Source organism: Nelumbo lutea, chromosome 4 (assembly GCF_056320005.1).
Source record: "Nelumbo lutea isolate HS-2025 chromosome 4, American lotus-T2T, whole genome shotgun sequence".
Taxonomy (NCBI): domain Eukaryota; kingdom Viridiplantae; phylum Streptophyta; class Magnoliopsida; order Proteales; family Nelumbonaceae; genus Nelumbo; species Nelumbo lutea.
In genome coordinates, this window is record NC_142687.1 from 19837519 (window position 1) to 19897432 (window position 59914).

The following is a 59914-nucleotide window of genomic DNA, read 5'->3' on the forward strand; positions in this document are numbered from 1 at the left end:
ATGTCCCAAGGTCGCGTCCACTAGGCGGTCGATTCAGGGCAGGGGGAAGCAGTCTTTTGAGCAGGCTCAGTTCAGGTCGGTGTAGTCGATGCACATGCGCCACTTGTCGTTCGCTTTTTTCACCAGCACTGGGTTGGCTACCCAGCTCGGGTAATGAATTTCCCTTATGACGTCCGCTGCAAGGAGCTTTTTGACTTCTTCGTCGACCGCTCTCCAACGCTCCGGGGCTAAGTTGCGTTTCTTCTGTCTAATGGGTCTGACTACAGGGTCAGTGTTAAGTTTGTGAGTTATAAGGCCGGGGTCAATACCTGGCATATCTGCCGTGGACCATGCAAAAATATCTAAATTTTTGAGTAAGAAACTCACCAGTTCAGTTTGCAAGGGCTCCTTGACGGAAGCACCGATCTGTAATGTTCGCGTCGGATCTGTAGCCGAGGTCGGGACTGCGACTGTTTCCTCAGTGGGCGAAGCTCGTTCCTCGCCCTGCTCCGTAGGTCGCTCTAGTTCGAGGTCGTCGGTTGCCTTGGTTTTTCCCTTTAGGGCGGCAACATAGCATTTGCGGGACTCAAGTTGTCGCCCTGCGCTACCCCCACACCAAAGTCCGTGGGGAACTTCATTGCCAGATAATAGGTGGAGACCACTGCACGCAGAATATGCGTAATTGGTCACCCTATTATGGCGTTGTATGGGGAGGGGGTCGCGACCACCAGGAAATCGTGGTTGAGTCTTACCGCGCACGGCCATGTGCCGACTTCCACAAGTACTGTTATTTTCCCTAGGGGCCTGACTTCCTCTCCGCTGAAGCCTACCAGAGGAGTGTGAGCGGGTTTCAACTCGCTTTTCTGCAACTGTAATTGGTCGAACGCTGATTTGAATAGAATGTCCGCCGAACTGCCTGAGTCCACCAGTACGCGCCGGACTTCGAAGTCGCTGATCCTTAGCTTTATGACGAGCACGTCATTGTGAGGGTAGTGGACTCCTCGCGCGTCGTCTTCTGTAAAAAAGATCGGTTCTTTTGTCTTTGGCCTCTTGGGAGGGTTCTACTCCTCTTGGGCCGCTTCGCGAACTGACGTCCGTGCTGCTGCCGAAGAGCATCCTGCCACCACCGAACCGCCCACTATCACGTGGATGGTTCCCTGGACTGGCCTCTCTTTTGGGGGAGGTCGCTGCAAGGCTTTGGCCGGTCTGCTGCTCGGCTCGGGGACATCCTTCCCGTGTTCCCCTTGCCGACCCGCTTTATTACTATTGTCATAATGTACAAAATTTCTCAAGTACCCGCGACGGATAAGCCCCTCTATCTCATCGCGGAGATTATTACATTGCTCGGTGCTATGACCGTGATCTTTATGAAAACTACAATATAAATTTTTGTTCCTCTTGTTGGGTTGCTCTTCAGGCGAGGTGGCCACTTTACGTAAGGGACGTCCTTGATCGTCATCAGGATCTCGGTTCGCCTTGTGTTCAACGGCGTGTAATCCGTCCGAACTGCTAAGGGAGCTCGGGACGGCTGGCTTTGCTTCGCTTCTCGGTTCTAGCTTCTTCTGTCGCCGGGGTTGGCTTTGCGGACCACCCCTCTGAAGGTGGTGGTGAAGGCCACGCACATGCATGACTCGCTGGCCCTGGCGAGGTGCATTTGCGACTAGAATGCGTCGACGTGGTCGTTGGGGTCAAAGGACCCATCATACTTGTCCAGAGATGGGAGTTTGAAATCTCTAGGCAAGGGGACTGCCAGAAGTTCTGCTGAAAGAGGGGAAGGAACTGAGAGAATGGGGACGGTTTTTACCTCGTCCGAGCTCGTTTCTTCCTTGCCTCTGAGCTCGGGTAGCACGCGGGTAATAGTTCGGCGACTTCACTGGTGCCTTCTTTGAGTGGGCCTGGTGCTGGCGTTGCTGGCCTCCGTATTGCCGAGCTCGATGGGCCTAGAATGCTGGCCTGCTGCTAAGGCGCTGAAGTGGTTCTCCGTGAGTGGGAACTCAGGTTTGGAGCGTCGGGGTGACTTCGTGGGCGAGGTTCCTGACCCACCCGCGAGCTGCGAGGCGGGGGTGATCTTTCTTTGCTTTTGGTCCCGGGATGAGGCCTGACTATTAAGGGGGTTTTGTGGTCGGGAAGCCTCTCCTTGGTGAGTTCGTCCACCTTGAGGGGAGGCCTCGACCGGCTTTGAAACAGGGTGCCGGGGGGGAAGCAGTGGCTGGTTCAAGGGTAGCTGAGGGAACTGTTGCTGATAATGGTGTTGGGAGAGGTGGTGCAACACCTGGTTTTGCTGGAGTTGGTGCTGCTGGAATTGCTGCATTTGGGCTTGCATTGCCCGCATGCATTGCATTAGATCATCTAGCTGGTTTTGGCGGGCTGCTAGTGGGACAGCAGTTGGTTCCGCAAAGTTTGTTTCAATGGGGAGTGGAAGAGGAATGTTCAACGAATGAGTGTTCAGAGGTGCCACCTCCTGTGGCACATTCAATTATGGGATCCCATCCACTGAAAGGGGGATAGTGAACTGCCCAATGCACACTGCTGGAACATGGAGTTTTTCTCCGGTAGTGGTTGTTTCTTTTCCACGTCCGACACTGTTGGAGGAGGCCATTTTGGTGTTGGAGTGGGTGTTGGAGTTTTTGAAAGAAGGGTAGGTAAAAGAGATTTAGAGGGAGGCTTTTAGAAGTGTTCCCACAGACGGCGCCAATTGATGGAGCGCAATCCGGTCGGTCTTAGTTGTCAACGATTTTGCCTCTGAGCTGGAGTGACGGGGAGCCTGAAATGGGAAAGATGAGGGAACTCCGAGGGGAACCCGGTGAGATAACTCCGAAGCTCAAGTTAGTAATCTCTCAAAGGCAAAGTGTAGACCAGATAGCGCAAAGTTCACATACCTTGTTGTTGGGGGTAGGGGGCCTTTTATAATCACTTCGCGCACTCGCTCCGAAGCCCTTCTCAGGTCGGGTATGATTATCCTTGCATCTGTCACTTCGGGTGTCGTCCTTCCTGCTGGGCAGAACCGTCACTGCCTTTTGTCGGAACTGTCACTCTAACTGGAGATGGCGGTGTCAGGAGGCGATGGTAGGTGGCCGTTTGGAGTGCGGCCGTCAAGCGTCAGATCCCAAGTCAGTCAGGTGCGCCGCCCTCAGGTACGGACTTCCTCGGTGTCAGGCATAGTATGGTTTGTTTGGTTTTGGTGCTCTGAAGGCGATGTGGTGGAGTGGTGAGCGAGGCGAAGTCTTGAGTTTGGAGGTATGTCCTGTATTGCTATAGGGTAGGCCAGTTCGGCAAGGTGTATCCCGAGCTATTACAAGGTAGGGCAGTTCGACGAGGTGTATCCCGAGCTGTTACAAGGCAGGCCAGTTCGGCGAGGTGTACCCGAACTGTTATGGTAGGCCAATTTGGTGAAGTATGCCCCGAACTGTTACAAGGCAGGCCAATTCGGCGAGGTGTACCCGAACTGTTAAGGCAGGCCAGTTCGGCGAAGTATGTCCCGAATTGTTACAAGGCAGGCCAGTTCGGCGAAGTATGTCCCAAACTGTTGCATGCAGGCCAGTTTGGATTACTTTCTAGTTTGGGGCCAAGGGTGAGTTCGGGCCCCTAGTAGGGAGTTCGGACCGCTGGCTTCTCCCCTTGGTGCTCGCGTCCTAGGCTTGCTTTTGTGCCGAGCTGTTGCCTTTGCCATGTGTCGCATAACTGTGAGGTCGGGCCAAATCTTCCTTCATCAAACCCTATTCTTTTATCAAAGTTTGAAGTATATCTAGTTAGGCAAGAAGTTATTCAAGCTTTGGTCCTTTGGGAGCAATTGTTTATTTTAGGGATATTAACGCAAGTGATAAATTTTTCTTTATATTAATTACTTGAATTTTAGATATATCATAGTTAACATAGAAATTGAAAATTAAAAAAAGTAACAATATGATTAAAAATAAACTTATTATTCAATTATGGCATCATGCGTTTTTTGAAAAGTTGGATCATTGACCCACCATCTATATAAGAAATAACATTGCTTTTGGACTAGTTTTAAATTAGGGAAAATTATAGTCAGAGTCGATTGTACATTTAAAATTTGGTTACAAGTTGGTGCATAAACCAACAAAACTCTAAAAAACGGCTCTACATTTCAAATTATAAAAACCCTCGCCATGTCATTGGAGGGCTATGTGGCTATTGCCAACATGGGACTTTGCCCTTTAATGTTAAGTGATTGGAAAATAAAAAAAAAGGGTTTTTAGTCTCTCTCTCTCTCTCTTAGTCTCCCTCACACTCTTTCACTCACAATCATATTTATCTGCTCAACGACTATATGATTTGAAAATAAATAAAAATGGTTTTGGTTTTTGTATTTACATTCTTTATATCAATTTCTCTCATTCTCTCTCTCTGTACCTATCGTTCTCCCACAATCTCTCTCATTCTCTTTCTCGGTCGATCTCTCATTCTCCCTTAATTTCTACTGTTCTCCCTTAGTTTCTCTCCCTCTCCCTCTCTCATTTTTTTATTTTCTTATTATATTATACACTTATATGGTATTAATCAGATCGTATAAAAGAACATGAGACCAACTTGGTATGGTTCAAAAATTATTACCCCAATTTGATAAAATTCATAAGAAACTCTTGGCTATGAAATTTACACCAATTGGAGAATGATAGAGATTGAGGGAGAAGGAGATTTTGATCAGGCGAGAGAGTGAGGAAGAACAATAGAGAGAGAGGTTTTGATTTGGCTATAGACCAAAGCAGAGAGAGTGGGAGAGACAGAGAGAGTGGGAGATCGAGAGATGACTGTGAGAGTGAGAGAGAAGGGAAGGAGATCGATAGACAGAGGGAGTGGAAGAGAAACTGAACCAACCTGCAACCTAATTTTAAATGTACAACCGGTTGACTATAATTTTCCCTTTCAATTATATATTTCATTTACATTATATAAAATATTTTTACTTATCACACTTAATTTTTGTTTGTCTATGGTATCATTTTACTCAAACCACTAACCCACTATCTAAAAATAATAATTGTTTGATTTCTAGGTTGACATTAAATTTTGTATTATATTTCCATAATTGATAAAATCATTTCTTATGCATAAAACTTATTTGTGTTCAATATAATGAATGTACAATATTAGAGATGTACCCAATATTTTATTTTTTATAAATATATAACATTAGATATGTATCCAAAATTTTCTCTTATCTTTTTATTTTTTATTTTTGTGATTCTCTGTATGTTCTATTATTAAAAATTTATTATTTGGCTATGGCATTATTTAATTTCTAGGTAGATTTTGAAATTGGCTTTCCATTTTCATCATTAATAAAAATACTTCTTGCATTTCATAGTTATTTATTTTAAATTTTTATTATTTAATTATGACACTATTTATTAATCCATTTAACCCCAAATGGTCAAATTGCTTGCCCACCACCAGGAGGGAAGAAAATGGTTTTGTTTTCAAATTACTTTTCAAAATATTTATTTTTATACTATTAAAATTAATATTGTGGATTTAATTACAAGAATTCAATGATGAGAAAAATATGTTTTAAATATAGGAATTAATGAGAGAGGATAGGAAAATATTTTTATTTCCAATTGGTGTTAAATTTTACATTCCATTTTCATCATTAATAAAAACATTTCTTATTTAACATACTTATTATTGTTTAATATGTATGTTAAAAATGTTCCCATTTTTTTAATTTCTGTTTTTTTTCATTTTATCTATTTTTTAATTTTATTATTTAATCGTGGCAGCATGAACTAACCCATTTGACCCAAAATGATTTAATTTCTTACCACCACTTAGATGAAAACACTATTTTTGCTAGGTAGATTTAAAGGTATAAGCTTTTATGTTTTTGGAATTATTAATTTATTAAGTATGAATTTAATTAATAGAACTTAATGATGAAAAGAAATAAAAATGACTTAAATATATGATTCAATGAACATGAATGCAAGTTAATAACTTAAGTGTTGGATTTAATGAGAGAGGATTGAATGTATTGAATATCTTTAAATTACTTCTTTTCAACTCATTTTATATCAAGAACCAATTACCCTATTTGCCCTCATTTTTTATCATTAAATTTAAATATAGAAGGGTAAATATTGTCCTTAGAAAATTCTAGAAATATTTTTGAGGCCATTCATACTTTTTAAAGTAGTATATATGTATATATATGCTTTAAGGTTTTGGGGAAACTACTTATATATATATATCCTTTAGTTTCAAAAACTACTTATGTATACCATATTTACCTTTCAAACGTTAAGTCTAACAGATAAAACTTAAAGGACCAATCTCTCTCTCTCTCTTCTTTTTCTTCTTCTTCTTCCTCCCTTCCTCTCTTCTCTGCCGCTACAAACACCACTAAAAGATGACAGTAATGTTTCAGAATAGTTTGGATCAAGTAGGCACAACTTTGTAAGCATGGTAAATGAGCATTTAGAATTTTTTGGACACCTGTCCCTTAAAATACACCCCAGTCTACCATTGAAAAAGATTAATACCCACTTCTAACAGTTGTTAAAATATTTATCAAGTGCTCAGTTAACATGCTTACTTTGTTGTGCCTATTAGATCCAACCCCATTCTTTTTCCCCTCTTTCTTCTTCTTTCTCCCTTCATTTTTCTCTACTGCTGCAAACACCACAGAATGACAATATTTTCAAAGCAAACACCACACTCTTTGTTTGCCTAGTTTGCCCCTTGTAAAAATTCCTATAAAACAATGAAGTGTTTAGTTTATTCTTTTTGAAATTTTGATTTTTTATTCCATGTCATTTTACAAACAACCAATATTACTACAACTCCCCTTTCATATTTTCTTCCAATCTTATCTTAAAAAAAAAAAAGAAAAAAAAACTTATTTACACTTATCGTTTGTACAAACTTCTAAACTATCTCCGATCCCCTTCTATTCTCTCCACTTTAGGGCCCTACTTAATCATATTTGGTTTCCCAAACCAAAATCCCGGGGATTCTTTTTGGGATTTGTGAATTTTCCTTTTTGCTATTTTTTGGAAAACAATCTCCCGGAACCAATATAGGGGGGCATTCTGCTAAATATATTCGTTTTCAAATATACGGGTAAAGAAGATGAAGGTTCATATTCACCCGTTTAGTAACTAACACGAGGGTCAACCCAATTAATTAATATAGCCATATATAGTTCTCATATTCTATACATTATTTTCACTTTAGATTAATATTTATTCATTTAAAGACAAATGAAAGTCAATCCAATGTACAAGTGACTTTTTTTATTATTTTTGAAGTATTAAACGCCATAATTAATTAATGAAAACATAATTAAGTTATTAACTATATAATTCTTCAATTAGTTAACTTCAAAAATAAATAATTTTTAACTCAATTATATTGACCTACTTAAAGTCATTACCTTAATTAAATTAATTAACTAAGATTAATTAATTAGTTATTGGTTAATTTTGTGTAGACCTAACATGGTTTTAATCGGTTACTTTATTTACTTAAGTTACTTTTATTAATTAAAGTAGGAGATTAGTAATTAACTTTCTTAATTTTATTAATTAAATTAATAAATTTAAACATAATTATTATTAATTTTAAATCCACTAACCCATTTAAAAATAAAAACTAATACTAGATAAAAAATTTAATGAAAGTAAAACAATTTAATAAAAAGAACTAATACAATTAGGAATGTCACAATGCTCCCCCCTTCTTGAGTGGATTGGGTCGAGTTGAGGGTCAATCCAAGCCCAACCCTAAGTCTCAAACTTTGAGTTCAAACTTGGCCCAACTCAAGGTTACCCCCTAGTTTACCAACCTAGGCCCAACCTGAGCATAATCTAATTGATCATGGGTTGGACATGGGCTTGGGATATTAAGCTTTGTAGCCCAATTTTCAGGTAGAATAAATTGATAATATGTAAATATGTATATTATAAAATGTTGGACAGGCTTAGATTGGACAAGGTCAGGCTAGTGCTACCCAAAGCCTCAAACCTAGGGATGACAATTTTCCCCATCCCTGTCGGGTACCCAATTTCCTTGCCCCGATGGGGTTAGAGATGGGGATTGCTTTGGTAGGGAAGAGGATTAATAGGGATCCCCAATCAGGGTCATGGTTGGAGATGGGGCATGAACTCCTCACCTCGCCCTACTCCCGACTCCATCGGGATTCGGGTCCTTGCTAGGAACACCAACTCCATCGGGAATTGGGGATGAAAAATAACTTTTAACCCCAACATGGGGTCGGGATTGGGGATGGAGAATATGATCCCTGCCCTAAACCTGCCACGTTGCCATTTCTACTCAAATCAAGCCCAACTTAAGTTTAGATTTTTTTTGGGTAGAAAAACATGATTTCATTAAAACAAGTCAACTGACACAAGAACAAACAGGAAACAGAACCAAAGAGAACAGAAAAAGAAAAAACAGAAAGAAAAAAGAAATAAACACAGAATTAATGGTTAACTAACAAAGAGTAACAGAGAAGAAATTTTAGCAAATCCGAAAATTTTCCCAAATAGCAAGAGTCTTGATGTCTTCACACAAAAGCAATAGATCATTTGGAGTAGAACAAGAAGAACCCATAACATTGTCAATTAAGATAGAGTAGTCTAATTAAAAAAACACTATGCATAAGTCATTCTCAACCACAATAAGAACAGCTTCCAAAAGAGCCTTTGCCTCAGCCATGGGAGGAGAGATCACTAAAGGCTGCCCAAAACCGGCTCCCTAACAGAACTTATCAGCATCACAAACCACAAAACCAAAGGAATCCTTTTCCTTATTTAAGAAACCTCCGTCCACATTGATCTTTAACCGGCTTAGTTCTTAGGATACCAAAAAGTTTGATTCACCTTCCTCATAGTCTTTGAAGAGCTTTCTAATTTATGCTGTAAGATTTGAGATTTCTCTATTATTGACCTGTAAATCGTATTGACATCATCATTATTATTATTATTATTTTTTTTGCCCAAAACTAACTTAGAAATTTAAAAACTCAAAACCCAACATGTGCAAAAGCATTGAACTGCATCATACTTGGGTTGGACCCGCCGAAGTTGCAACCATACAGCCCTACCTCATTTTGCCTAGAAAACTAAGAAAAATTGATGAGTGGGAATAGACCATAAATTTTTCAAAGGGAAAATTTCCCATTAGAACCTTGTACTTTGGGCATAGTGTTTTGGTCCCTAAACTTTAAAATGCGATAATCCGGTATCTGAACTTTTAAGGTGTACCAAATCCAGTATCTATCATTTACCAGTTCGTTAATCAATTGTTAAGTGGCATTTGAAAAGACACACATGACCTTCAAGTATCATCTAATTTTCTTTATCAACCATCCAAATGTTGATAAAAAAATTAGCAGTCCTAAATCTTTGTCTCTTCTATTCAAGAAAGTTGGGGTCACCGAAATGCCCATTGAGACGAGACCCGAACTTTCTTGTATAGAAGAGGCAAGGATTTGGGACTGTTCATTTTTGTCAACGTTTGGATGGTTGATAAAGAGAATTAGATGGCACTCAAAGGGCATTTGTGTCTTTTCAAATGTCACTTAACGGTAGGTTAACAGACTGATTAACAGGTGTTGGAGTACATCACAATTCAAGGGGTAGTGTAATGATTTGGAAAATACATTTAAAAAACCAACAAAAACTTACGAGGGGAGTGATAAGTTTTCCAAAAGCATTTATCAAAACCCATGCATTATAGGAATTAGTTTACTATTTATCGGCAAATTTTTTTAAACTACCCTTATGGTTTAGTTAATTGACTAACTCTACCATTATTATTAGGGGTGGATTCGAGCTGAGCCGAGTTGAATAATATGAGGTTCAAGCTTGACTCATCAAGGTAGTACAAGACTCGAGTTTAAGCTCGAACCCAGTTCGAGTTAGAACCTTGAGCTTAAGTTCGATTTAAGAAAAATATTTTATAAAAATAAAAAATTATATATAAAAAATATTTTTTATTTGATATTTAAAAAATTTAAGAATTATAATAATTTTATTATATATATTATTTTTTATAATTTATTTTATATATATTCAAACTTGACTTGCGAGCGTAAGAATATATATATTATATATTTTATATATATTCAAGCTCATACTCAACTCGAAAATCGATTGAAATCGAGTGAAGCCGAACTTTTCACGAGTGTAGCTTGGGTCGTGGCCACCCCTGTGCTACTGTTTACATATTGTCTTAAAGAACCTCTGTCATGACAATTGTCTAAAACCTACTTTATCGTTAATTTTCCGTGTCACACTCTCTTCACATAATATCATGTCATGATATTTTTTAATTCCTAAAATACCCTTTCTGTTTATCTTCCTGAGAGCGTAAGAACCTCTACTCCTTCGGATTTGGGCAATGAGCACTCGCCCTGCCAAACCACTCCCCTTCTTCCACTGCAGTTAAACCGAAGACACCTTCTGAATTGCCTTCTTGGCTTTGTCGGAATCCAAACCCCCTCTTCTCTCTTTCTTCATCGTTGGTCTGGTCAGCAGACTTGTACGGAAGGTCCAAGGGAATGGTGGCTTCGGTCGGAACCGAGTTGGGCTACCTCGCAGCGTCCAGCAGCATTTAATTTCAATCGAAAGTTCGTCATCTGTTTGGTCGACCGGAGGTTCCATGGAGAATATGACGGACTTGTTCCTCTCAAGATCAAAAATCAAAGAAAAGCTCCTGATTCTCTTCTTTTCATGGAGAATGTGCTCGCACGGACATATGACGAACTTGCTACAGATGACGAATTTCTTGTAGTATTGTCGCTACACACGCACGCACGGACATACCCAGATCTGAGTTCACCACTGTTGGAAAAATAGTAAAGAGAATCTCCCCCCAACAAGCACCCACACGCACCCACACCTAGTGCAGAGGATTTTTGTTGGATTTGTTTAATTGACAATAACAAGCTATCCATCATTCAACATTGAGCGAGAAAAAACAGGGGAACCGCCCATAGTAGTTGTATTGCCCATAATACACAGCACTATCGACACACCAAACAAGAAAATTTGTTAGGACTGTAAAATCTTCTCAATCATCCAATTAAAATCAGCTGGGTCGATCGACTTGTGGCATCAGATGAGATATACCTCTGTATGGTTGGGTCGCCCTAATCTTCCCATCCTTGAGGTAGTATCACACTTGACATGTAGGTTAAAGAAAAAACCACCCTAGAGTAAGGACACCATGGCCTTCCCAACACAGAAATTCCGACCCCGGTGCCAATATATCAGGAAGAGTTGGTTGGTCATGCAACCACTCAGACCCAAAAACCGCACCCTTTTCTCACCAAAGATATGATCAGCATGATTTCAATGCAGGAAAATTTACGGGTTTTCTTACGTGAAAATGATGGTATTCAGTTTGCAGAGGGGTTTGGTTGAACGATCAGAAAAGGCTACACGACGAATGAAACTCAGATCTGCCTGGGTTCAATGCTTCTAGTCCTATTGTTCTAATAATCCATTTGTTGATTTGGGTTCATTACAGACGACTAACGAAGCTTATGTTTTAATTGTAACTGATGCTGTCTGGACTGAGGTGTTCTGAATCAAGATCACAAATTCTGTCAATTAGTAAAATCGAGGTGGAAGTAAGATCTGTAAGTAAGAAAGAGATCAGAGGTCAGAGGAATTATTTTCCGGGTAGGCAATCCGATGCTCAAGTCAGTATGAAGGCCGAAGAGTAAAAACTCTATTATTTTAAGCGGAGATTACCTATTTATAGTCTAAGATTTGAATCCGATTTGGATGAGACTTCCGATTATCAGGATGAGTCATCCGCAGAGGTGTTCGAGATAAATCTTAATCCCGGCGGAATTGTTACGAGACTTTTCTTCTTAATCGTGCTTATTCATCTTACTTGATATACACGTAGCTGAAGAGATAAGAGGAACACGGAGACGACCATGTGATATTTTGAAAATTTGAAGAATAGTAAAGGGTAACTTCGACATTTTATTTTTTCATTCGTTACTGAGAACAAAAATACGATAATGGTGAAATTCATCATTCGCTTCCTCATAATGGGCTGCGTTTCTCCCATCATGAGATAGCTCGTCCGACCACATCTCCGCCTGGGTTTAGAGTCTCATTATCATCGGAGCTGTGATCGGCGGCTTTTTCTTCATTTTCAATTTTTTTTATTGTAGAGTTATCAGTTAGCCAAACATAAGGTAGTTTAAAAAATTTGCCCTTTATTTTTTAAGTTTAGTTGGTCACTTGACGAAAGAGAAAATGAACAGCGCACGAAATGACGAAAGAAGTCAAAGAACTGACTCACTGCCTCGCAGAGTCGCAGTCGTCGCTTCCCTTTCCGACCCATTACCCATCTTCAACTCCAACTTCCAACATCCAACTGAAATCAAATCTCCTCTCAAGGAACAAACAGTAGCACCAGCAACAGCTGACCGTGACTCTGAGAGACAGAGAGATCACTCACCCTGACCCAAAAAATCTCTTGCTTTAAAATTTTGCAATGGTTCCACCATCACTCCTCCGTTTCTTCCTCGTTTTCTTATTCATATCCATACTCCTGCTAGACCTATCTATTTGTTCTCCTGTTTCTATATTTCTAAACCCCAGCATCCTATCCAAATCCGGTGACTCAGTCCGAATCCAGTGGACCGGTGTCGGCTCCCCTTCCTCCCTTGATTGGCTCGGTATCTACTCACCCCCTGATTCCCCTGATGACAATTTCATCGGCTATGTCTTCTTGTCTTCTTGCAACAATTGGCAATCCGGTTCGTGCTTCGTCGACCTCCCTCTGGTTAATCTTCGTTCCAACTACCAGTTCCGTATCTTCCGATGGACCGAGGAAGAAGTCGACCGTTCCCGCCTCGACCACGATCACAACCCCTTACCCGGAACTAAGCACCTCTTGGCCAAATCGGAGGAGTTGGGTTTCGAGACCGGTCGTGGCCCGGAACAGATTCATTTGTCGTTCACCACCAAGGTTGATGAGATGAGAGTTATGTTTGTTACTGCGGATGGGAAGGAGAGTTTTGTCAAGTATGGGGAGAGAGAACATCGGTTGGATAACGTTGCTGTGACTGAGGTGAGGACGTATGAGCGCTTGGATATGTGTGATTCCCCTGCCAATGAGAGTATTGGGTGGAGGGATCCTGGGTTTATTCATGATGGGGTTATGACCAACTTGAAGAGTGGAATCAGATACTATTACAAGGTAATACGGATTTTACTTTCAGTTCCTTTAGTTGTTCGTTTGTTGAATCATCGATTTTCACTTTATTTGTTGTATTTACTGTTAATTATTTCTTGGGTTATAACAAGTCTTTCTTCCAGTTGTTGGAATGGATGATTTGCTTGACTTGTTTACAAATTTCCTGCCTCGGGCCTCCCCTGTTTTTATTCTCTAATTCTTCGATTTTTAGTGGCTATGTTTTGCAATTTCCTTCCATACTTGCGCTGATAAAAAAAAAAAAAAAATCCTTCCGTATATGGTCCCAGAGGTGTGTATTGATTTGCTATTTTCTTCCACCATGTTATCTTCCGTAACTTGTTAATTATATTAATGTATCTTAGTTACTTCTATATACTGACATAGTACTGGAACCAATGAAGGTCTGATTGGACTCTTCCTTGTATCTAGTCAAGTTTCTCATGCTTACTATCTTTCCCAGTAATTGATATAAGATTTTCGTACATGGGTTAAAGTAATAAGAGAAAAATACATTTAAAATAGAGATCTCTTTGAAATTAAAGCCACCAAGAATTCTTCATGGGCTTGGAAAGAATTTTGCAGTATAAAAAGTGCCTGAATAAGGGATTAATGTGGACTCTAGGCAATGGGGAAAAATCAATTTTTTGGACTGATAAATGGGCGTCAAACACTCCTCTCAAGGATAGGTTACTTCGTAGGGACTGGTCAACTGAGAACCTAGAGACTAAGGTAGCTGAGTTGATTAACAGAGAAACAAAGTGTTAGAATTTAGATAGAATCAGGCAATTTGTGCCAGATCAAATAATGGAGGAAATCATGACAATTCCCATTCCTGCAAATAGTGTGGAAGATAGACTTGTATGGGGGGTCAATCTGAATGGAAGATTCTCATTTAAATTAGCTTATAAGCTAATCAACAATGAAATTATGGCTGAGTTGGCTTCAACAAGTCTGTTAAAAATTCCACCAAAATTAAAAGCCTTTTTATGGCTTTTATTCTTAAAGAAACTTCCAACAAAATGTAATCTTCAAAGGAAGGGGATGAATATAGATAGAGAATGTCAAGTCTGTGGGGAGGAAGAGGATACTAATCGCATTATTCTAATATGTCAAGTCTCCAAACAAGTATGGCAAACTGTGTTGGATCATCATTTGGTTCCTGGAATTAATGAAGATGCAGTTTCTTGGTGGAGAAAAATCAGAGAGTTAAATGTCCAAGATCATCAAAGGTCTTTGAGGGAGAATCTTATATTTGGAAAAGTAGGAATGCAGAAACCTTTCAAAACAAAGAAATGTACCCAGGTCAAATAATCAACTTAGCAGGAATTGCTAAAGCTGAATATTAGAGTTTAAATTTAAGCCTTGAAACTTGTAAAGGCACAAAATGGGTCTGAGCCAATTGGAGCAACCCCCACCCCCACCCAAAATAGATGCTATAAATAACGACATCCTTAAAATTAGATGTTATTGAGATCCATCAAAAGCATTAGATGTTATTGGCTACTGAAATTCTTTTAGAGAGCAGAATGGGTTTGCGAGGGCTGGGTAGAAAAAATAGGCATTTCTAAAGCTGTGCAATATCCACTTTAACAAGCACCTAAAAATGGAGAGATTTAAGTTAATTATCCTTAATTAGGGGCTAATTAGGTTGTTTTCCCTGTTTCCAATTGTATCAGCTCACGGATCTGACCAGAATTCTTTCTTATTCTCTGACATGGTATTAGACTCTTCTTGGTCATTTTTTATGTAGGTTGGAAGTGATAAAAGAGGATGGAGCAAAACTCATAGTTTTATCTCACGGGACTGGGACTCAGATGAAACAGTTGCTTTTCTGTTTGGAGATTTGGGGACCTCAACCCCACATGCAACCTTTCTTCGTACACAAGCAGAAAGCATATTGACCATGAAGTGGATCCTACGAGACATCAAAGCCCTTGGTGATAAACCCACCTTCATTTCACACATTGGTGACATCAGCTATGCAAGAGGCTATTCATGGTTGTGGGACACTTTTTTTACTCAGGTTGAACCTATTGCTTCTAAGGTCCCATACCATGTCTGTATTGGCAACCATGAGTATAACTGGCCCTTACAGCCCTGGAGACCTGACTGGGCTCGGACTATCTATGGGAGAGATGGAGGTGGTGAATGCGGAGTCCCATACAGCCTTAGGTTCAATATGCCTGGAAACTCATCTTTCATAACTGGGACTCGAGCTCCAGCCACACGAAACCTTTATTACTCATTTGATGTTGGGGTTGTGCATTTCGTGTATATGTCAACAGAGACCAATTTCCTTCCAGGGAGTGACCAGTACAACTTCCTAAAACATGACTTGGAGACTGTTGATCGCAAGAAGACTCCTTTTGTTGTTGTGCAAGGTCATCGTCCTATGTACACGACAAGTAGTGGGGCGAAGGATGCACCCTTGAGAAAGAAAATGCTTGAGCATTTGGAACCTCTATTTGTGGAGTATAAGGTGACCCTTGCTCTATGGGGCCACGTCCACAGGTATGAGAGGTTCTGTCCAATGAAAAACTTCTCCTGTGCAAGCACAAGCCTCAACGGGAACGATACAGAGGATTTACCAGTGCACGCAGTAATTGGAATGGCTGGACAAGACTGGCAATCAATCTGGGATCCAAGGCCTGGCCATGTAAATGATCCAATCTACCCCCAACCCCACCAATCTTTGTACAGGACAGGTGAGTTTGGGTATACTAGGCTTGTTGCTACAAGAGAAAAGCTAACGCTGATTTATGTTGGAAACCATGATGGAGAGGTGCATGACATGGTTGAGATCCTGGCATCTGGCCAGGTTCTCAATGATGGTTGTAGCAGTGGCAAAGAGGTGATAGAATCTGAACTGTCATGGTTGAAGGGAGGGAGTATCCTCTTGCTTGGGGCATTCCTGGGTTATGTAACCGGATTTATATCACATGCAAAGAGGGAGTCCATATTTAGAGGGAGCTGGACTGCTGTCAAGAAGCATGAAAGATGAGGCTTGTGATCATTTGTGCAATTGGTTGGCAAATCTCTACGATCTAGAGGCTAGACCATTGTGGATATTTCAAATTCCAAATCAACAGATGAAGCAGATTAAGCTCTTATCATCCTGTCGAGATGGGAGAAAAAGAAAACCGGCAGCCTTCAAATGTTTTTTGTTATACCATATAAACCTCTGAAAATCTGTGTGGAGTTTACCCTTTGTGATTAGTGATTCTGTATATATATAATGTATATTTTTGTCAAACATGGATGTCCTTAAATTCCATTAATGTTTTTGTTTTAAGAAAACTGAATGGATGAATGTTTCTCTTCATTAGCATTATTATCTCCACGGAAAGCTTTAGCATGTTTTGTGAAGAAAGGCAACTCATTTTGAATTGTCGATGAATGTAGTTGTTCATGTACTTTCTTTTGGTCGGGTCAATTCTATTTGACGGGTCTGTTGGGTTCTTCTACATCAATGTGGTTTAATATCCAAACTGAACTGATACCCGGCCAATCATCTTGTTTGATTTGAACCCTTTCTTAAAATGCTATTTCAATTTTATATGCCTTGGATGATCGGTTTTTTTTTTTCCATAAAATGGACTAAATCTTTTATTCCAAACTTAATTATTTCAACTATTATTTTTGCCCATTTTACATTTTACAGTTGGTATTTTGTTTTATACTGGTGAAAACTTTACCTTCAGTGTTTTTGAACCGTTGTTGATCCAGAAGGTTGGACCGTTCGGCCTGGGAACCATCTAGGAAACCAGTTCCATTTCACCTTCAACCCAGTCTTTGGCCATAAACTGCTGGTTTAGTCAGTGACCCGTTGACCCAGGTGGTCAAACCATCAACCATCAACATTTTTTAGCCAGTTTTTTATTTTAATTATTTTTAAAAATTTTTATTTTTTCAGTTGAAACGGGGCTGTCCATTTGAAACTGGTGGCCAAGCTGTCCACTTAAAAACTAGTGCCCAAAACAGTTCCGATTCCAAATCGGTTTTTAAAACCTTATTTAGCTAAAATATTTCGATCTGAAAGTTATATTGGGCCCATTTTACGTTTAACACAGTCTTGATTTCGTGTCCTAGCAAAGAAAAAGAAACAGAAGCCAGATGACATGGGGTTTCTGGGACGAGTACATAAACCCAAACCCAGATACAGATACTCGCCCGTCGTGCATTCATGTAACACAAGAACCGAATTCAACTATACAAGTCTGATTGTCGCTTGTCGAACTCGGAACCTAGCAGCAATTCCAGATAAAAAAAAAGAATTCGGATTTATTCCTCGTACCAATCTCACAGTCCATCACAGCCGTGCATTAGGAACATCGATTTCCTCTTTCATGACATGATGACAATATTGGAGATATTTTCAATGCACAGTTGAAAAGATCGGTGTGAGAAGCATTCTGTAAATAGCAAATCCGGATTCAAAAAATTTTGGAGATTTGGGTCTTTGACAGAGATTTGTCGACATTGGTAATTGGGTTAGAAATGGCCCGAATAGGAACTTGTACCTCATGTATTTATCTTTTAAAACTATAATATAAATTGTGTGTTATTGATAAACAAAACAAAACAAAATAAAAAGAGGGAGTATGGTCTCTGCCTGTTGCCATTCTTATTTTATTGAATTTGATTAAGCAAACCTACCCAATTATAACTTGGGCTTACTAGAGTTTGTTGGGTCTGACCCATAACAAATAAAGCCAAGTCTAAGATCTCCTCTTAACAAACCCAACACATTCTAATATGATGTGTGTCCGCTGGCAGGTCCCAGTTTTTTGGTGATCATGGAGGCACAGACCAAGTTGGAATAAGCATGTTAATTGGTTTTTTCAGGAGACCCTTTGTGATGCATGGATTGGTGTTAAAAGGATGTCCTTGTTACATATAGTTTCTTCAACCAAAATGGTTGTGGCCTTGTGGGTGAGCTTAAATAGCCTCATTTTCAATTTTTTTTTAAATATTAAAAAGCCACAAAAATTCTAATATATATATATATATATAGTAAAAACTATTAATAACCAAGAAGAAAAGTCACATTATAAAAAATTACTTTTTTTTTCATAGTTCTAATTTACAAAGATTATTATGAAAAATTTTTGTACTATTACAAAGGGTATTTTGACAAAAATAATAATTTGTCTACCCATTAACAACCCAAAATATTGGGCTTGAGGGGAGAGAGAGAGAGAGAGAGAGAGAATCGAGGTTTTGGGTCTATTTTTTGTTGGTAATAGTTTTTTGTTAGTAAATTATAATAAATAAATAATTTAGTAAAATAAAATTCTATATATAATAATTTATTTAATTAATAAAATAAATAAATGAATAAATAAAAATTTATTGGAATGAGACTAGTACAAGCAATCCTAAACCTAACCCGGCCCGTTGACAGTTCTAAATATTGGGCTCACGAAGAAAGAAAAAATGTGTGTGTGAGAGAGAGAGAGAGAGAATGGATCAAGCCAAGAGAAGAAAGAGATGACTTTTGTAATAAATTTTTGCTTTATATAGTGGCATAACTATAAATAATTACATATTTCAGTACCAAATATGAAAGTGGGAGAGAGAATACATTTGCCAATGACAGTATCATAAATAATTAGATGTTTAAGGGCACATTATATAGATATATAGATATATAGACCCTCGGAAGAGGATAAATTTTAGAATTTATAAGGGCAAATTTTGAAAAACAAAATTGCATCTTGGACAAAAGATTTCAAGACTCTATGGAACAATCTCTTCTAATATGTGCATATGGGTATCATAGATTATTTGGTTGGCTTTTAAATTACATTTAATATTATGCTGCATTTGTACTTTGAAATTGAAAGCATGCCACCCTACTTCTTTTGCTTTTATTTGTTCTTGATTCTTAGCTTTGAAGCAAATGGTATTTAGTAAATTAGGAGATAGACACAAATACATTTTGGACATGCATATATACAATGGGAAGATATAGATATGTTTAAATACATTGATCAAACTCTTACAAATCCTACAATTAAGAAAACATTCATTTTTGAAATAAATAATTCTCAGATCAATAAGTTAATAGATCATAATTCTTTCCAACAGTGCGAATCATTTATAATATATGAAAAATCATTTCTTATAAATTTCTAAAATTTTCCACCTTTAGTGGTGCCATTGGGCCATTCGCCCTCAATTGTATTGTATTGTTTCACTTACACCACATGCCCATTTCTTTCAGGCTATGTTTGATTTGAAGGAAAAAGATAGGGAAAGGAAAGGAAATGTATACAAGGTTTGTAAAGATTTGCTTACCTTTTCCCCTTTTTTTCCTTCATACCAAGCACAACCTTAAGTGATCGGTGTAACATCCAAACCAAGCACCACCTTTATTCATTTGGAGATGTTTGCGATACAGTAGTAGAGGGTGAGATGTCGGGTGTGAGATCGGTGTAAAGCGCTTTCTGTGAGAAGGATATCACAATTCAGTGTCGAGTGACATGATATATCGATAAGAATTCACCGGTGTCAATATTGTGTGAACTTCTGTTCTTTCCACCTCAGCCCGCATGAAAACGTGATCCAATTATCATATGACACGTAATAGAATATTCTTTATCTAAGTTTGAAGAATATCCGTTATCCTAATTTTGGTCCGGCGGAGACGAAGATGTACAGTAACAATCCGAACTCCAAAGCCGTTGATTTTTTTAAAATAATCACGACTGAGCCTGGAGCAGCGTTTGAGTGACGGAACTCTCAGCTCAGGTGTTGAGTTAACTTGGAGGAAAGAGAAAAAGGAACAACGCACGAAAGGTCTCGTCGCTTCCTACTGAAATCAATTCTCCTCTCAACGATCAAACAATAGCACTAGCAGCAGCCACAAGCTCTTTTGCATTAAATCTTGCAATGATTCCTTCATCACTCCGTTTCTTCCTCGTTTTCTTATTCATCTCCGTACTTCTGCTAGACCCATCTCTTTGTTCTCCGGTTTCTATATGTCTAAGCCCCAGCATCCTATCCAAATCCGGCGACTCAGTCCGAGTCCATTGGGCTGGTGTCGACTCCCCTTCCTCCCTCGACTGGCTCGGTATCTATTCGCCACCCGATTCCCCTGACGACAATTTCATCGGCTATGTCTTCTTGTCCTCTTGCAACAATTGGCAATCCGTATCTTCCTCCCTCTGGTCAATCTTCGTTCCAATTACCAGTTCCGTATCTTCCGATGGACCGAGGACGAGGTCGACCGTTCCCGCCTCGATCACGATCACAACCCCTTACCCGGAACCAAGCACCTCCTGGCGAAATCGGAGGAGTTGGGGTTCGAGAGCGGTCGTGGCCCGGAACAGATTCATTTGGCCTTCACGACCAAGGTTAATGAGATGAGAGTTATGTTTGTTACTGCAGATGGAAAGGAGAGTTTTGTGAAGCATGGGGAGAGAGAACATCGGTTGGATTACGTTGCTGGGACTGAGGTGAGGACGTATGAGCGCTTGGATATGTGTGATTCCCCTGCTAATGAGAGTATTGGGTGGAGGGATCCTGGGCTTATTCATGATGGGGTTATGACCAACTTGGAGAGTGGAATGAGATACTCTTACAAGGTAAAACCGATTTTGCTTTCAGTTCCTTCAGTTGTTCGTTTGTTGGATTATCATTTTTCGCTTTATTTTTTTGCATTTATTTATTATTTATTTCTTGGGTTTCATAATAATAATTTTGCTTCAATTTGTTGGAATCGATGATTTGCTTGATTTGATTACAAATTGCCTGCTTTGTGCTTCTCATTTTCTTTTTTCTTTATTTCTTGGGTTTTCAGTGGCTATGTCTTGCATTTTCCTTCCATATTTGGTCTCAGAGGTTTGTTTTGATTTACTATTTTCTTCCACCATGTCATGTCCCTAACCTTTTAATGATATTAATGTCTCTTAGTCACTTCTGATTGGACTTTTCCTTGTTTCTAGTCAGAGTCAAGTTTCTCATATTAAGGTTCTTGTTGCCATGTGTCATTGCTTCATTACTATCTCATTATCCTCGATTAGCCTGTCTTACAAATTTCTTCTGTTGGATGCTTAACAACTGGTTCAAGGTAATTTCTTACTTTTGACCTGGATAATCAAGTGTAAGAAAGTTTGTTTGAGAATTAGATCTTGTTTTCCCTTTTTCTTTTCTTATCTGTTTCAATTTATGTGTGGTGAAGACAGAATATGAAATATTAGAAATCTAGCTACACATTGCTTCAGAGATAAGGTTGAATTGGACGAATGGCTTAGAAGGCAATCAAGAATGTTTCTCAAATCTCAATCAAGAGATCATAAGTTAATCAAGTATAACTAATACTGTAAGGGAAGCAATAAACATCATCTGTGTGCAAGTGCAACCAATCCTGCAATGTTTCTGTTCCAATCAAATTGCTTTTATCCTTTTATGAAAATATGGTTCAAGTAAAATTGCATGTAATAATGTAGTATTGATATATGTAGTTACGTAGACATAGTTTCTTAATAATATTTCTTAATCGCCTACTAAGAAAATGATGTTATCCTAACATTAGATGTTATAAATATCCATCAAAACAATTAGATGTTATTAAGTACTGGAATTCTTTTGGAGACCAGAATTGGTTTGCAAGGGCTGGGTAGATAAAAATAGATAGTTCCAAAGTTGTGTGATATCCACTTTAACAAACACCTAAAAACAGGGGGGATTTAAGTTAATTATACTTAATTAGGGAATGCCCAAGTTGTTTTCTCTGTTTCTAATTGCATCGGTTCACAGATCCAACCATAATTCTCTCCTATTCTCTAACATGGTATTAAACTCTTCTTGGTCATTTTGTATGTAGGTTGGAAGTGATGAAAGAGGATGGAGCAAAACTCATAGTTTTATCTCACGAGACTGGGACTCAGATGAAACAGTTGCTTCTCTGTTTGGAGATTTGGGGACCTCAACCCCATATGCAACTTTTCTTCGTACACAAGCAGAAAGCTTGTCAACCATGAAGTGGGTTCTACGTGACATTGAAGCCCTTGGTGATAAACCCACCTTCATTTCGCACATTGGTGATATCAGCTATGCAAGAGGCTATTCATGGTTGTGGGACACATTTTTTACTCAGATCGAACCTGCTGCTTCTAAGGTCCCATACCATGTTTTTATTGGCAATCATGAGTATAACTGGCCCTTACAGCCCTGGAGACCTGACTGGGCTCAGTCTGTCTACAAAACAGATGGAGGTGGTGAATGTGGAGTCCCATACAGCCTTAGATTCAATATGCCTGGAAACTCTTCTTTCATAACTGGGACTCGAGCCCCAGCCACACGAAACCTTTACTACTCATTTGATGTTGGGGTTGTGCATTTTGTGTACATATCAACCGAGACCAATTTCCTTCCAGGGAGTGACCAATACAATTTCATAAAACACGACTTGTAGGCTGTTGACTGCAAGAAGACTCCTTTTGTTGTTGTACAAGGTCACCGTCCCATGTACACAACAAGTAATGGAGCCAGGGATGCACCCTTAAGAAAGAGAATGCTTGAGCATTTGGAGCCTCTATTTGTGGAGTATAAGGTGACCATTGCTCTATGGGCCCATGTCCATAGGTATGAGCGGTTCTGTCCAATGAAAAGCTTCACCTGCGCAAGGACAAGCCTTGATGGGAAGGATACAGAGGATTTACCGGTGCATGCAGTAATTGGAATGGCTGGATAAGACCTGCAACCAACCTGGGATCCAAGGCCTGACCATGTAAAGGATCCAATCTACCCCCAACCCCATCAATCTTTGTACAGGACAGGTGAGTTTGGGTATACTAGGCTTGTTGCTACAAGGGAAAAGCTAAAACTGATTTATGTTGGGAACCATGATGGAGAGGTGCATGACATGGTTGAGATCCTGGCTTCAGGCCAGGTCCTCAATGGTGGTGGTGGTAGCAGTGGCAAAGAGGTTATGGAATCTACACTGTCGTGGCTGGTGAAGGGAGGGAGTATCCTGGTGCTTGGGGTATTCCTGGGTTATGTTACTGGATATATATCACATGCAAGGAGAGAGTCCATATCTAGGAGGGGCTGGACTGCTGTCAAGACTGAAGAGGCATGAAATGTGTGGGTTCTGATCATTTAAGCAAATTGGTTGTGTGATCTCTGCAATCCTAGACTTTTGTGGACATTTCAAATTCCAAATTTACAGATGAAGCAGGTTAAGCTCTCATATCATCCTGTCACGCTGGGAGAAAACTGGCAGCCTTCAAATGTTTTGTTATACCATATAAACCTCTGGAAATCTGTGTAAAGTATGACCTTTGTGATTAGTTGTTTTGTATATTTATCAGGCAAAAGTTCTGTTCAATGTTTTTATCAAACATTGATGTCCTGAAATTCCATTAATTTTTGCTTTAAGAAAACTGAACGGACGAAAGTTTCACTTCATTAAGATTATTTTCTCCACCGAAAGCTTTAGTATGTTGATGTGTGTACATGTATATGATTGATATTATTCATTTTACATAAACGATCACATTAATCAACTCCTCTGGTTTGAGGCTCTAAAGGAAAGGACCCGTGTTAAATTGCGTAGTGTTATTCATGATCGGTAAACAATGCAACAGTTCTCAAGAGTCATTATTGACAATTTTTTACTGCAATTGTTCAGAACCCCACTCCTGTAAGAGATAATCAGGAGGAGAATAGACTAGTAACTGGTATAAATGAACTTCTTTCGCATCTAAAAAAGGTATAAATTATCTACCATTTCCAAAGTAAACCTAGAGAAAATCCATTGAATTCTGTTCTTTAAAAATTCAAATAAATTCCACCGATGAAAATTTAGCTCAAATATTTCGATCTGAAAACATTTTCAGCCCATTCTATTCTGAAACACGGTCTTCATCTTCTCTTCTGGCTAAGAAAAGAGAAACAGAAGCCAGATGACATGAGTAATGGTCATCATTTCGGGTCAAGAAATCAACCCAAACCCAGACACTCGCCCGTCGTCCATTCTTAAAACACACGTCTGATTGTCCAATTCCAAACAGATTTTTGAATTTTCTTTTTTTTTTTAATCCACGTAATATCATCTAAACCAGATAACGCATGAGACCGTTTGGACTTCTCAAGCATCTCTCACATATAATGTTCTCATTTGGGGGTATTCTTTTTTTCGGTTTTTGAAAGGGGGAAGTTGGTCAATGGGATTTTGGTTCTCATTTATCAAGAATCTCATGTTCTTTTTTCAGATTTATGTGAGAATTAAGGAAAGTTTGTTTTCATGGGTAAGTGATACCTATCTCTTAAGTGGATAAATAACTTTTCCATCTTGGGGGAAGTTGTCAACACTTGAATGGGATAAAAATACCCTTTTTAATAATGGACTTTTGTGGCTAAAATGGTCATTGCCTTATTTACATGAAAAAAAAAAAAACATGAGTAAATGCACAGATAAGTGTTTCCCAAAAAAAATTACCCAAATACCTACATTTATCCGGATAAGTAATTTATTGAAAAGCGAATGAGGCTTGAAATTTAGGCATTTCAAACATCTTTACCTCCTTCCTCCAAACAAACTATTCACACTTTCTCTTCAAAATTGAAGTCTTGTAGAGACGTTTTAGAGTTGGGTAAGCTGTTGAGAACATTGCAAAGCTTTTCAGGTTAGTATTTTCTATTTTTTTCTTCATTTTTTGTTTTTCTTCTCTTCAATATTGGATGTGTCATTTCTGAGACGTTTAGAGTTAGTTTTTGGGTTGCACAATCGGCTATAGATTATTTTTGCAGAGGGTTTCTTCTTTGGATTTTCATTTCCAGGATTGTTTTATTTTCCTTGGGTTACTTCTTTTTCGGTTTTTGCTTAATGGTTGAATAATTGGATATGTTGCTTGATGGGCGCTCTCTAGTTAAAGAAAAAAAAAGGTTATGGCATTAAAGTTAGGGTTGTTCATAAGAAGATCTAACCTGATCAAATCGATCAATTCGGTCTGATCCAATCCGAGTTGGCCGGGTTTTCTTCAGTACCGGTTGGTTTCGGGTTATAAAAAATCATAAACTGATGATTCGGTTCGGTTTCAGTTTTCATGTGTGAAAACCAAAATCGACTCGACCCGAACCGAGTTAGTAGTTAGTTCTTAGTTAGTAGTTACAACCTACTTAGTTCTTCACTACCGAGTTCATCAAGAGGTATGTTATAAACATTAAAGATGACCCAAGACCCATCACTCCATCGGTGAATAAAAAATGAGTACATGAATAAATGTTTGCCTTAAAATTTCAGTATTTCACCACTACTTATCTACAGTAGCAGAGAGCATCTTCTTACCTTTTGTTGGATCCGGCCGACTTTGATAGTTTACTCCATCCATTATGTACTTTCCTGCATATTGAAATCTTACTCCAGCAAATAGTACTCTCAAACTCTGCTCCCTCCACAAAATCTGGATCCATAGATGGGTCACAAAACATTAAGGAAATGCCGGTTTCCTTTGGGAATGTAGAGCCATAAATGAATAGCAATTGAGTCACCACTATGTAGAGCCAAAACCGACTCAAATCGATCAGGTCGATTTTGCTTAACACTGGGTCGGTTTCGATTTCAATTTCAGGTAACTCGACCAAGTCAGGTTGATTGAAAAAATATCAATAAACTGACCCTACCCGACCCGTGAACAGTCCTAGTTAAAGTTACAACAACAAAAAAAAAGGATTTAAAAAAAAATTGTACGATTTTTTCAACCACTAATGTTTTCGTGCTCAAAAATACATAAAAGACTATACATAACATCCAAACCAACCAATTACAAGTGAAAGAAATCCGAAAAACGAAAAAATGAAAAAAAAAAAACGAACCGGGGTCGTCACAGGACCCATTTTATCGTGCACGCGAAGAAGATGAATTGTGCGGGTCATCTTCTACCCGTTTTCGAAAACACAGTTTGAATCATGTAAACCCGAACCAGGTAGAACATGGATTGCTTAACCCGTATAATGCACGAGTTGCATAATAATAATAATAATAATAATAATAATAATAATAATAATAATAATAATAAAGTTAAAATTAAACGAGGTAAGAAAATAAAAAATTGGCAAAAGGCTAAGCCATGACATGCTTGGCCTAGAAATTCTGAGTTTTGGCTAGGTTTTGTGTTTAGGTTGGGCTCGGGCCAATATCAAAATTCAAACTACAAATTTTAAGAATGAGCCTGTGACTATTACTTTAGTACAACCCGATAATGATTTTATTTATTACTACAACCTAATTTTAATTATTTTATTAAATTAAACTGTTTATGACTAAAAAACGCTAATCTATAAATTATTTAATTATGACTAGAATCTAATTTTATATAATTACTATGACTCAAAATGTAGAGCGCGAATTGGGACCTGTTTGATTGGGTCAGATCAGATCAGGGTCCATCGGGTCGACCGGACCAAGGACGGGCCCACTGCCCACGTGTAACCCTTTATGCTAGAGCGACGAAAGAGAAGGATTGGGCATTGGGGCAAAGGGAAAGAGAATTTATAGTTTCATTCATTTGCTTGCAAAGGTCGGCGTCCCCTCCACTTCTAGGCCTCCACTCTCTCTATGTTTCAGTAAAGACGCAACAAAAAAGTGATCTGCCAAAAATTTTCTTCAATTGCTGGAATTTTCGAGCTCGATCAGCTAGCTTTTGGTAAGTCTCAAATCTCATAGCTTTTGTAAGAGCTAGTAGATTGTTCTTTTATTTCTGATGTTTAATCCATCGGGTTTCCATCCGATTGACGGCTGAATGTTTTTTTTTTTTTTTATTATACTTTGTTGGATCAGTTAGGTTTTCGAGTTCTTCTCCGTAATGCGTTCTTTTCTTTCATTTTTTTTGTATATGTACTGTGTTAACTCGGTTTCGGGAAGTTTTGATTTTTCTTTGGTTTCAACTCAAAGAGAAAGTCTGGAGATTGGGTGTTGGGTCAGGTTCTATTTTATGAGATTTTAACCTATTGAGCTTTTCCTCTTTCTAAAAAGGAAGAAGAAAGAAAAGAGATATGGATTATGGGGCCTGGTGGTAGGATTTATTATACTGCTTTTGCTCATAAAAATTTTATCTCAGCGGTTTTCTTTTTTTTTTTTCTTTCTATTATCTGGTTCAATATGTAAAAATTTACATTTTTTTTTTCTGTTGTCTGAGGTTTTCGCGTTATGTTAGTTTTTGCTCGTTATGTAAACTTCTGTTTACTACCTTTTCCCCTTCTTCGCAACTTCGGTATCCAGTCTATCCCTCCAAAGGCCCTGGATATCCGGGATCAGCACTGAGTAATAGCCTTTTTAGTTTTACTTATTTATTTGGAAGGTGTGGTTGCGCACTTTTGTGTTGAATTTTGTTCGTTTTGAGGAGATGTAATAAAGATTGTTCATCGTTGATTTTCTAGTGTGGATGGGGGATTGTTTAATGGAGTTTTAGGCTGTTTTTGATATGTAAACACCTCTGACAATCATAGCTGTTGGTGGGAATTGGACATGATTCGTATATCCAACTCTCGTTGACAGACAAAAAATGGAGTTATTACAGTACTTGCTTGAGAGCGCAGGCGCTTCAGGGACGTGAAGAATCCATACAGGAAACCTTCACGAGCTCAGTGTTTCTGATGTATAGACACTTTGGCAATACTGTGAAGGAATGGATATGTGGTAGAGACTGCCAGCATCTCACCAGATGGTGTTATTTAGGAATGTGGAATGCCTTATTGTTCAGCAGAAATAGAACCTTTGTGATATAAAATTGAAAACACAGTAAAGTAGATGTTGACAATTAGATGATACTGTAAGTAGAATAATAGTATCAGATGAACATATACTTTTCTTTCCAAATCTCCCTGACATAATGGTAATTAATGGAATTTAAAGCATCGGAAATTATGAAATAGGAGAAATATGAGTTTTGCATATCAGACTGGTTTTCATGGTCTCTTTTGAGGGGTATTAGTTTACTTGGGATTTTTTTGATCCATTTACTTGGGATTTTCAATTTGAAAGATCTCTTACCTTTTTACATGTCCATTTTTTATTTGATAAATAGGTATTTAACAAGCTTTAATTTTACCTGGGCTCTTCTCTATAACTATATTTATTTGGTATAGGTATAGGGGATGGTGGCTTTGCAACTCTCTACATTCTGCAGGGAGATGACCTAATCACTATGATCTGCTACACATGGATTACTTGATTCTTAGAAAAATAATATCAAGACTGTCTAAGACAAGAAAAGTTTTTTTTTTTTCTGCATCAATTAAACTAAGCCTTATTTCAAAATAAGTTGTTTTTAGGTTGGAATATAATATAGATATAGAAGTTAAAACATTATGCTCACCTCTACTTTTTGGAGTGCTTTGAAATTTGTGGTAATACACTATTCTCTATGTTAAACTTGTGGTGATATAACCAAATCCAAGCCAAACAGATCATGATTGATTCAAGTCATTTGATTGAGTTGCAACTAGAAATCTTGTGTGTGTGTGTGTGTTTCTATACTATTTTTATACTGTTTTGTGCGGAGGAGGAAGTAAAGGGTTGACTTTAACCCAGGTATATGAAACTAATGTTTTAAGAGGAAAAGGTGTGACATGAGTGTTCCACTACCTGGGGGCACGGGGTGTATTTTTTTTATTTATATCAGTAAGTGCATATTTTGTTAATAAAAGGAGACAAGTTACAAAGGAGGAGAGATAAAATCTCTTAACTCTCCACAAAGACTAAAATAAAGTTACAGTTGAGCCCAAATTTCTTCCCACTTCTTGTTTTGCTAAGGCATCAGCAAACCATGAGCAGTTCTTTTAGCCCAATTTAATCTCACATCCATGCTTTGTGTCATCTATTTAAATTTCTTTCTTTCATTGTTGCAGTTCCAAAGTCCAGATTCTTCCTTTTGCATCCAACCCACCACCTGCTTTGAGTCCCCTTCTATAACCAACTTACTAATGTGCATATATTTTTCTCTTTGCACACTATCCAACATGGCCAAAATCTCATCCCTCAAAGAATCCCCTTCACCTATTGGCATTGAAAATAGACCAATAATTCTGCCCTCCTCATTCTTGAAAACACCACCAATACCTAATGGACCTGGATTGCTTGCCCTACTCCCGTCAAAATGAAGCTTAATAAAACCATGAACTGATGGAGACCATGTGGGGCTTGTAACAGACTTATGTCGGTCTGAACTGGCCACTTCCAATTTCTCATAATATCGCCTGCTGAAAAATCAGCAAATAACTCCAAAGATTTAATCCACTGAGCCATCCTAACATTGATAGTCTGAATAATAGCTTCTCTACTTGTTTCCTTATCTAAGAATATCCTTGAATTCCTTTCCTCCCAAATGGTTCAACTCAAAGCAGATCTTAAACATCTCCACATCAATCTTCTCCTCTTCTTTGGCTAACTAAAAAATGTAGAGGGAAACAAATTTTGCACATTAGGCGGGGGAATCCACCACCACCTCACACCCAAACAAGGAGAAAAACCATTTTCAAATGGAAATTACAAAGGAGCAGGAGAATAATAAGTGATAGCAAGACTCTCTAAAGCAAATCACAAGTATTTATTCTTTCCAGGAACACTTCCCAACAAAATCCTCCAAATCTGGGAGGGATAGGATTACTCCAAACCTCAATAGGGAAAGGTTGCCCCAAACTATTTGAGGGTTAAGACCTTGAAACATGAAGCACAAGAGAAGGTAGCAGTGGAGGAGTGAGTCCAAATACAACTATCCGGTTTGGATGGGTCCAAGAAAACCCGTCGAGAAGAGTAGTAGTAAGCTGCAAAGAGGCTTATTTAGCCTCCTTGTATGCTTTAAAAAATATTGCTGAGGTGTACAAGAGGTGTATGCCTCATGCAACAGGTGTTTTAAGGCATACGCCTTTATGCATGAGGTGTATGCCTCAGATGCATCCGTGCTTCCAGCATGCACCTCAAGATGTTTGGAATCCACCTTGCCTGGTGCATGCCTTCAGGCATATGCTTCTTATGCCTTCTAGAACATTGTATGAACCTATATTGAGTAATCTGTTCTGTTGCTATGGGGCGTGAACCCCTTATTGTATGAACCTATATTGAGTAATCTGTTCTGTTGCTATGGGGTGTGAACCCCTTTTATGGGAAAGGATGGATTAGTTTCTGACTTCCGTCATGCATTTGTCATTCATGTAACTGGAACTTGATGATACATTGTAGAATAGATTTCTGTGTTTGTGGCGAACTTTCTTAAGTCCCAAAACAAGTCCAATTATAGGATGGTTAGGGTGATCCTCAGTTGAGATTGTGCTGGCTCTTTTCTTTTTTGGTATTATTATGATGATTTTTTCTCTGTTTCTTGTATTGCTTTTATGACCTTTTTATATCTAACTCATATTTTTTTTATCTGTCTAGGAAGTTCAAATATTTATAACCAAAACATGATGTCTACTCCAATTACATCTGCAGCGGTGTTGTCTTCTGAATCTTTGGACGTCAATGGAGTCCAGACCGTAAATTTGAGCCTTCAACAAAGCAGGACCTCCTCACAGGGTTCAATCGCCATTCTTTGGGACATTGAAAACTGCCCTGTCCCAAGTGATGTCCGCCCTGAAGATGTAGCTGGAAACATCCGAATGGCATTGCGTGTCCATCCTGTTATTGAAGGAGCTGTTACAATGTTCTCTGCCTATGGCGATTTCAATGCATTTCCAAGGCGGCTTAGAGAGGGTTGCCAAAGGACTGGAGTGAAACTCATAGATGTTCCTAATGGAAGAAAAGATGCTGCTGACAAAGCTATTTTGGTTGACATGTTTCTGTTTGCCCTTGATAACCCTCCACCATCTTCAATTGTCCTCATCTCAGGAGATGTAGATTTTGCACCTGCATTGCACATTCTGGGCCAACGTGGATACGCCATCATCCTTGTTATTCCTGCTGGAGTGGGTATCTCATCTGCCCTGAGTAACGCTGGGAGGTTTGTCTGGGACTGGCCTAGTGTGGCTCGTGGAGAAGGGTTTGTGCCCCCTAAGGGTCTAATATCTCATGGCCAGGCTGACATTTCTGCGTATCTTGTGGGTTGCCATATTGGTGAAAATGCAGATGACCAAATTGAAGAAGAAGCAATTGTGTACAAAGGAATCTCAAAAAGTGAATCATCCATCCGGACTAACATTAACCAATTTTACCGTTTCAACTCTGGGGACTTAAGAAGGACTTCACAGTCTTTGTCTGAATACAACAGTAATTTAATTAGCATGCCTTGTTTCCCCACGTCAAGATCCCATAGTCTCCCCTCTGGTTTGAGCAATGTTTCAGCAGGATCTGTTCGTGGTGATCAGAGTGAAGCACATGATCCAACATCTTGGGTCCAGCCTGGAGACTTGAATGGATTAAAGGGCCAGTTGGTGAAGCTAATTGAGATGTCTGGAGGAAGCCTACCACTTGTCCGTATTCCTGCAGAGTATCTTAAGATTTATGGTCGACCCTTGTATGTCGCTGAGTATGGGGCTTCTGGGCTTGTAAATCTTCTCAAGAAGATGGCAGGTGTAATGAATGTGGAACGTAGGGGCAATAGGAAGTATGTCTACCTCCGCAACCACATCAATCGAGTGGGGAAAACAGGATCCAGTACTTCATCAGGTCTAGCAAGGAGGGATAAGAAGGGGAAGGGACCTCAGGAGGAGAATGCAGATACTAGTGTGAATGTAGTTCCAGAATGCTCAAACTCATTAGATGAGTCTTCAGAAGATGATAAGTTGGGACATGAGGAGAGGAGTTCAAAGACTGTTTCAGTAATGATGAACCAAGAAATTAACAATCATCTCCAACGATTTAAACTGGAACTTCAGGAACTTCTTGTGAGCTACTCATGCCGTATCTTCCTGGGTTGTTTTGAGGAAATATATCGCCAACGGTACAAGAAATCATTGGACTACAGTAGTTTTGGTGTGTATGAGCTGGAGGAGTTGATTGACAAGGTGAAAGACATTGTGGTTTTACATGAAGAACAGGGTAGCAAGAGGAAATTCCTGGTTGCAGTAGGTGACTAGGAACTGGTACTATGTACCTGTATTCATTGGATCCAGTGTTTGGGGTCTGCTTTTATATGTACGGACCCATTCTCTTCTCTTCTTTCTACAAATGAACGGGAAGGAGAGGCACCATATGGATGTATTCTACTACATTATGTCCAACGTGAATTTAGAGCTTGTTTCCACAACATGCGTGCAAACAAAGGATAGCTCCCTCCATATGCATGGAGAGTCACTATAACTGATCAGCAGCAAATAAGAGATTTGTGAAATTTAACTTGCATTTGGTCTATCCAGGTTGTGAGCTCACCTGTGGTCATAGAGGTGTATGCGATATTACATTGTGTAATTTATTATTTCCTGGAACGAGGAATTTGACTAGTTAATGATAATAGGGGATTGGAATCCACTTTTTTTTAATGGATTCCACCTCGGCTATTTTCTAGTGTAAAATCAGCACCTTTGAGTCTCTTTTCATCTATTATTGTGATTGTGATAATTGGAGAGCGTGGGCATTTATTATCAGATGGGTGCGACTTATCACGCCAATGGTGCAACATGGAAGGAATATTGGATTCGAAGGTTTTAACCATCTTCACACCTGACTCTACATACTAATAATTTTTTCTATTTTTTGACATGTAGCGGTCGATAGTGAAAACTGAAAAGTGCTCAAGGCGAGATTTCATCCTCACCAACTTAAGCCCTTCAGGCTCCTCGCCTTGACTCTAGAAGCTTCACACCATGCCAGGGCCAAGCAGCATCTCTATCAGTTTCCAAATTTCAAGGCTTGCAAGTTAGTGGCTTAACAATACAATCATTTAGTCCTTTTTTTGGTGCAAACAAGTTAGTGGCTTAACAAAAAAAATAAAAGATTCTTTGTGGTGCAAACAAGTTACAGCTATCCTGGATCAAATGAAAGAAAACCTATTCTGGCAGTTAAAAGATGGAAACTCAATTCACATCACTGACCCTTGGTTTCTTTCACCCCCAAATGGCTTTCCTAGAATCAAATCTGATCCACCACAGCAGACTAACATTCAGAAGGTAGATGAAGTTTGGAACCCGGATGGAACCCGGAATCTTATTCTTCAAAGACATCTGTTTGAGGAAAGTATCTGTCATTTAACACATTCAAGTGGAACAACAGATACACAAACATACATTGCTCCGGAAAAGTTCAAAACAGAACACTATAGCGTCCAAACAGGATACAAATATTTTGTAAGCTGTTGCCTTGAAATTCTGGATCAACTGAGTACTAGAACCTCATCTGGAAAACAAAAGTACCTTTCGGGTTCCAAATATTCATGTGGAAGGCATATATATATATATATTGAATGAGGATGAAAGAATCTGCTCCTTATGCAAGCGCTCAAGCTGAATGGTGGGCAGCTATCTACGGTCTCAGAAAAGCTGTATCACTGAAACTCAGAACAGTGACTCTTTTGGCTGGCTCTCAAAAAGTCGTGAAAGGCATAAATGAGGAAGAAGGAATTGACTGGCAAACAGTGCACCTGAAAGATGAGATATCATTCTTGAAAAGTTTTTTGATTATATATAGATAAAGCATATTAGCAGGACTTCCAATACAGCTGCTCATGAACTACCTTTATCATGCCTGTAAATATAATATATTTATGCAAAATATGGATCTTGGCTCATCATCATGTATGAAATGCTTACAAGATCAATGAAGTTTTATCTTTTGGAAAAAAAAATTCTGAACAAGATTTGCATAAACCTGAGACTAAGAACATTCCCTTCCACCTTCCCATTATCGGTTCGTGGCTTTCAATCAAGAGGAGTTGATAACTGCAATATCAGAGCGGGGGGGGGGGGGGGGTGGAGTCTAATGTTCATAACTGTAATTAATGGTTGAAGATAAGGTGTGTAACTTGGAAGAAAATCAGCAAACATCTCTAAGCCCAGAAGAAAATCAAATGGGTAGTAGTCAAAGTTGCTCACACCTTTTAATAAGAAAACAAAAAACAAAACAAAACAAGGGAAAATTGCTCATTCACTAGTTTCAGTGGTAAGTGAAAACAATCCATCTCTGACATTGGAGACACGAAACTACAAATAACTCACAGAAGCAGATGCCCTACCTAATGAAGAAGAGGGGTGAGCATGGTGAGACAACATCTCTGAACAAGAATTGAGACATTTGCAGAAAGGGAACCAAATAGAAGGCTAGAACTAGAAGCCTCTAAACTTTAAGATGAAGAGCCTGATCCAGGCAGCTGGCTTTAGCTATAGCTCACGGCTCTCAGAATCCTTTTCTGTTTCATCACATCAGTTCTTATGGGCTCCATTTGCACAGGTACTGGAGCGGAGAACATAAAATTACCATCCTGACCCTGTACTTCTCCTTCTATTCCATAGTTTACCACTGTCTTGATGTTCTTCCTAGGGTTTCTGTCACCATCGCTGACCTGAGAAGATCCTTCGCTCCCCGTGTGTGATCCTTCCTCATCGTCCTCAGAAACCCTAAAGAATCCCCCGATCTCTTCAACCTCCCTGCTTAGTCCCTCTACAAGCTCTCTCTGATCGTCATCTGTATTTGTCTCCTCGCTACTGATAAGAACCCTAGACAAATTCTCGTTCTCTGCGAAGCTCACACTTTTCTTTGCTTTAGAAGAACAAAGCTCATGCCTTTTTATCAAAATCCCACCGTAATTGAGGTTTCTGGGGTTCTCTTCATCGTCACTGATATGATGAAACGCTTCAAGTTCAACCTCTGCTTCCTCGTCGTTCTCGAAAGGGCGTTGGACCTCTTTAATCTGGTCGCTCAATTTCTCTATGAAAGGTCTCCGATCACCAGCAAAATCTCGACGGCTGGTACCAAAACCACTTCCGGTGTTTTTTCTGCGTGGAAATGGATCGGTTCGGACACTGATAAAAGTTCTGGATTCCCTGCCATCCTCTGTAGATGTCGCATGCCTCGTCATTTTGGAAGAAAATTGCTGCCTTTTCAGGGAAATTCCATCAACGAACTCCAAGAAGCGAACCAGTTCTCTGCTAATAGACTTTTTCCCATCCCTAATCATCGGATCGCCGCCCTGCAAGGTGCAAGTTAATAAACGAAAAATGAAGAGCCCAAAGAAATGAACCCACAGTATATACGAATAAAAAATAATCTTGTTTTTTTTTTTTTCTTTCATTTACCTGAATGGCTTCATGCTGTCGGAGCAAATCCATGGCTTTCTGGGAAAGAACATGCGGGTGGAGGAGGGCATCATCGGAGATAGACGATTTGAGCGTGATGAGCTCGGACTTGATAAGAGCAAGCTGCTTGAGGTGACGAAGGGTGCGGGATCTGCGGGCAAGAAAGGCACGGAAATGGGTTTGAATGGTGCGAGCGGCAATGTCTCGGAGAGAGTTTGAAGGAGGAGGTGGAGGAGAAACAGAGAGTTGGTTAAGGGAGGATTCGAGGGCGTCGATGCGACGGAATAGAGAGGAGAGGAGAGTCTGGGTTTGCTGGTTTTGGAGGCGCTCTTGTTGCTGTTGTTTCTTGTGTTGCTGGTGGTGTTGCCGTAGTTGGGGTTTGAGGTGCTGAGTGGCGAGATGCGACTGGGAAGATTGAAGGAGTTGAGTAACGATTGCCTGAACAAGAGGGTCTGTGGGTGGCGGAGACTGAGAAGATTGGGCGGAAGATTGATGAGATGAGAGGCAACTACAGGAACAGCAGCAACTGTTGTTGTTGTTGTTGTTGGGCTGGGAGCTGTTCTGGTACTGATACTGGTAATAGTGGTGGTGGTGATGGTGTGAAGCCATGGCAGAGAAGGGTGAAGCCTGTATGGATTTGAGTGGGAGAGACAAGGGTGAACAGAAGAAAAGTGAGCAGTGAAAAAGAAGACTTTTAAGATCTTTTTTTGTTCGGGAGTAAACAGAAGATGGCTTTAAGATCGATGCTCACAAAAAAAAAAAAAAAAATCATTTTATTCATCTAACTACATGTTTAATTCTGTCTGTGTGCGCTTCTGGGTGATGTGAGTTTGGTGGATGATAATACCAATGGCGTAGCATCTGTTGCTTTTAGAATTGAGTATCTTACTGTCAAGTTTGGAATTCCTTGAGTTGAGTCTGAGATTATCCAATTTGGCAAAATCAGCACCATTGGTGGGTAAGACGGATCTGCTGATATGTTGTGGCGCCTCACATGCATATCCTAACATGTATTGGGAATATCTTGGGTACTTATTAATTATTACTTATGAGAGATGTTCTCAATACCCCGTGGATGTGCATGTGAGACGCCTATTTGTCAGGATCTGATGCTCCTTGGGCGCCTCACATACACATCAACCGAGTATTAGTAACATCTCCCATAAAAAATAATTTATAAATACGAGAGAGGGAGATATTCCCAATGCATGGTAGGATGTGCCTGTGAAGCACCTTATTTAAGGAGATCCAATCAATACAATTATCATTTGACGCCATGGTAATTTGGTAGAATGGGTTTGCCATTCACACTAACCACACAATTCATTGGGAACACCTCCCCATGAATAATAAATACAACTACGGGAGATGTTCCCGATGCACAACTCAATTTAGTATACGAACGGAATATTGGTGAGACAACCATTGGATCGTGTTCGCATCTGCACCCCATAGATTTGCCCCCAAAAGACGTCCCAAGGATTCACAATGCGCCACGTGTCCTCTCACACATGAATGCATCTAACTCGTGTGGAACTAATGGGACGATCGTTAGTTGGTTCCGTTAATTCCTACTTCGCCCAAAATAGGTAATCTCTCAAAATCCCATTCACTCTCAAATTTCAACCTCACTTGAACCCACGACCTAGAGTGCGCGAACTAAAACCCAGTAGAGCTTGCCCCTCTTCGAATTCCCTCGGTCGATGCCGACGGTCGTTTTATCAATTTTATTTACCAGAGGTAAGTTTTCCTCTTTATTCTCAATTCTCCCAGTCTCGGATTTTTTTTTTTCATTTTTCCATCTTGTTTTTTTTTCTTTTTTTTTTTGTATTTTGCAATAGAAAAAACACATTGAGAATGAGAAAAAACAAAGTACGCACCTTCTACGTTTTTTCTATTGCAAAAAAAAAAAAAAAAACAAGGTAGAAAAAATAAGAAAAAACAAATATGAGAATGGAAGAACTGAGAATAAAGAGAGAAACTTACGTCTTGTAAATAAAGTTGTTGAAACGATAGTGGGTGTTGACTGAGAGAACTTGAAGGGGAGCAAGCTATGATGGGTTTCAGTTTGCGCACTCTACGTCGAGAGTTCAAGTGAGGCTGAGATTTGAGAGAGGAGTGAGAGTCAGAGAGATTACCTTTGGGCAAAGTGGGAGCTAACAGGACGAGCTAACGGTTTGGGGGGCAAATCTGTGGGGGGCGGATGCCTAGGTGAGACAACCCAAACTGGCCAACCAAACAATGACATTTATAAATCGGAATCTGCTCCTTACAGAGCGCACATTACGCGGACCTCACAGCCCCATCCTATGTGTATTAGAAGCATTCATGAATAACAAAACAAAGGACGGGAGATGTTTCCAATACACGATGGGATGAGGCTGTGAGGTCCATGTGAGGTGCGTTTTGTGAGGAATAGATCTGACTTTGGCAAATCCTACTTGCATCTCATAAAATTGCTTATTCCTTTTCAGTTTTCAACTTTTCATTCTTTTGGCGTTTGGTGACTTAAGAATGAATAATGAATTATAAGATTTCTAAAGTAGAATGGTGCCACATCATGGCCAGGGCTTTTTCCCAACCCCTCTCATTTTAGCCTTTCTTGCTCCCTCATGAAGCCACCTCATCACTCATTTCTCCATCTCTCATAATGACACCTCATAATGCCTGATCCACCTCTCTTTCCTCTATATTTATCCCTTTGGATATCCCTTCCTAAAATCTCTTTCTACCAAAATTTAATCTAATCTAGCTACGTGGCATCACCAACTTTCTCCTAAATTATCTATAATTCATATTTATCTCTAAAATTATCTCTAATTTAGTAGAGTTTCTCTCATAAATTGTCTTTAATTCTTATTTATCCTCCCCCCACTTTTCATCTAAATCTATCAAAAGAAAGTTTTAATTAAAAATTTTAAGAATTATTTAAATATTATAATAAAATCATGTAATCTTTAAAATATTTATTAAAAACATAAAAAAAGATATCATAGATTTAATAATATTCATATTATTAATAATTTTATAATTTTATGAAATTCATAATGAAATTTTATACTATATAAATATAATTTTATGAATTATTCAATTTAAATATTATTTAAATAATAAAAATTAAAAAATATTATTTAAAATTTTCAATAACTAAATATTATAAATAACAAAATTTTTAATATTATATAATAACTTTAAAATAAATAAAATTTAAATAATGAAAATTTTAAAATAACAAAATTGTGTAATAAATTTTAAATAGTTAAAACAACTAAATTATGTAACTAAATTTTAAATAGTTTACAAGGTGGGGATTTTAGGCATTTTGAATCGACTGGTGGCATCAAATTGGCCTAAATAGACTCGGATTAGGCAGATCTAGAGGGGTAGTGATTTGGTTAATTTATTAACTTTGAAACAGAATCTTGGTGTCAGAGAGGGGAAAATGAGGGAATTTTTTGTTGAAATTTGGTAGAGTGGTGTTTTTGAGCATTATGGGTTGATTGGTAGGGTCAAATTGGCCCCATTATTCCGATATCGAGCAGATTCATAAAAGACTTGATCCAGTCAATGCGAAGCTTTGAAATAGAATCTTGGTGTAATGGAGGGGTAAATAAATGTATTTTTGGCTGAATTTTTGTGGGTAAGGTTTTTAGGGTGTCTAGGATCTTATGGAAACTGTTAATAGATGTTATTTTATATATGTATGGAATCGCAGGGGTACTTTTGTAATTTCTTTCTTATTTTTAAGTTATACGGTCGCCCTAGTATAAATAATAACATACTGCACGCCTGCAGTATTCTTTTGGGCTCTCAGTCCTCTCGTCTCTCCTCTTCTCTCTCCCTTTCTCTTGTACAACATGGTATCAGAGCAGGTCGTCCAGGCTTGAAAGGTGAAGTCGAACAGTTTGTCTCTTCATCTTCCAGTTGTGTTCATCTGCTGTTCGATTTCCAGCATGTAAAAGTCTATTTGTTTTTTTTTTTTTAATCTTCATCTGTTGTTCGGCTTCTAGCATGTAGAAGGTTTTGTTTCGAGGGTGACAGGTTCTCAGAAATTATCATTTGATGTCCATCTGTTGTTCGGCTCCCCTGATGTTCGATTGAAACTTTCAGAAGTTACCATCTGATGTTCATCTGTTGTTCGACTGCCCTGGTGTTTGACTGAAGTAACCTCCTTTTTTTTACTTTGTTCTCATTGATTGTTCGGTTGCCCTGATGTTTGACTGAAGTAACCTCCTTTTTTTTACTTTGTTCTCATTAACTGTTTGGTTGCCCTGATGTTTGACTGAAGTAACCTTTTTTTTTTTTACTTTGTTCTCATTGAATGTCCGACTGCCCTGATGTTGGGCTTGTTCCAGGTCTACCGGTTAGATGTATGGTGAGCTTCACCTCTTCCTTTCCTTTCAGTTGTGGGGTTGTTTGATCCCTGTGCAACCGTAGGTCATAAAGACCTGTTTATATGCTACAACAGCAGTTTTATTTTTGGAACCCTGTGAAACCGTAGGTCATAAGGACCTTGTTTGTGTGCTGCAACAACAGTTTTTTTTTTTTTTTTTTTTGAGAGCCTATTTCGGTTTCCCATGAAGATCCCAACATGTATCTCTGGTGTGTTGGGGTTTCTAGCAATGAGTACACCACAAATTTTCTTTATCTTTCATTTTTTCTAGAGATCTCATTTCTTGGAAGAATTTCCCACACTGGTAGAGACACCCCCTTTTGCTGCTAACACAACTGCATCTTCACCAGGGTTGTTCATCAAATTCCTTCTGCTCTCTTCAGATTGTACAAGAGCATAAACTTCCTGAACTGATGAAAAATCCTTAGAACTTAGAATCTGGACTCTGATACCTAGGGTTCAAACCATGTAAGAAGGCAAACACTCTCTGTTGGGAGACAAGTTTCTTGTACAGTTTTGCATCCTCGTCACATTTCCAATCCACAAGTAGATAGAAGTCAAGTCAGAGTAATATACCGATAGACACCTCTCCCCCTGTTTACAAGTAGACGACTCTGCCTGTAGTTGATAGATCTTTGCATAGTGTCGCAGTTCTGAGTATGTAGATTTTGCTTGTTCCCAGATCTCATTTGCCGCTTCAGCCCACATGAAATTCTTCCTTATTTGAGGTTGCATAGAGACTAAGAGCCAAGACATAACCATTTGTTTTCTTGATTCTATCTATCATATTCAACACTCCCAAGGTGTGGTTCTTTAATTCTCCCATTAATATAACCTATCTTCCCCCTTGCAGTGATGTACAACTTGATCCCTCTTGACCACTCTAAATAATTTAAACCATTAAGAGGGACAACAACCATGGGAAAGGATAGGTCTACACCCCCACTCATTCCATTTAGCATTGAGGAAATTCCAGATGTAGTAGAATCTTCACCACTCATGATTTCATATTTAAAAACAACACCAAAAAAAAGGAACATAGCCTCAAAGAGTTATTATAGAAGGTACCGACTACCTTCAGACCTTCAGTCCACAAAAAAAAAAAAACTGTTGTTAGTAGTGTTACTAATTCGTTAAACTGTCCAGTGACCTTTTTCCCTTCTTACTGTGTGATCCAGGATCTGGCCTCGGGGAGGATGTATGGTTAATGGACTTTACATGCTGGAGAATAAGTATGGTCTTCATGTTACAGAGTCTATGAGTAGTCCTATAAGAGTTAAGTTTATTTATGGCATTGTCGCCTTGGTCATTTGTCTTTTGAGTCTTTAAAAGTTGTTTCCAGAACTATTTAAGTCAGTGTCCGTTTCAGATTTCTCTTGTCAAACATGTCAATTGAGTAAACATTGTAGAACTCGTTTTCTTCAAAAAATAGTAAATCTAAATTTCCATTTTTACATTGTTCATTCTGATGTGTGGGGCCCTGTTACTTTACCATCTGAGGGTGGTTAAAAGTATTTTATTACCCTTATTGATGATTATTCTAGATATACTTTGGTATATCCCATGCAAACCTAGGTCCACTCATCTTGAAGCAGCAGAAAGAATCTTTCGATATCTTAAAAGGTTTCCTGGTGCTGGCTTGTTATTTCAAAGATACGGGCATTTGAAAGTTAAAGTGTATACTGATGCAGATTGTGCTGAATCTCAAAATGACAGAAAGTCTAATAGTGGCTATTGCACCTTTATAGGAGGAAACCTTATTACCTGGAGAAGTAAAAAGCAAAGTGTGGTAGCTAGATCTAGCGCTGAAGATAAATATCGTGCAATGGCTCATAGAGTGGCTGAAAGTATGTGGATAAAGAATCTGTTGTTACCTGGAGAAATAAAAAGCAAAGTGTAGTGGTTAGATCCAGTGCCGAAGCTAAATATCGTGCAATGGCTCACAGAATGGCTGAAAGTATGTGGATAAAGAATTTGTTGGGTGAGTTGGGTTTCCCAGTGGACAAGCCTATGACCCTATTATGTGATAACAATGCAGCCACAAACATTACTGCTAATCTACATGATAGAGCAAAACACATCGAAGTCGACAAACATTTTATTAGAGAGAAAGTCATCATAGGTGAAGTGTGTACTCCCTATGTCAGTTCTGAGAACCAACTTGCAGACATTTTTACAGAAGGACTACACCACTCAAGACATCATGATCTTTGTGACAAGTTGGGCATGATTGATATCTATGCTCCAACTTGAGGGGGAGTGTTAACAGATGTTATTTTATATATGTATGGTACCGCAGGGGTACTTTTATAATTTCTTTCTTATTTTAAGTTGTACGGTTTCCCTAGTATAAATAATAACATACTGCAAGCCTGTAGTATTCTTTTGGGCTCTCAGTCCTCTCGTCTCTCCTTTTCTCTCTCCTTTTCTCTTGTACAACAGAAACATTTGGTTGATTTTGGAGGGCCACAATCATGAAAATTTGGGTTAATGAGAGCATCTAAAATGGAATATTTGTTCGATGATATGGCAAATGGGTGAATTTTAGGTTGAAAATTTATGGGTAAATGTTTTTGGTGTGTCTAGGGTTCAATTGTATGGTCTAATTAATTCAAAGATGTTAGGATCATGGAGATTTGGGTTGTGGGTGCTTTAGGATAACAAAAAGGTTCGAAAGGGAATCTTGGTTTGATTTAAGAATAAATGGAGGAGATTTTTAGGAGGTCAAAAGTATGGTGATGGTGTTTGGGGATTTTTAGGTACTATGGAAGGATTGAAACAGTCTAATCGGGTGTTCGAGGTAAATTGGAGTTTCAACAGCAAATTGAATAAAAATTAGGTGCTGACAATGAGGTTTGATTGGTCCATAAATGGTATGGTCAAGGGCATTTAAGAAATGAATATCTTGGTTAATGAGATAGCCCAAATTAAAATCGTAGTGTGATGAAGGGTTAAATGGGGATGTTTGTGATGAAGTTTTGTGGTAAGGTGTTTATAAGTATCTAGGGCTCTTTAAAATCCCATTACTTCTAATTTGCAACTCGATTAAAAAAAAAACTCATACATCACACGCGTTTTGATTAATATATATAATAAAGTAGAATGATGCCACATCATTGCTTGAGCTTTCTCCATTACCCCAACAGAGAACTCTTAACCCCTCTCATTTTAACCTTTCTTACTCCCTCATGAAACCATCTCATCACTCCCTTCTCCCTCTTTCATAATAACACCTCATCATGCCTATCTCACCCCTCTTTCCTAAAACTATTCCTAAAATCTCCCTCTACCAAAATCTAATATAATCTAGCCAAGTGGCACCACTACCCCCACTTTCTCCTAAATTATATATAATTCTTATTTATCCTCTCCCCCACTTTTCATCCATATCAATCAAAATAAAGTTTGAATTAAAAATTTAAGAATTATTTAAATTTTATAATAAATTTATTTAATAACTTTAAAATATTTATTAAATACACAAAAATATCATGATTTAATAATATTTATATTATTAATAATTTTATACTTTTATGAAATTCATAACGAAATTTTATACTATATAAATTATAATTTTATGATTTATTCAATTTAAATATTATTCAAATAATAAAAATTTAAAATAAAAAATATTATTTAAAATTTTCAATAACTAAATATTATAAATAACAAAATATTATTCAAATAAGAAACCCCGGTGAGGGTTTTCTTCCCTCTTTCTTCCATTCAAACACAAGAGACGCAGGGGCAGCACATGAAACACCTTGGTGACCAACAACGACCGATGGTGCAAAGAAAACAACTGGCGATTAGGTCATTTTGCTATTGTCCATCGTTTTATGCATTTCTTTTATTTGAAATAGTTTTCTAGATTTTTTTTTTTAATGCTTGAAACTCCTCTTTTTGTGTTCTCAGATATGTTTTGGGTGAGTTTAACGATGATGACCCATCGTATAGACACCAACGAACAAAGTTAATTTTCCCAAACGAACCCCCTCCATGTTTGATGTTGTTTTTCTATGAATATTTGGCTGGATCGATTTTATCAAATTTTCATAGATTAGAAATCCCAAATATTTATGTTGGGTTTTTTGTGCATTGTTCGTGTGATGATTCCTATGGATAAGTAGGATTTCTTGGGCATTTTTTATTAAAGATCATGCAAAAATTAATACGTTGAAATGTGGTTACTAAATTTTTTTTCTTGAAGTTTTTCATGAATAATTAGTTAAATGTTTGCATTTTTTTGATTTGTGATTGCATTTTATCTCGGTTTTTATATGAACATCTGTGATGTTTTTTTATATTTTGTTGTGATTAATAATTAGTTAAATTTTTGCATTTTCTTGATTTGTGATTGCATTTTTATTTTTATATGAATATTTGTAATGTTTTTTATATTTTGTTGTGATTAATAATTAATTAAATATTTGCATGTTTTCTTGATTTGTGATTACATTTTTTCATGAATTTTTATATGAATATTTGTTAAATTCTCATTGTATTTTTATTTGTTAAATTTAATGGTGATGCTTTTTTAAACTTTTTTGAATAACCCGAATTTTCATTTATTGATTTATTATTAATATCTATAATAAATTTTATCGTATTTTATTTTTCAACTCATCATTGCATATTGGGGATTTTTTTTGTATTTTCTTTTTGAATAATCAAAATTTTCATTTATTATTTTATTATTAATATGTATAATAAATTTTGTCCTATTTTATTATTTAAGTTCTCATTGCATATTGGTGATGTTAAATTCTCCTTAAAAGTACTTTTTGGAAGTATTTTGTGAAAGTTGCTCCTTGAAAGTACTTTTTGAAAGTATTTTGTGAAAAATGCTCATTGAAAGTACTTTCTAGAAGTATTTTGTGAAAATTGTTCATTGATAGTACTTATTGGAAGTATTTTATGAAAACAACACCTTAAAAGTACTTTCTGGAAGCATTTTATGGAAACTACTCCTTGAAAATACTTTTTGGAAGTACTATTCAATATTTGTTGTTTTTTATTTTTACTATTATTATTGTTATTTATTATTATTACTTTTTTGTTATTGTTATTTATCAATATTATTTATTATTTCTTAGTATTATTATTATTATATAACATTATTATTATTATTGTTGTTGTTGTTGTTGTTGTTGTTGTCTATGCTCGTTTTGATAAGGGGAGATCTCGAGGCCTTTGAGAGAAGGAGCCAAAAGGTATTTGACTCTTATTTGGAACGGGAATCTTCAATTTGATATTGGTTATCAGGAGGGCGTTGCTGGGGGTTTGCAACATGTCATACAAGACCTTTCTAGGACGAAGTTTACTTTCGTCCAAGGATTCTCCTAGTGCACGTGTGCTAGTTCCTTTTGCGGGTCTCCTCTGTTAATATGGCGTGGGTGATGTCAGAGCTAATCTAACGTGTTGGCCTACTTGTTCTGTCATCACCTAGTTGTTTCATCACGAATAGTTTTGGCTTGTTGTAGACACACAATGATTCTTAAGTGTATCGTAGGTATGGGTGGTTTCGAGCCGAGCCGAGCCGAATACTTGGCTATTCAAGCTAGGATCGCTGAAATAGTCTTAGGCTCGAGCTCGAGCTCGACTCAATTCAAAGCCCACAAGTTCGAGCTCGGCTCGGCTTGAGCTCGACTATAAGCCAAGTTTTTTCTAAAAAATAAAAATTATAAAAATTTCTTAATATTATACATATAAAAAATAAAAAATATACATATAAAAAGTATTTATTTTACATACAAAAATATAAGAATTATAAAAATATTTATTATACATAAAATGGAAAATTCCCAATACCCTATACTTTAGGCTGAGTGCCAATTTAGTACCTGAACTTTAAAATGTGACAATCTAGTACCTGAACTTTCATTTTGTGGCAATTTAGTACCTACCCTTAATGGACCGTCAGTTATGTATATCACATATACAATTTAAGACTTTTAAAAATGCCAAAATTACCCTTGAAACTTCTTTCTCAAGAAAATAAAACAATACTCTTTGTATTGAACAGGGCTGTGATGCATCTTTTCTTTTGGATGACAATTCCACTACTGGCTTCCAAAGGAAGAAGACCGCTGTTCCCAACAATAACTCCATGAAAGGATTTGAAGTGATCGACGCCATTAAAACTAAACTAGAAACTACTGAGTGCCCCGGAAATGTTTCTTGTGCAGACATTCTAGCAGTAGCTGCTCCCGACGCCGTCATTACTGTAAGCAAAAGCTGTAATTAAAGTTTCATTTCACCATAGAAATTATTCGAATATCTTTTAATTTATAGCAATGTTTGGCGGTTTTCTTTAGTATAGATTTTGACACTTTGTTTTCTTTGCAATATAATTATCCCAGTTGGGTGGCACTTCATGGACAATGCAGTTAAGGAGAAGAGATTCAACAACTGCAAATTTTGCTCTGGCTGACATTGGTGGCCTCCCGTTTTTTTGACTCGGATCTCAGTACCCTCATAAAAAACTTTACAGACAAGGGGTTTACTGAAACTGAGTTCGTTGCTCTATCAGGTAGCTAGAGCTCCAGAACCAGAATTAATGGCGCTGTTTCTAACTACATGTTTATTGATCTGCTTAACTTTTGTCTTCTTTTTGTTTTTGAAGGAGCTCATTCAGTTGGTCTAGCCAAGTGCTTCACCTTAAGAAATCGTATCGACAACGACGCCATTATAGACTCCACATTTCATGGATTCCTAAAATCCACCTGTGGTAAGGAAGGTGCTGACTTCTTCCACAATCTTGACAACACAACTGATAGAACGCTCGATAATGCTTATTTCACCAACCTGTTGAACAACAAGGGTCTGCTGCACTCAGACCAAGAGCTCTTCAGTGGTGGCTCCACTGACGCTCAAGTTAGAGCTTACAACACCAACTCTGCAGCTTTCTTTTCCGATTTTGGGAACGCCATGATCAAGATGGGGAGCCTTGACATATTGACTGGAACTGTTCACCATCTCCTCATCGTCTTCAGGAAGACCCCCAGCGTAGAATTCGCCACCGAGTTCCGGAACAAGTACGTGCCTGTCAATCTCCACCTCTGTTCTTCTCCAGTGCTCCCTCCCCTGGTTGTCCCTCACCAACAAACTGCAAAATCTTGGGTGTTGTATCATGATGGAGCTCTTGACTTGTTCTTTCAAGTAGTTAACATCGATGGGGTTCTTTAAAACCAGTGCGCAGTTGATCACCTGATCCATTTCTGGCCGCAGGAAAAACCGCCAAGCTTTGCATACAGTGAAAGGCAGTCTTATAGCCGTCCGTCGATTTTGATATCGTTGCGTACGTTGATTGCTCATTTTGAAAGCACCAAGTTTTGGGATTCATTTGATAAAGAAAATTAGATGAAATTTAAGGGGCATTTATGTCTTTTCCCATGACACTTAACGGTGAATTAACGTCAGGTATTAGATTGTCGCAAAATGAAAGTTTGGGTACTAGATTGTTGCATTTTAAAGTTCGGGTACTAAATTGGCACTCGGCCTAAAGTACTAGGTGGAATTTTCCCTACATAAAATAAAAACATTATATAAAAAATATTATTATGTATATAATAAAAATGATTTATTATATATACATATATATTTATTTATATATTTATATGTTTAGTATGCATGCATGCATATAATAAAAAATTATTTATTTATTATACTAGGCTCGTGAGCCTCACAAATCGAGCTTCATTGGGCTCGAGCTTGGCTCGATTAGCAAATGAGCCTATGTATCAAACTTGAGCTTGACTCAAAGCTCGGTTTAAACCAAGCCAAGCCGAGCTCGAATAGCTCATGAGAAACTTGGCTCGTGGCCACCCCTAATCACAAGTCCGTGATGTTCTTGAGCCCATCGTGGGTCCATGACAATTTATGGGCTCATTGCAGATCCACGTTTGCCTACGTGTCGCCATGGGTGATTATGTGATTCCAATTTGGTACCTTCATTGTAATCACAATCATAGTGAACATGTATTAAAATTATTATTATTATTATTATTATTATTATTTTGGTCCACATGGCACTCAACGTGTGGGCCCATGTAGGTTCCTATTGAGCCACATGGTGGTGAAGTGGTGATTTTTCATTGAAATGTATAGTATAATATGTGAAAATCATTGTTTATATCTACGAGTGAAATGAGGATTAAAATTGTCATTTATGCTAATATGAGCACTCAATAGAAAAAGTAGCTCACCAAACATCTCACTCCAATAAGTGCTTAAAAAACACAATAAGTAATTTAGCAAGTGAATCAGCAAACAGCCTTAAATGGTTATTGTGAACTTCCATTCCATTATGGGTACTTTTGAATTATTATTTTGAGGGGGTAAAATATGCCGTTTGCACCATTTATTAAAAACGGGAATGATCAATCACTACTTGAAGAATAGGGGTAGAGAAATCCAAAAACGTAAGAAGTGTAATTTGCGCAGCTATAAGAAACAACAAATGCAGAAAACAAATTTTATAGCATATATCTGCCTGTATAGTGTATGCCAAGAAGGCTTTATAGGAAAAAGAAACAAAAGAGGGAAACAAGGAATAAGATGAGGATGTGTGAAGACAAAAAAAAAAGAAAACCCAAGTGTCTGTCCCTTTTAAGCTGAGGAAGGTGAAAGGGGGAGTTAAAGTAAATGTGCCGGTGGGACAGCAGCCTGGAGAGCCTATTTCCCAAGCAAACGACGCCCACGTTGATTTGCACCTCTGACCCGGGAATTTAGTTCGTCGACATCATCATGAACATGGTCTAAAGCTTTACTTTGCCTGTAAAGGTGAACATGTAAAACAAATGAGACAAGATGATTATAGAAACAAACCCTATGAAAACTCAAATTGACATATTATAATTATAAAACTCTTCATTGACCCAAAAGTGCAGCTAAGCCACTCTATAATTAGGAAGAAAAGAGTTTACAAGATCTGTACTAAAAATGGTTCTTCTGAATGAACCAAGATAGTCAGAACAAGTTGCTAGCAAACTAAAATTTGTATCTGATTTTGTTGGAGATTTATGCTACTCTTATTTATCAATGGCTTTGGCTTATCTGGTTCTCGCATATTGCTAGCACCATGATACAGCACAACAATACCCCTGTTTTGACAAAGCCCATAGTGGATATCATAATAAAAGCAACAAAATTTACCTTTCGATCTCAGACCCCATGTCAACAGCCATTTCCTTCAGCTCACCCAAAATGTTACTTAAATCTGAAAGTGCATCATCTTGCTTTTCCTTCTCAACCTGTTCCCAGAAAAACCCAAACAGACAAGTAAATAATTCTGCAAATCTTTTTTTTTTTTTCATTCAAATAATCACATCACAACACAGACCTCAACTTTCTGTAATGCAGTTGTGGGTTCAGGAGGAGGTGATCGAGAGTTTGGCTTCCCCCTGGATGGAGGTGTCAAACCCAACTTTCCCAATTGCTCCAAGTGGCTGCCCCTCTTTTTTGATGGATCATCTGCAAAACAACCCAACAAATAAACCAATAAGAACACGAATGACTAATATGGACCAACAGTCAAGAGCCTGTATGATAAAAAAGAGCAGCCCAGTTCACAACGCTCCTGCCAATGCAGAGTATGATAAAAAAGAGCAGACCAACTTACTCCTGCCGGTCACCTAAGTTGCAATGGAACAACCCAACTGTTGAGCCAAGGCCAACCCTCAATCAAGAGTCTGTATGATATTTACCTTTTATTACTACTGGCCCTGCAATTTCACGAGTCTTTTTTGGCTTCCAAGTTTTAGAGAAGATGCCTCCAAGACTTCCGAGAAGTTTCTCACCCTGAAATCAAGAAGAAAACCTATTCATCATTATAACTGAAAGCACAAGTCAGCAATGCTTTAGATTTCCCTCTATACGTGTGCTAAAATATTAATATAATGCACAAGTCAGTGATGCCAAAGCATCAAAAGTGCAAGGCCTTGTTCACAAGGCCAAAGTTTGAGTTGACTATTGGTTGTATTTCACATCAATGCCAAGTAAAATTATTGATGGAAAAGGCAAGATTTCGAATCAGATTTTTTTTCATAGATTAGCATATTCTCAATTCTCTCTCTCTCTCTCTCTCTCTCTCTCTCATTTGGACAAATGTTACCCCCGTCCCACCTAAAAGAAAGGTAATTATACTCTTACTCTGCATGGAGTCTATTCTCGTATAATGAAAAGAAAAAGGGAGCAGGGGAAAAAGGATAATGAGCTAATGGTACAGGTAAAATATAAAACCAAATTGCTCCATGTATTTTGTTTTCTGATTGAGATTGAAAGTGGCCTTGGGCCTGATCTCACATGCTATGCATTTTGGATGATCATTATGAAGGAAATACCAAATTCTTCCAAAAATTAAATAAATGTATGTTTAACAATTGTTATGGCATTAAACGAAACGGAATGGTGATACAGGGTTCACGTAGCCGACCCCATATAGTTGGGATAAGGCTTGGGTGATGATGATAATGTCCAATCTTATTAAAGTAAAAACTTATTGCATTAGGAATCCTAAATATGAGGGTCAAAAAGCATTTAATATAGGAAAATAAAAGCTTTTAGTATAACCACAATAGAGTATATTGGTTCGGAGAATTGCTTCTATACAGATAAGGTTTTACTTGTTTTTCCATAAGTTCATCCTTCTTATTTATTCCATTTTCTGTCCTACAAAAGATAAAGAAGACTTGAATAAGTTGCATACCCGGCTGAGATCCTGATCAATATCTACAGCAAGCATGTGGGTCCTTGTGATTTGCTCACCCTGCTGATGCAAGGTAACCAGAGTTTTTGTAGCATCATCTCTAATATCTTCGGCAATTTTGAGGCAATTGCTGACTGTCTTAGTAGTCTCCTCAGCCTTGTAAGCAGCATAATGCTCTAGTTCTTGCACACTCTGGTTCTCTAATCCTCCTGAGTCACGGAAATCATTCTTGTATTTGTTTCTTGCTGCTGAAGTGGCAGAATACGAAGATGAGGAGGCACCTCTTCCATCATCATCATCATCATCAAAAGGGTTGGAATTGAAATTTGGAGTCACGAGAGAAGGTTCAGAAGAGATTCTTCTTGAAGGTTTAAGGGTATGCTTGGCGTCAGTCTCAGAGTCTGAATCGAAAGGATTGGAACTATGCTTAGCAACCTTATTCGCGGATGGGGGTGTTTTCCTAAATCCAAACATTTTCCAAGCTAGGAAGGACTACAAAGCACAGCCGGGGACTTGATGAAAGATGGAATTCGTCTAGAAATTCAACAATAGTACCTGGAAACAAAATCAAGATGAACGCATGATATGATTGATACTATAAGTGACTCAATAGCACAAACTTAGTTGCATGATTGAACAATACATCTAGGTGGATACTGGATACGATGCACAAAACAAGAACAACAAGATGATCTAAGTAGTTAAAAAATCGAATTATGTAGAAAATGAAGGGAAAATAAATAAATAAGATAACTATAAATGGATCAAGTACAAGGATAAGATGCGGAATCTGTTTGACAAACATAAAAGAATTAACAAGAATCAAGGCCAGAACTAACAATAGGCGGAATTAAGAGAAATTTCCTTTCTATTTTGGTTTAAGCTTTGAAGCACCTGAAATTTCCAAAACGAGGGAGTTCAAAACTGAAACCAGTGGCAGAGGAAATCAAAATACAAAATCAAAGAATAAAGCTTTTCTCTGGCAAGAAAAACCCTGAAAGGGGTAGAAAGGTACTATACATGAAAAGCACAAGAAATTAACATATACTCAATCTAAAAAGAAGAATATAAGCAGAAAAATCGAAACCCTCAAACAGGAAAAGAAATCAAGAAGCGTAGGGAGACTACTATCAAATCAACTAAAAGAATTACCTGAAATATGAACAAAGGGGAGTCTTGGATGAATCAAGGAGGAACAACAGCTTAGCTTATCAAACAGAGAGCTTTGAAATGGAAATCGAAGAGGGAAGACACGCAAACTCGTCAAGAAAAGTCGTGGTTGGAAACTGGTAGGAAAGACCGAGAGAGGGAGAAGAAACTCTCTCCCTCTTCGAACAAAATCAAATAGATGGTGAGACTAAAGAGAGCCGAAGGCGCTGAGCCGCTGAGAAAAGAAATATAGAACTGATTCAACTGAACCCACGTTTGACAAAAGAAATTAGACCGTTTGCCTCCAGTTGTCCTTTTCTTTTCTCTCTTTTTTTTTTTTTGCACTTTTTTCTTTTCTTATTTATTTTTTTATTATTTTATGGGAATTGGGAAATGCTTAAGTTGCTTAACGCCTTAACCTTCGCTTAATGGGTAAACGGGTGGTAGTTTATCCAAACAAATTGAATCGGGAATCGTTCCGAGTCAACCCATCAGGTGGCCATGGCTAACCGTATGAATCATTCAATCAAAGTACTGACCCGCCGCGTCAATGGCAGCAACTCGCCCAAATTAAAGACTGCTTAACGAGTCTGTCGGTCATTCATTGTCATTCAATAGTTTTTCCTGGCATGCTCACGAGTCACGACAGGACAGTGAACCCGTACGAGATGCCCTAAATCCGGCCCGGTTAGTCCTTGGGTTAATGTGGGCCCGGACCGAGAAGTCCTGCTGACCTGGTCAGGCTGGCAAGTCAGGTCAATTATTGCCGTCCACTTTCCGCTGGAACATGATAGGCGCCTTGATGTTCCTCTTTAACCCTGTTGATTTTGTCTAAACACGTGCTATCTCATTAAAAAACAAACCGAAAGATGCCGATGCGATACCCTTTTAAAATTATGTAAATCGGGTACGGAAATTGGATATTTGGATCCTTATTCCGCTCAAGTTTGTGAGCAAATGCGATTCTTTATTGAATAGGTCGTGACTTGTGACCAGACCAAGTCATCAAGTCCTCAGACACCTGTGAATTAAGATAAGAGTATGGCGTCGTCCCAACGGGGCAACGGGGACGGGGTGAGTCATGCACCGAGTGGCGATTACCGAGTGGTCACCATCTCAACGCCTGTCAACTTATCCCAACCATTTATCCATGGCTACCCAAATCCTGTTATTCCGCGTGGAATGCTCTTAATAAATATTGCTGAAATTCTACCAACAACCAACCTTGGGTTTCATTTCAGACGCGTCGACTAAGCCAAATTTAAAAAATAGTTGGGTGCAGTTTTATTTTGAATTTTTCTTGGTAAAGCAATTTTTTGTAGATTTTGGCCAGTTATTTTATTATATTAAATTGATAATATAAATATAAGTATATTATAAGATGTTGGAAATTTTATTAATGAAATAAATAGAATTTACTGAATCAATTCGTCCAAAATTGAAGTGAAGGGAACCTGTCTCTAGTGTTTATTATCCCAAGTTGACCCAATCCTCCTCATTGACTTGGACAAGCTAAACTTATTTATTTTGTGGTATGGAATGGTACACATCGGCGTGATCATTGAATATTGAAAGTTACAACAAGGGAAAGAAAGATTTAAAGTTTTAGACTTTTTAAGCAACACTTAATAATTAATAAGCCCTTGATAATTGATGAGATTGCTTTTGGTTTATGGACGGTATAGCTATGGAGTTCAAACATTCCTCGTTTCCTCACACCAACCTAATAGTATATCCTGATCACACAACGAGAACATTTCTCGTACTATTTATTAGGGTAAATTTTTTAAACTATTCTTATAGTTTAGTGATGAAGGGTGATTTGGCCCAATCTAGTAAAAAGGAGATACATGGATGCGACCTGACTAAGAGATGATAGCTCAGCCTGACATGTCTATTTCGCAACAGTTGAGCTCGGACACCCAACCACCTTGGCACAAGGTCACTTTGGGACAAGGTCGCCTCAGAACAAGGTCACCTCGGAACAAAACCACCTCGGCTCTAAGGCACTTTGACATTCAGTCCAGTTCGGAACTAAAAAGTATAAGTTCGGGGATACCGATCAAGACCATTATGTGACAATCCCGAAAATCTCTCTAACAGACCCCGAACCTTGCGGGATCACGCCGCATAATGGCAAGCCTTATCTCCTCCCCGCCTAGTTCGGGAGGAATTGATAAGCTTTACCAATTGATAGCGTTATCTCCCAGTTAAAGTGAAAACAAATCCCATCTTGATGGAGATTACGGAACCAATCCACAAGACCCGCGAGTACTTAACTATATAAAGGCTCCAACCCTGTTGGCACAAGGTACGTGTGATTGTTATTGAAGATGAGCCAAAGCTGTCCAGCAAACGACCCCGATGCGAAGTAGAGGCCAACCTGCTAGAAGCCTCGTGCTCTTGCCGATGTGAGTCCGCCTCGGACGGGTTGGAGTTCACATCCTACGCTGAAGTGCCCACTTTGGCAGGATGAGACTCTACGGCCTGTATCGAGGTGTCCACCTCGGCCCCAATGGACTCACTGCTCCCATCTAAAAGACTATCTAAGCTAAGGCTAGACATACTAAAGGGATGGATAACGGAATTGAAAACAAGGAAAGACAAACTCACCAAAGAAAATCGAAGAGAACAAGACGACCTCGGACACGAGGATAGCTGACACCAAGTTGGAAGACTTGAATGTGACCTCAAAGAGCTCAGACACACGGTTTATGGCGAAGAAAATGGGCCCTTTCAGCCCCTATTTATAGCCATCATACCCAAGGATAAACGATCGAGATCTACATGATCCAATGGCTCCTAGGAAAACTGGATGCATGCTACCCAAGGTTGAAATTAGTTGAGCGTGCGTTTTGACGTCCGTAGAGTTTATAACCGGCATGGCATCCACGCATACCTAAGACACGATCTAGGTCATTTCCTGGTCGAGCCAAATGGACATATAGGTCCAACCTAAGGTCCACCCTTTGTACCACCTAAACATCGTGCCAAATCCACCTAGGCTCGTCATGGACTCCCCACGCTGGGTTAGGACCCCTGGCACGAGGAGTGGGGGGCAATTGATGAGGGGTGATTTGACCCGACCTTGTAAGTAAAGGTCATGTGGACATGACCTGCCAACAGGATGACAACTCGGCGAGGGGAGCCTAGTTAGCAGTTCGGGAGCCCGGGTGTTTGGGCACCTCGACACCAAAGCCAGTTCGACACCCAAGTATCAAAGTGACATGTAATCAATTCTAGAAGCTTCTCAGCGGACTCCGAATCTCCTGAGATCATGCTGCGTAACGGCGGGCCTTATCCTCTCCCCGCCCGGATTGGACAATAACGATAGACTTCATTGACCGGTACATTACTCTCCTTCTAAAGCAGAAACGGATCTCATCTACGCGGGCCGAGGATTCCAGAGTCATTTCGTGAGACCCCCAGCAGCTCAATTATACAAGGGCATCAACCCCCCTAGGACCCAGGTATGCGTGATTTAGTGCATTCTAGCTCTCCTTGTTCTCAAATTCTCATCCCACATATACTATTACTGACTTAAGCATCGGAGCGACCTCACCAAGTTGGCCACCCTGGGTTCTTTGATACATCCCTTTCTTTATAGTGTGAGCGACCTACTTGGCGACAGGCATTCAAGCTATCCTACAACTAGGAGCATCCAGATTGCGCACCATCAAGAATGTATCAGAGAATTGGAATGGGAAGTGCAATTTGAATGACCCACTACTTGGCGACAGGCATCCAAATTATGGGAATTGGAATGGTTCATTCCCATAATCTGTTAAGTTTAGACAGGAATGAAATGAGAATTGAAATAAATAGGAATGAGATTTCATTTATAAAGGAGGGGCTGGGAATGTCCATTCCCTCAAATAGGGGAATGCCATTCCACTAGGAATAGAAATAAGATTTCAATTCCACTCAACCAAACAGTTGGAATGGGAATAGCCGATTCCAATTCTGATTGTAGACCCCTATTCCTGCAAACCAAACGGGGCTTTCCTTACCATTTACATTAAAGCGAATAGGGACTGAGAAACAGCTTTTAACTCAGTCTTGCTTCAAAGCACTACAGTGAACAATCAAGGAACCATCTTCAGCTGCAACAAACGAACCGGTGTTTGATCAGCTATACACCCATTGCTGAAAGTTTGAGAAGGCTAATGTAAGTATGGATTGAGTTAGGCCCAAGTTTGGGTCAGGTTAGCTTGTAGAGCAGTTGTTTTCGTTTCCTATAATTGGCTGGGTGTCTCTCTTTATATCATCCAACTCTGGTATACCTACTGAATACCGAATGAACTTTTTGAGCCTGGCCCAATTATAAAAGCCTTTTTTTTTTTTTTTTCAGACTCCAGGCTTCTGCTTTGATTGAGCTGCATTGACCAAACGGCTTTGGAGAAATTAGCAAAACCACCAAACAGCCAAATAAGCATAGCTTAAGCCCATCTATTATACAAACTTTTGAGCCAAACTTGAAGATAACACGTGAATTGATAAAACAAGATTCATGTAGCCGACCCCATATAGTGGGATAGCACATGGATGATGGTGATGATTAGTTTTTCAAGCTTTTGAGCCAAACTTGAACCAGAAAAGAAAATAAAGGTTAAATCAAACTCAAACTTGAATATAAGAGTACTTTAATTGAACCGAGCAAAGACATGCCAAAATTTGGCTCAACTTAGTTTGATTGCACACCTAGCCAAGGATGAGCTTTAAATACTTATCCAGTTGCCTTAGGACTTACACCTTTCTTTCTCTTATTGAACAGTTTATCTAGTTTTCCCCCCTAAACATAATGCAACTTGGATTTCATTTTTTCAATATGAACCATGTAATATTGTGGCTCCTTTTTCTTAATTGGATAAGTATGCTCTTTATGTTTTCAACATTTTCATTTTTAGTCACAAGAAGACCATCTACAATACTTATTATAAGAAAAATGATCTAAGGGGTTAGATTTGAATGCCCAAAATTTAACGATTCATATGACATTGAACAAAAGGAATGATGATACCGGATTCATGAAGCGAATCCCATATAATTGGGATAAGGAAAAGATGATGATAATTTTCATTTCTAGCCACTAAAAGTATATGCATTCACCAAGAAAAACCACTAAAAGGGTAGGGATATATGATGGAACAAACGTGTTTCCTATAGTTAGGGTGATGAAAATACTGAAAGTATGAGTTGGGATTTCTTTCTCTTCACCTTGGGCACCAATAGAGTGGAGCAGGGGAAAAGAAGGGAGCTGCATGATTAATAAGGGCCTGTTTGGTTAGTGGGATAAGGACTTGGAATTGGAATTGACCATTTTGATTCAAATTGTTTGGTTGGGTGGAATCAAAGTCCTATTTTCATTCCTAGTGGAATGACATCCCCTATTTGAGGGAATGACCATTCCCTCCCCCTCTCTGGGGAATGAAATTACATTCCAACTTATTCCAATTTTGAATTTTGATTCCTGCTATTCCTGTCTAAATCAAACAGACTATAGGAATAGACCATTTCAATTTCAATTCTAAGAGATTTTGATTTCGATTCCAATCACGAATTAAACAGACCTAATTTTTAGCCCTAACTTAATGTGCTTTCCCAACTTGGATGTGTGCATCATGGCTCCTAGTATTGGAATTTGGCGATTTAACTTGGGGCTGTCGATGTTAAAGCATGTTATCTATCCTTTACGAGCCAAACCCATATTGTTTTATGAAGGGATTAGAGATTAAGAAGAGGAATAGCTGCAACGTTTTGAGAACTGGGCTGGACGGCCTGGTTGTAAGTTGCAACAAACAAAAATGTCAAGTTGCGAAAATTTGGCTTGAGGGCTAAACTAATGTTTTAGAAAATGACTTGGAATCGGAATCATTCTAGCCACCAGTTTCCGGGTTGATGGTTTGACTGTCTAGTTCGAACGGATGGCCCATTCTGACAAAATAAATTAAAAAATAAAAAATGGCCAAAAACCGTTGAATGGGTCAACTGTTCGACCACCCGAGTCAATGAGTTTTTGACTGATTCAACGGTTTTTTGCCAGGAACCGGGTTTGGGGTAAAATGGAACTAATTGCCTGGATGATTCTCGAGCCAAATGGTCTAACCACCCGAGTCAACGATGGTTCGAGAACCATGGGTTAAATTGTGTTAAGGTCGTAATCAAGATACTTCGCATGCTTGCCCTGAAACCAAATTATGTGATAAATTTCATAGAAGCCCTTGTTTTAATGTCTTATCTTGAGATTCCCCAAGTGCATGGTCCCTTAGCTTTCCCAATTACTTGAACTTTCAAAATATGCCAATTTAGTACCTGTCATTAATCAGTCCATTAACTAACCATTAAGTGGCATTTGAAAAGACAAAAAATGCCCTTCAAATGCCATCTAATTCTCTTTACCAACTATCCAAACATTGACAAAAAATGAATAGTCCCAAATCCTTTCCTCTTCTATTCAAGAAAGTTAGGGTCACGTCTCAATGAATATTCTGATGACCCCAACTTTCTTGAATAGAAGAGGCAAAGATTTGAGACTATTCATTTTTTATCAACGTTTGGATGGTTGATAAAAAAAATTAGATGACACTGTAAGGGCATTTGTGTCTTTTCAAATGCCACTTAATAGTTGGTTAATAAACTGATTAACATTAGGTGCTAAATTGGCACGCTTTGAAAGTTTGGGTACTGAATTGTCTCATTTCAAAGTTTAGGGATCAAAGTGGCACTAGGCCCAAAGTATAGGGTACTAATTGGGAATTTTCCCTTTATTGAAGTTAGATATTAGAAATATCTTAATGGATAAAATGCTAACACAATGTGGAAAATAGAATTCAATGAGATAACATGGTCTCATAATGATCCGTTTGGTTGTCGAGAAATAGTGGGATGAGAAGGGATGGGATGAGAAAGGAAGATTTTATTTTCTCATGTTTGGTCACTATGTCTGTTTGCTGAGACCCACTATCCTACAAAATCTGATTCCAACGTTTGGTTGATGAGATCTAGTAGATCCAAGAGCATATTTGCAAGAGAAGTTTATGTTGTTAGGACAAATAAATCATGAAAAAATTAAATTCATGTTAGATATGTAACAAAATACTTTTGATTTAGTAGATCTATACAATGAATAGGGGTTTACAGCAACAAAAAAATAAAAGGGTTTTGGATTTGGCAATCCAATGGCAAAGGGTTAGCAAATGGAGAAGATATGGAAAGAAGATGAGGATGAAAACTAACCTTTGTAGAAGATGAGGATGAGAACTCCAGTCTCCAGAGATGAACTCGTGCTCCTTGTCCACTAAGCACTTGAAACACATGGAAGGAAAAACATATTTGATAAAAAATGCAAAAAAAATAAAAAAAAAGGGTGAATGATGTGTGAAACGGAATCATGTCTCAGCAGAAGACAAAGACAATGTTACCTTTGCCAGAGAATACAAAGACAATATCCTATCTCCTTGTTGTCTTAGGTCTGAGATCAAAGTTGATGGAATAAGAGAAGGGTATTTTTGGTGGAACAAAACACCAAATAGCGTGAAAGGGGATGTGAGCACTTATAGAAGGCCATAAGCCTCGCCGGAGATGAAAGATAAGGTGGTCAGAGTTCAGACCATTGCAAAGGTGGGAGATGAGAACAATCCACCCTCAACAAAATTTTCTCACACTCGTCGCACAACTTTCATTTCTTATTGGAGTCGCACCTATTTGGTGAGACCTTGTGTCCCTTATTTTGAGAATACTAATCCCATCTCATCATATCATATCTCTTGAAACAAACATGAGAAAATAGGAATGTTCACATCCACGTCTCATCATATCTTTTTCTTCTTCTTCCATTTTGATAGGTAGATGGAGTTATGCAATGAGTTGGGATCTGACAATAAGACCTGCACATTTTCCTGTACATCCTATCATAATGTGCCAAGTCAACATTATACATTTGAACTTTTAGATGTGTGAACCAGTTAACGGATGTTGGGAAAATTTCTGTTTCCTTTGTTTTTTATTTTTTAAATATTAAAATAAATTAAAACAAAAACGAGAAAAAAAAAACCCTAAAGGTTTTCAGGAAAAAATGATTTCCCTGATCTCTCAAAATAAACTCTATTTCTAATCTACAACAAAGGAAAAATGATAAGATTTGCAGTTTATTTTCACATTTCCTTTCTTTATTCTATCTACAACTAAGGAAGATCACTCAGATGCCTAGTCACAGTTCCTCTTTCATGATCTGAAACAAATCTCCACATGGGCATGGGTACGTGAACACTTGAAATGCTGAAACTCTTCATTTCACTTCATGTGTTCAATCTCAACGTCTT

The 59914-nt window shown here is 38.4% G+C and overlaps 4 protein-coding genes and 2 pseudogenes across 8 annotated transcripts; 4 read left to right on the top strand and 2 right to left on the bottom strand.

Moving 5' to 3' along the window:
- Positions 1–12013: 12013 nt before the first annotated feature.
- LOC148854424 (putative inactive purple acid phosphatase 2) lies at positions 12014–16447 on the top strand. The gene is made up of 2 exons (XM_088986565.1): positions 12014–13176; positions 14924–16447. The coding sequence occupies exons 1-2, from the start codon at positions 12469–12471 to the stop codon at positions 16172–16174; spliced, it is 1959 nt and encodes a 652-aa protein (XP_088842691.1). The 5' UTR covers positions 12014–12468; the 3' UTR covers positions 16175–16447.
- Positions 16448–19217: 2770 nt separating this feature from the next.
- LOC148854425 (putative inactive purple acid phosphatase 2) lies at positions 19218–23622 on the top strand (annotated as a pseudogene). The gene is made up of 2 exons (XR_016112492.1): positions 19218–20762; positions 22004–23622. The product of XR_016112492.1 is annotated as a putative inactive purple acid phosphatase 2 (transcript).
- A 3025-nt stretch (positions 23623–26647) lies between these two features.
- LOC148854426 (uncharacterized) lies at positions 26648–32628 on the top strand. Its single transcript, XM_088983083.1, has 2 exons — positions 26648–26828; positions 30557–32628. Exon 2 carries the CDS (start codon positions 30583–30585, stop codon positions 32191–32193), a length of 1611 nt encoding a protein of 536 aa, XP_088839209.1. The 5' UTR covers positions 26648–26828; positions 30557–30582; the 3' UTR covers positions 32194–32628.
- A 604-nt stretch (positions 32629–33232) lies between these two features.
- Positions 33233–37260, bottom strand: LOC148854427 (calmodulin-binding protein-like protein). Of its 3 annotated transcripts, none has more exons than XR_016112588.1 (3): positions 35344–37260; positions 34284–35237; positions 33233–33692 (listed from the first exon to the last, which is right to left on the bottom strand). XR_016112588.1 is itself a non-coding variant. In XM_088983084.1 (2 exons), the coding sequence occupies exons 1-2, from the start codon at positions 35950–35952 to the stop codon at positions 34425–34427; spliced, it is 1422 nt and encodes a 473-aa protein (XP_088839210.1). In that variant the 5' UTR covers positions 35953–36176; the 3' UTR covers positions 34170–34424. The 3 variants fall into 3 exon arrangements, 1 of the variants encoding a protein (XP_088839210.1); XR_016112589.1 differs by having other exon boundaries at positions 33233–33676; positions 35344–36294; XM_088983084.1 differs by lacking the exon at positions 33233–33692 and having other exon boundaries at positions 34170–35237; positions 35344–36176.
- A 5240-nt stretch (positions 37261–42500) lies between these two features.
- On the top strand, positions 42501–47063 carry LOC148854428 (cationic peroxidase 1-like; annotated as a pseudogene). Its single transcript, XR_016112972.1, has 4 exons — positions 42501–42536; positions 45762–45962; positions 46099–46268; positions 46362–47063. The product of XR_016112972.1 is annotated as a cationic peroxidase 1-like (transcript).
- Positions 47064–48198: 1135 nt separating this feature from the next.
- Positions 48199–51889, bottom strand: LOC148854429 (SNAP25 homologous protein SNAP33-like). The gene is made up of 6 exons (XM_088983085.1): positions 51597–51889; positions 50445–50999; positions 49444–49537; positions 49080–49210; positions 48893–48990; positions 48199–48512 (listed from the first exon to the last, which is right to left on the bottom strand). The coding sequence occupies exons 2-6, from the start codon at positions 50916–50918 to the stop codon at positions 48413–48415; spliced, it is 897 nt and encodes a 298-aa protein (XP_088839211.1). The 5' UTR covers positions 50919–50999; positions 51597–51889; the 3' UTR covers positions 48199–48412.
- Positions 51890–59914: the final 8025 nt, after the last annotated feature.

What these genes read in the sequence shown, in the direction of transcription:
- LOC148854426 (XM_088983083.1), top strand. Translation starts at nt 30,583, where the DNA reads ATGATGTCTACTCCAATTACATCTGCAGCGGTGTTGTCTTCTGAATCT.
- LOC148854429 (XM_088983085.1), bottom strand. Translation starts at nt 50,918, where the DNA reads ATGTTTGGATTTAGGAAAACACCCCCATCCGCGAATAAGGTTGCTAAG. An exon ending in CTGCATTACAGAAAGTTGAG is followed by an intron (nt 48,991 to 49,079) that starts GTCTGTGTTGTG and finishes TTCTGGGAACAG; the next exon opens with GTTGAGAAGGAAAAGCAAGA. An exon ending in ATGGGGTCTGAGATCGAAAG is followed by an intron (nt 48,513 to 48,892) that starts GTAAATTTTGTT and finishes TCACCTTTACAG; the next exon opens with GCAAAGTAAAGCTTTAGACC.
- LOC148854427 (XM_088983084.1), bottom strand. Translation starts at nt 35,952, where the DNA reads ATGGCTTCACACCATCACCACCACCACTATTACCAGTATCAGTACCAG. An exon ending in GACAGCATGAAGCCATTCAG is followed by an intron (nt 35,238 to 35,343) that starts GTAAATGAAAGA and finishes TGCACCTTGCAG; the next exon opens with GGCGGCGATCCGATGATTAG.
- LOC148854424 (XM_088986565.1), top strand. Translation starts at nt 12,469, where the DNA reads ATGGTTCCACCATCACTCCTCCGTTTCTTCCTCGTTTTCTTATTCATA. An exon ending in GAATCAGATACTATTACAAG is followed by an intron (nt 13,177 to 14,923) that starts GTAATACGGATT and finishes TTTTTTATGTAG; the next exon opens with GTTGGAAGTGATAAAAGAGG.